This window comes from Triticum urartu, chromosome 4A (genome assembly GCF_056163025.1).
Source record: "Triticum urartu cultivar PI428250 chromosome 4A, HENAU_Tu73, whole genome shotgun sequence".
NCBI classification, from domain to species: Eukaryota; Viridiplantae; Streptophyta; class Magnoliopsida; order Poales; family Poaceae; genus Triticum; species Triticum urartu.
The window spans coordinates 608,702,331-608,762,421 of NC_141876.1; the positions used below are offsets into that span (position 1 = coordinate 608,702,331).

Consider the following 60,091-nt stretch of genomic DNA (forward strand, 5'->3'; position numbering starts at 1 on the left):
TGTGTTTGCTGTCCCGGTCTCTATACAGGCTAAAGCAAGCACCTCACGCTTGGTACCAGCGGATCGCCGGGTTTCTTCAGACACTAGGCTTCAGCGTCACTCGCTCGGACGCCTCACTGTTTGTCTATCGCCATGGTTACACGACTGCATATTTGCTCCTCTATGTCGATGACATCATCCTGACGGCCTCCTCCGCAGCTTTTCTTCAGCAGATTACTCTCCGGCTGCGTGACGAGTTCGCCATCAAGGACTTGGGTGCTCTACATTATTTTCTTGGCATTGAGGTCGTTCGGCGACCGGATGGCTTCTTCCTTCATCAGTAGAAGTATGCGCACGAGCTCCTTGAGCGTGCTGGCATGCTCAACTATCACCCTGTTGGTACTCCGGTTGACACGAAGGCCAAGATCTCTGCTCTTGAGGGCTCGCCAGCGTCGGATGCTCCCTTCTACCGGTCCAATGTCGGTGCTCTTCAGTATTTGACTCTCACCGACCGGATCTACAGTATGCAGTTCAGCAGGTGTGTCTCCACATGCACGCCCCTCGTGACTCCCATTGAACTCTCGTGAAGCGGATCCTTCGTTACATTCGCAGCACGATGACTCTTGGGCTCATCCTCACGGCGTCCGCTTCTCTAGAGATGGTGGCCTACTCCAACGCCGACTGGGCTGGCTGCCTCGACACCCGTCGGTCCACCTCCGGCTACTGCGTTTACCTCGGTCCTTCACTCGTCTCGTGGTCGTCCAAGTGACAACCCATAGTATCGCGCTCCAGCGCGGAGGCTGAGTACCGAGCTGTGGCTAACGTTGTTGCCGAGTGCACCTGGCTACGACAGTTACTTCAGGAGCTGCATCACGATGTCTCCCAGGCTACGGTTGTCTACTGCGACAACGTCTCTGCGGTGTACCTCTCCGCCAACCCCGTTCATCATCGCCGGACTAAGCACATTGAGCTGGACATTCACTTTGTGGCCCTTGGACGTATTCCGGTCCTTCATGTTCCGACTGCACAACAGTTCGCCGATGTGATGACGAAGGGACTGCCGACTTCCACCTTCGAGGAGTTTCGTTCCAGTCTCTGCGTCACTGGCGCCGCTTCGACTGCGGGGGGTGTTGAGTATATTGTGTACGTGTATATTGTGTATTGAGCCCAGCTCCTGTTTTCTTTGTATAGTCGAGGTTGTGGCCCCTCTCTGTACTCATATATACGTGTCTGGTGCACCGATCAATGCATTGTGTTTGCACAGCCTATACTTCATATTCTACATTACACATGCATGTCCACAGCTAAACTTTTAAACGAAATCAGTTTTGTCATGTACGTACGTGTATGAAAGCAGTTTTCCACCGAACAGGTACTTCCTACCTGCCATGATCAATAATGCTGAGGAACAGGTACTTCCTACTTCTAAATGTCACTAACATTTTATGTAAATGTATGGATTTTTTTTACTTCACTATACTCTCTGGTACATTTTCTGTAAACTGATAACTTGAGGGCAAGTGGCGATGTCTTTTCGGGAAATACTCCTGTTGAGAAGCTCATTTCTTTTCTTTTCTCTTACTTCATCTTATCTAAAAATAGGAGTGGCTCATTTTTTAATACTTGTGTCATGCACATTGTTAAAAATTGAGTGGTCAATTTTTCATGAACATTTAAAAAATGTGTTGACATATTTTTACATGCTACAATTTTTTTGAAATGGTTATAAACATTTTATTATGTCTCGTGAGCATATTTATAAAATTGATCGAACAACTTCACATTTTTATCAACATTTTATTAAATGTTGTGAGATTTTTTTTTATCGTCATGAACCCTTTTTTATGTCAAGGACATTTTTAAAAACTTATGTGAAACATTTTTACAATATATGAATATTTTTGTTGAATGGTACCAACATTTTTCTAAATGTCACTAACAATTTCTGTAAATGTATGGATTTTTTTACTTCACTATACTCTCTGGTACATTTTCTGTAAACTGATAACTTGAGGGCAAGTGGCGATCTCTTTTCGGGAAATACTCCTTTTGAGAAGCTCATTTCTTTTCTTTTCTCTTACTTCATCTTATCTAAAAATAGGAGTGGCTCATTTTTTTAATACTTGTGTCATGCACATTGTTAAAAATTGAGTGATCAATTTTTCATGAACATTTAAAAAATGTGTTGACATATTTTTACATGCTACAATTTTTTTAAATGGTTATAAACATTTTATTATGTCTCGTGAGCATATTTATAAAATTGATTGAACAATTTCACATTTTTATAACATTTTAGTAAATGTTGTGAGATTTTTTTTATCGTCATGAACCCATTTTTATGTCAAGGACATTTTTAAAAACTTATGTGAAACATTTTTAGAATATATGAATATTTTTGTTGAATGGTACCAACATTTTTCTAAATGTCACTAACATTTTCTGTAAATGTATGGATTTTTTTACTTCACTATACTCTCTGGTACATTTTCTGTAAACTGATAACTTGAGGGCAAGTGGCGATCTCTTTTCGGGAAATACTCCTGTTGAGAAGCTCATTTCTTTCCTTTTCTCTTACTTCATCTTATCTAAAAATAGGAGTGGCTCATTTTTTAATACTTGTGTCATGCACATTGTTAAAAATTGAGTGGTCAATTTTTCATGAACATTTAAAAAATGTGTTGACATATTTTTACATGCTACAATTTTTTTGAAATGGTTATAAACATTTTATTATGTCTCGTGAGCATATTTATAAAATTGATCGAACAACTTCACATTTTTATCAACATTTTAGTAAATGTTGTGAGATTTTGTTTATCGTCATGAACCCTTTTTTATGTCAAGGACATTTTTAAAAACTTATGTGAAACATTTTTAGAATATATGAATATTTTTGTTGAATGGTACCAACATTTTTCTAAATGTCACTAACATTTTATGTAAATGTATGGATTTTTTTACTTCACTATACTCTCTGGTACATTTTCTGTAAACTGATAACTTGAGGGCAAGTGGCGATCTCTTTTCGGGAAATACTCCTGTTGAGAAGCTCATTTCTTTTCTTTTCTCTTACTTCATCTTATCTAAAAATAGGAGTGGCTCATTTTTTAATACTTGTGTCACGCACATTGTTAAAAATTGAGTGATCAATTTTTCATGAACATTTAAAAAATGTGTTGACATATTTTTACATGCTACAATTTTTTTGAAATGGTTATAAACATTTTATTATGTCTCGTGAGCATATTTATAAAATTGATCGAACAACTTCACATTTTTATCAACATTTTAGTAAATGTTGTGAGATTTTTTTTATCGTCATGAAACCTTTTTTATGTCAAGGACATTTTTAAAAACTTATGTGAAACATTTTTAGAATATATGAATATTTTTGTTGAATGGTACCAACATTTTTCTAAATGTAACTAACATTTTATGTAAATGTATGGATTTTTTTACTTCACTATACTCTTTGGTACATTTTCTGTAAACTGATAACTTGAGGGCAAGTGGCGATCTCTTTTCGGGAAATACTCCTGTTGAGAAGCTCATTTCTTTTCTTTTCTCTTACTTCATCTTATCTAAAAATAGGAGTGGCTCATTTTTTAATACTTGTGTCATGCACATTGTTAAAAATTGAGTGATCAATTTTTCATGAACATTTAAAAAATGTGTTGACATATTTTTACATGCTACAATTTTTTTTGAAATGGTTATAAACATTTTATTATGTCTCGTGAGCATATTTATAAAATTGATCGAACAACTTCACATTTTTATCAACATTTTAGTAAATGTTGTGAGATAGGCCATCTGGAAAAGTGTATCTCAGTCAGAAGGGATATATTGATAAAGTTCTTCGTCGTTTTAATATGCATAATGCCAAGCCGGTGAGTACTCCGTTAGCTGCACACTTCAAATTATCATCAGTTTTATGTCCTAAGTCAGATGCAGATATTGAGTACATGTCTAGAGTTCCCTATTCGAGTGCAGTTGGTTCACTTATGTATGCCATGGTTTGTTCTCACCCGAATTTATCATATGCATTGAGTGTTGTTAGTAGATACATGGCTAATCCTGGAAAAGAGCATTGGAAAGCAGTTCAGTGGATTTTCAGATACCTGCGAGGTACTTCTAATGCTTATTTACAGTTTGGGAAAACTGGAGATGGACTTGTTGGTTTTGTTGATTCTGATTTTGCTGGTGATTTGGATAAGAGAAGATCACTCACAGGTTATGTTTTCACCATTGGTGGTTGTGCTGTGAGTTGGAGAGCAACTTTGCAGTCTATTGTGGCTTGTTCCACTACTGATGCCGAGTATATGCCCCGCAAAAAAAAAGATGCCGAGTATATGGCTATTTCTGAGGCATGCAAAGAAGCTATCTGGGTGAGAGGTTTGTACACTGAGCTTTGTGGAGACTCATCTTGCCCTACCGTATTTCGTGACAGTCAAAGTGCTATATATCTTACAAAAAATCCAATGCATCATGAGAGAACAAAGCACATTGATGTCAGATATCACTATATTCGAGATGTTGTTGCTGAAGGTGATTTGAAGGTATGCAAGATAAGTACTCATGATAATCCTGCTGATATGATGACAAAGCCAGTTCCGACCAATAAGTTTGAGCTTTGCTCAGGCTTAGTTGGTATTTCTCACTAGTCCTATGGACTTTGACGCACAAGGTGTTTAAGCTGATTTGGATGGAGTTATTCACTTTCTTCGACTACTGGAGGGAATTTGGCTCAAGGTGGAGATTGTTAAATTGTGATCCAAATTCTAGTACCGTATTGGACTAGACGTAGTACATACGGTGTGGGCCTTTTGCGTTGGTACCGACGCGTACGAGTACAAGTAGTCGCACCTCAGACGGTCTGTCGTCTCGTACTTGTAATACTCCTCCATCATAGTGATTGCGCCTTCGTGCGTCCGTGGTTTTCTCCCGCAAGGGTTTCCACGTAAAAATCCGTGTCTCTCGTGTCTCGTTTTATCTCGTTACTATCTAACAGCTGCAGATTGGCTCAGGTTAAAAAACGATGCACAAACCTTAAGATCACTCACGCAATACGATTCCATGATGGTTACGAAATCCTTGTATTTGATGTTTTTTCAACGTTCTCCTTTGACAAAAGTGTCCTTAATCTCTTTGCACTCTTGAGTTGGAAGGCCAACCATGATTATGTTTAGGGTGACAGAAATGAAAAATAATTAGCATTTGAACTGACCTTCATTCGAATCTCCTAATGATGGCTTCATCAAGATCAAACGATCTATTTGTCGTGGCAAGCATGAGTATCCTTATCATCAGAATGACTAATGATCAAGATGGTTGATAAGAAACAAAATGATTTAAGGACACATGAGGATATGATAAGAGGAAGTGGTATACATATCTCGAATAAGCCACACTTCTTTAGTGCTTGCGCCCATCAAACAGGATTTTAGTATCGCACCAGCCACCAGCCCAACCCACCGCTAGCTTTTTTTTTGAGGGGTAAAAACCTGATTTATTCATCAAATGCCACATGAAGTGGGATACGTCTCAGGTCGTGTGGGGTGCCAAACCAAACATGACGCCCCGGACCTCTAGAAAAAGCAAACTTAGCTAGACTGCGTGCTTCATAGTTCACAGCACGAGACTCTAAAGAAAAAGTACAATTTAGAGTAGACGAAAGACTAATAATCTCGCTGACGATCACCCCGTATTCACCTCTGGCGCTTCTGTGGATGTCTGAGATTACCTGCTTGCAATCAGATGCTACAACAAAATGTTGTATATGTAGATCTTCAGCAAGTGCTAATGCTTCGCGACACACAATCGCTTCAAGTGTGGCCGGATCGACGACTCCCTCTATGACTAGGGCGGAGCTGCCCAAGAAATTCCCTTCCCTATCTCTGCAAACTGCAGCTGCTGATCCTCCTCTTCTTCCTTGAACTCCCCCGTCCACATGGATCTTGCAGAAACCAGCAGGTGGCCTTTTTGGCTTCGTATTTGCTTGGCGAGATGTGGCAACCTAAGGTTGAGCGCTTGGTTTTGTGTTGATCAAAGATAGGTCTTTTAGGTACCTTTCAATAAAACTGTGGGTCGCTTGGGGACTCTGAAAAATAGCTTCATGTATTGCCTTCCGCCTAGCATGCCATATTGCCCAAAGTGTTACTGCCATGTCAACGAATTCTTCATGAGTTAACATCTCCATCAGCGTGAACAGCCACTGCTTGGCGTGAGGTTCGTTATTTGCTATGATTTTATGCGTGACCTCTGTATCCGCCAGCGCCCAAACACTTCTTGATGTTGTGCATTCTAATAGGGAGTGACGCCAAGAATCGCGTATCCCGTAGATAACACATAGGCTGGAGTCTGCCATATGACGATGTGCTCTCACATCGTTTGTTGGGAGCGACTGTTTTGAAATCTTCATAAAAACATCCGAATTTTACCTAGGACTTCTGTTTTCCACAACATTTTCCATGATTTTTCCTCTGCCCTTGCATCAGAAGGACCCGCAGCTCCTTCCAGCCATGCTTCCCGTCTTGCCCTTGTGGCCACTAGCATTTTGTACGCCGACTTGACCGAGAAAGATCCATGTTTCTCGTGGTGCCAAACCCAGAAATTATCTATGTTTCGGGTGCACAGAGGGATACCAAGAATCACTTGGGCATCCATAGGCAAGAATGTGGTTTGGATCAGCTGTCTGTTCCATGATGTCGTGGCGTGCGTAATGAGCTCCGAAACTCTCATTGTTGGGTTAAGAACACGGCAGCCATACGGTCTAAAGGACTCCTCTCTGGGTAGCCAATTATGATTCCAGATTTCAGTAGTTCCTCCGTTTCCAATCCTCCAAACCAGACCTTGTTTCAAGATGTCTCTCCCCTCAATGATTGCCCGCCAAATCTGGCTTGGGTGGTTACCCAACCAAGCCTGCAGAATATCTGAGTTTGTGTGGTATATACACTCTTAAGCACTCTGGGGCCGAGTGATTCAGGAGCTTGAAGGAGACGCCAAGCTTGTTTAGCGAGCATTGCAAGGTTGAACAATTCGAAATCCGTGAACCCTAGACCCCCCATCCCCTTTGGTTGGGTCATTTCTTTCCACGAAACCCAATGAGGCTTTCTCTTCCCTTCTTTGCTCCCCCACCAAAATTTTCTTATCAACTTGTTAAGATGCTCACATAGGCCCCGAGGTAATTTGAAGCAAGACATCGAAAAGACTGGGACTGATTGTGCTACTGATTTAACTAGGACTTCTTTACCTGCAGTGGACATAATGCGTTCAATCCATCCTTGCACCTTTCCCCAGAGCCGATCCTTCAAATACTTGAAAGAGCCATTCTTAGAGCTGCCAACATCAGACAACATCCCCAAGTACTTCTCGTTTAGGGTTTCGTTAGGGACGTTTAGTATCTCTTTGATTTCCTGCCTGATAGAATCTGGAACTCCCTTGCTGAAATAAATAGAGGATTTTGAGTAGTTGATACGTTGGCCTATTGCCTGACAATATGTGTTCAGAACATGGTACACCTCATTAGCTCCACCACCGTTTCCCTTGAAGAACAGCAGGCTGTCATCAGCGAATAGTAGATGGTTTACAGGTGGCGTCGAAGGTGCTACCTGTAGGCCATGCAAATTGGATGACTCACTTTTTGATTTGAGAAGGCACGACAGGCCCTCTGCTGCTATCAAGAATAAGTATGGAGATATTGGGTCCCCTTGTCTGATCCCTCTGGAAGGTATGAACTGTTGAAGCTTCTTTCCATTGAATAACACTGAAAATTTCACAGTTGTCACAAGTCTCATCACTATTTTGACCCATCTCTCGGAGAAGCCCAATTTAAGCATTATTGCTTGTAGGTAGTCCCATTCCACTCTATCATAGGCTTTCATCATATCAAGCTTTAGAGCACAGGATTGATGTTTCTTGGCCTTATTCCTCTTCATAAAATGAAGACACTCATAGGCTGTTATGATGTTGTCTGTTATTAGTCTGCCAGGAACAAAAGCTGACTGCTCCTCTGAAATAATATCAGGAAGGACTAACTTTAATCTGTTAGAAATAACTTTCGAGGCAATCTTGTACAACACATTGCAGAGACTGATAGGACGGAACTGAGAGAGAAGTGTGGGGTTTTTTACCTTCGGGATGAGCACGAGAACTGTATCATTAATACACTCCGCCGATTCAGTACCTTCCACAATCCTCAAAACTGCCCTTGTGACATCATCGCCACAAATATCCCAATGACGTTGGAAAAAATGTGCTGGGTAACCATCTGGGCCGGGCGCTTTCACTGGGTACATTTGAAAGAGCGATGTTTTAACCTCTTTCTGACTATATGGAGCATTTAGCATATCATTCATAGCTTGTGTCACTTTCACCGGGACAATATCAAGTACATGGCCCATGTCCTGGACCCCTTCTAAAGTATAGAGTTGCTGATAAAAATCATGAGTCATGTTTTCCATCTCCGTTGGGTCATCAGTCATCTGTCCAGAAGGGCATTGGAGGGATTTTATTTGGTTTTTCCTCCTGCGCCGGCTCGCCCTTAGTTGAAAAAAATATGTATTCTTGTCGCCATGTTGGAGCCACTCTAGGCGAGCACGTTGACGCCACAAGATTTCTTCTCTATGATAAAGTTCTGTCAGCCTGCCAATTAATTTAATTTCCAGGTGATTTGGACCGTAGCGATTTGGGGTATGGCGTAACTCCTGTAATTCCTTCTCCATGCGTTGGATCTCGCGTCTTACGTTCCCACCGCTAGCTGCATGTGCTTTTTCCACACCAGCCCAGCAGGCACATTACGTGCTTGCGCAGCCATGTGCACCGAGGCCCACGTACAATGGTGGCACACCAGCCCATGGCACCTGTGTATTTCAACTTACCGGCCAGCATATAAACGCAGGGAAACAGACCAGCACACATCGCGTCGCTACATTGCACGGCGCCAGATTCCGGCCTCGTAGCTGGGCCACCAAAACGCCACTCTCTCAGTTTCACAATATATTGAAAATATACTCATATATTTGAAATAGTTAGCCCGCTCGTGCAGCAGGGCCGGGCCGGCAAAATCCGGGGACCTGTGCAAAACTAAAAAATGTGGCCCTATCTCAAAAAAAAATGAACTAACAAGCAATTATAGTATATATATATATATATATATATATATATATATATATATATATATTGCAGAAAAAATTGTAATGTATATAATATAAAGTTTAACTCACCTAATTTTGGGTCATGTGATCTTTAACCGAGGATGTAAGAAGAATGAATCTCTAACAAGTAATGATCCCTGCCAATACTTAATTGCAAAATTAGGAATTAGGTATAGGAATCGAAGTTAATCGAAAAGAACTCACTAAGCTATTTGTAATCACCTGTAGCCACGAGCCCACGGCCGTCACCTCACGATTAGAGTTTTCAGTTTTCACGATCTTGAATTCCCGATCCCTTTAGGCTTTAGCGATCGAGATATTGATTACAGGCTTGATCGAGTACGAGCAGTCGAGGAAGAGTCGAGGAGATCATAAGAAGTTCCCGTTTCAGCGGTGGTCACTGTCGCGGTTTCAGCGCTCGTCGCTGCCGCCGTTTCAGCGCTAGAATCGAGAAGATCAGATCAGGCCGAGCAGATCCCGTTTCAGCGGAGCGCTGGTCGCTGTCGCTTGTTTTTCTTTTTTCTTTGGGAGAAAAACGCAGTCGCTCGATGCCTCGATGGATGCCCTCCGCTTGTCGCTTCGCTTCGACTCCAGCCCAGAGCGGCAGAGCCCACTCCAGCACCCAGCCCAGACTAGGCTTATGTAAAAAATTTGGGGCCCCTCAAAAGTTTGGGCCCTGTGCGGGCCGCACCTTTTGAACCACTGTAGGCCCGGCCCTGTTGTGCAGTTGCACGAGTTCATGACTAGTGGTATATAATTGACACCGTAGATATTGGTAATTTTCATAAGGTGGCACATCAATATAAATATGTAGTGGCTATAGCTCAGTCTAGTCGGCACAAGAGCTGTGTAAGTCGGACGGTGCTTACCGTTACTTTTTTTTAACACAGTACAGATGCAAGCGCTTGTATAAACGCGCATACACTCATCCCTATGAATGCATACATGTTCATCCTACCCCTATGAACACCTTCGAGAGACCGAACCTGCATATCATCTTGAGATTTTTTTTTACAAAGTCACTGTATGCATCTCGTAGTTGATGGGAACGTCTCTTCCCATTCAAAATGTATCGCCGGGAATTCTGAAATAAATTCAGGATAAATGCAAGCATCGGGATTTAAACAAAAAAAATTACGTATAGGTCTAGCAAGTTGCAAAGCTGGCGTGGAGGTTTTCGTCCGCTCCCACGGGGCATCTCCTGGACGTGGGGTGCATGTTCGAGCAGTGTCGCTCGGGCCAAGCTTCGATAGCTCCGCGCCGTGTTGTGATGCTTGCCGCACCATTTGGCAGCCGGCGAGTTAGCTGATAACTTCCATGGAATGGTCTCGACACGTCTGGCTAGTTGCAAAGCTGGTGTAGAGGTTTTCGTCCGCTTCGATCGGGTAAATTATTGGGCGTGCGGTGCATGTTCGTTCGAGTCGTGTCTCTCCACTCCGCAGTCTGTTGCTACGCTCGCCGTGCCGTGCGCCCGCCGGCAATGGTTGATCGATGCGCTTGTGACCCAGGAAAGGATAAGGTTCTGCAGAAATCCCATATAAATTCACCGCTACTCCCGCTGTTCACACACACACACACACACACGAGTAAACAATCAGCCCAGCCACCTAGCTCAATGGCCGCTCTATCCATCTCTGCCTTTAGTTCCATCTTCACACTCGCACTACTCTCTGCCGTCTCGGCATCTTCTCCTAGTCCGTCCACCGGCAATGGCAGTGACACCGACCTCGCAGCGCTGCTGGCTTTCAAAGCAAAACTAGCCGACCCACTCCGCATTCTCGCCGTCAATTGGACCATCAACACATCTTTCTGCCACTGGGTCGGCGTTTCGTGCAGCCGACGCAGGCAACGTGTCACTGCTTTATCATTGTCTGACATGCCTCTTGATGGGCCTGTGGCACCTCATGTCGGTAACCTCTCTTTCCTCTCCCTCCTCAACCTCGCCAATGCTAATCTCACGGGCTCCATCCCAGCTGAACTTGGTAGGCTACGTCGTCTTACTTATCTCCGGATTAGGGGAAATAGCATGTCAAATGCCTTGCCTACTGCCTTAGGGAATCTCACAAGGCTCGAGTTCCTTAGTCTAGCTTTTAACCAACTCTCGGGCCAGATCCCTCCTGAGATGCTGCTGCGCATGCACAACCTTAAAAAAATAGTTCTATTCAAAAATGAATTGACTGGCCAAATACCACCGTTTTTGTTCAACAACACACCTTCCTTGACAGTCATTGATCTTGCAAATAACAGCCTGTCGGGTCCTATACCGCATGGTGTTGCATCCCTATCCATGCTTGAGTTCTTTGGTGTACAGATGAATCAACTCTCCGGCCTAGTGCCACTAGCCATGTACAACAAGTCTAGGCTACAAACCATTATACTCACTGGAAATGGTAACTTGACAGGAATGTTTCCGAGGAATCAAAGTTTCAGCCTCCCAATGTTGCAAATTTTTTCGCTAGATGATAATAATTTTTTTGGCCATTTCCCAGCAGGGCTTGCATCATCCCAGTACCTACAGATACTTGATTTGGGTGGAAACTCTTTTGTGGATATTGTCCCAACATGGTTATCCAAATTGCCTAACCTTCAACAACTTTTCTTAGGTTTTAGTAATCTTATTGGCTCGATTCCAGCCTTTCTTAGCAACCTCACCAGTCTTACTGATCTCGATATCTCCAATGGCAACCTCGTAGGAGAGATTCCACCAGAATTAAGTCTTATACATGAACTCTCGTATTTGTATCTTGGAGGTAATCAATTGACAGGTGAAATTCCAGCTTCTCTTGGCAACTTTTCCAAATTGCAATTCCTGTCTTTGGGACATAATCAATTGTTGGGTCATGTACCAACAACACTTGGAGAAAATGAATATCTGGACGTCCTTGATTTATCAAACAACAATTTAGATGGGAATCTAGACTTCTTATCATCTCTTTCCAGGTGTAGGCAACTCCAACTCCTTGTGCTACAATATAATTCTTTCACGGGCATCCTCCATGACCATGTTGGAAACCTCAGTTCACAGTTAATCACTTTCATTGTGGATGATAACAAGTTAACTGGTGGAATTCCGGCAACAATTTCGAACATAAGCAAGCTTCAGTGGATGGATCTTAGTAACAACCTATTCACTGAGCCAATACCAGAATCCATCGCTATGTTGGAAAACCTTGTATGGCTTGATATCTCTCACAATGAAATGTTAGGCCATATCCCAACACAAATGGGTATGCTTGGGAGTATACAACGTTTGTTTCTCCAGGAAAACAAATTTTTAGGTTCCATACCAAACAGCATTGGTAATCTTAGTTCGCTAGAATACATCGACTTGTCTAGTAACCAGTTAAGCCACACAATACCCACGAGCTTTTTCCACCTAGATAAACTTATCCAACTAAATCTTTCTCACAACTCCTTTGCTGGTGCACTACCAGTCGATGTTTCTGGTTTAATACAAACAAATTACATTGACATTTCTTCGAACTTCTTGACAGGAAGCATTCCTGATACATTCGGACAACTTAATATGTTGACCGACCTAAATTTTTCACATAACTCCTTCACGGGCTCAATTCCAAGACCCCTTGAAAAGCTAAAAAGTTTAGCATCATTGGACCTCTCATTTAACAATCTTTCTGGCACTATTCCCATGTTCCTTGCCAACTTTACCTACTTGATTACCTTGAACCTCTCATTCAATAGTCTAGAAGGCCAAATACCCGAGGGGGGTGTCTTCTCTAACCTCAGCTCACAGTCTTTGACTGGAAATAGTGGGCTATGTGGGGCCCCACGCCTCAGATTTCCACCATGCCTCAACAAATCCCACTCAAGTAATACACACTTGCTACGGTTTGTACTTCCAACACTCACACTAGCCTTTGGTGCCATTGCCATTTCTTTATACCTATGGACTAGAGTGAAACTTAAGAAGAGAGATGACATAGCTTCTATTGATGCAAATGATGTCATAGGCCATCAGATAGTCTCCTATCACGAGCTCATTCGTGCCACCAATAATTTTAGTGAAGATAACATCTTGGGGTCCGGAAGCTTTGGAAAAGTGTTCAAGGGCCAACTGGGCAATGGTTTGATGGTCGCGATAAAAGTCATTGACATGCAAGCTGAGGAGGCCATTCAAAGTTTTGATGTTGAGTGTCAAGTGCTTCGCATGGTGCGACACCGCAACCTAATAAAGATACTCAACACATGTTCCAACCTTGACTTTAGAGCACTAGTGCTTCAATACATGGCAAATGGCAACTTAGATATGCTTCTACACCAGTCTCATAATAGAAGTCGTTTAGGGTTTCTTGAGAGACTCGTCATCATGCTCGATGTGTCAATGGCAATGAATTACCTTCACCATGAGCACCACGAGATGATATTACACTGTGACCTGAAACCTAGCAATGTGTTGTTTGACGAGGAGATGATAGCGCATGTGTCGGACTTTGGAATTGCAAGGTTGCTTCTAGATGAAAACTCCATTATAAGTGCGAGCATGCCTGGAACAATTGGGTACATGGCACCAGGTACTTAGCTTGCTCTTGTCATATTTTCAACCAAGTACTTGTAAATCCATTGATAAAATAAAGGTCTTTTCTCAAAATAACATGAACAAGCAACTATACCTAATTTATGTTTATCTTTTCCTTGAATAGAGTATGGGTCACTTGGAAAAGCATCGCGAAAGAGCGATGTGTTCAGTTATGGAGTCATGATCCTCGAAGTCTTCACCGGCAAGAGACCCACCCATGCCACATTCGGCGCCCAACTAACCCTTAGGCAGTGGGTTCATCAGGCATTTCCTGTGGATCTTGTCCAGGTCATTGATGGGCAGCTACTGCAAGGCTCATCTCTTTCTAGTTGTGTCTTGGACAATGATTTTCTTGTGTCGGTATTTGAGCTAGGTTTGCGTTGTACCAGTGACTCGCCCGAACAGAGGATGACAATGCATGATGTGGTCATGACGTTGAAGAAGATCAAAGACGAGTACACCAAACAGGCACCAGTAATGTCGCATAGTGATGCTATATGATCGCCTTGGATGCTTCCATCTCATCTCTATCTATGTATAGATGTATCTATTGTTTAGCACTTAGGCCAGCAACATGCCTAGTAGGATGAACGTGGCTGAATCAAGCATTAGTAGGTCATAATGTACACCTGTCATATATAGCTATTTGATAAAGCTTTTCTTCTTTCCGAGTAAGAGTGGCATTCTCAATAAGTGAGATCTTAGCTCCGCAAATCTATGAAATTTTGTGTAGATGCAGATGCATCAACATGCCTCCATTAATTTTACCTTGACATCTCTAACCTGATTGCTCATAGTTACAATATATAAATACTTTGTCCTTGTATACTCTGAAAATTGTACCCCCCATGAAAATGAATGAGTGTTAGATTGTAATCCTACATGTCCTATTATTTTTGGTAGACCTTTTCTTAGAACGATTGGTGTAATTATTGATATGAAAGAAGGAAACATTAGATTTCAATTTCCATTAAGAAAGGGCATGGAACACTTTCCAAGAAAAAAATTAAGTTGCCACATGAATCTATTATGAGGGTCACTTATGAATTGCATACCAAAGATGAGAATACCTAGATCTATGTTTTATGCCTAGCTAGGGGCGTTAAACAATAGCGCTTGTTGGGAGGCAACCCAATTTTATTTTTATGTTTTATGTTTTTGGTTCAGTTTTTCAAAATATACACATTATTACCTCTGTATTAATTGTGTTTTGGTGTTTTGATTAGTGTTTGAGCCAAGTAAGACCTTTGGGATGGTCTATGGTGATAGTTGATTTGATCTTGCTGAAAAATAGAAACTTTTGCGCTCATTGCCAGAATTTTAAAAAATCATAGAAACGTGCTTTTGATCTGATTTTTCTACACAAGATTGATACACAAATTTTCCAGGTTGTCCTAATGTTTGAGAATTTTTGGAGTTACAGAAGTATACGAAGTTTCTAGATTACTACATCTTTTCTGTTTTTGACAAATTCTGTTTTCTTTGTTTACTTTGCATATTTTGATGAATCTATGTGTAGTATCGGGGGGGTATGAACCATGGAGAAGTTGTAATACAGTAGATACTAGTAAGCATGCACGTGCAACGCACGACTGATTAGCATGTTGTTTTATATCCTAATTGAGCTTCTTGACGCCAGTGTTTCCAACCATGGAGCGACATTAATTTTTCCTAGCTGTATCTGATACCATGCAGAATGGACACCACAAAAATCAAACCAAGAAAAGCAACATAGAAAGAAGTCTTACAAGGATACAAACCCATGCTTCACAAGATAGCCAAGGCAGCCGGAGCCGAGGTGTAAGGTGGATGTGCTTCTTCAGCCTCCTTCAATAACCCAGTCGCACTCATTTGCTAGATATACTTAGCTGCACCAGATGATACAAATACATGGACTAAAGGGGTTAGTCCAATTAATTAGTAGGGACAAACCCAAGCAGATATAGCCGAGTTATATCCAGACGCTGGGCAGTGATGCTTATTGTAGATCTTTTATATGATAAAAGCACATGTTTTCTCAAAGATAAATGAATGAACATACTTCCATTTATCATAATGGTTGTTCAGATTAGCAACCCTAAAGCCTTTACAAATCCTCATGATGAGAAACAACATTGACTAATTCTTTATGGAAACAGCTGACCAACAAAAAAAAGTTTTGAAGATAAAAATGTTCACAACATGATGCTCGTCCCTCTCAGAGCCGACACCAAGAAAGCAAATTAGTTTTTATACACAGCTTGTTGATGCCCCATTAGACGCCAATACTACATCAGGCTTAGAGCTGCTATACCTTCTGTCTTCAACAAGTCAAAAACTTACTGCGTGAGAGAAAAAAATAACTTAGATTTTTCAAAAGTATAGATAATGAATAGGCAAGAGCAGATAGGAAATAATCACCTGGGTGAGTCTGCTCATAGCTTAAGATGGTATGGGCATTAGTTAATGACTTAATGACAATCTAAATATTCGATAGCAGTGAAAGAGGAGGTACAAAATACATTAAGATGCGGTCAATGAGCTGATACCTGCGTTTCAAAAAACGGTAATATTCTTGGGCTTCTGTACTCTTTATTGATGGTGCCCAAAAGAACAAGGTAATACAAAAATCACAGTAGAGATATACGTTGCTCTCTGCCTAAGCCTGCTAGGGATGATGTATGCAACATATTTCATATAGGGAAGTGGAAAACGGTAGAAATCACCCACGTACATCTTGAAGAAAAAGATGTTGCCTATTCCCGCAAAAAAAAATGTTGCCAAGATAGAATGTTTTGCATGGCAAATCCAATACGTAAACTGCAAGCAAACAATGAAATGAGTTTGGTAATAATATCAAATTTGTATCCAGTCACCAAATGCAGAAAGAAAATCAAACGCTTCTGACAATGTTCATCGTTCAATTGAGTCTCGTATTGCGTGGCCGCTCGCCTCGGAAAGAAGATTAGCAGCAAGAAAGGACCGAAGGTGCAGATATGTCACTGTGCGAGAGAGAAAAATATTAGAGAGAGACAGAAAAAATGTACCTAGAGGTTGCATTCGTATTCGACTGGTTTTGGGGTGGATTATTGCTACGCGTGTTCCAGAACATGAATGGTTGCGCCGTCCCTTCTCCATTGGATGCATGCAGCTGATCACCAGCACTAACAGACGATTGACGATGGAGGCCGCCCGCCGGCGAGGGGAGGAGCACCTACCCACAAACAGCAGGAACGAAACGACAGAATCGACAGCCAACGACATCAATTCATCGGGAAAGAACCATGACCTAGGATAGGAGACGGCGAGCAAGGGCAAAGAAAGGTAGACTTGGAGGCCTGGAGGGCCAGAGAGTCGCGCGGGGAGGAGATACAGCGGGCGGAGCAGCATAAGGGATGGCGGCGGCGGTGAAACCCTATCGCTCGTGCGCTCAGAGGTGTCATTTTCCTCGAATAGTGGCGTGAACAGTAGATCCGTGATTTTTTCACAATGTAACGTGAATAGCAGGCCCATAATTTTAGCACTCCTCCAGTCAGGTTTATTAGTCTGTTTGTGATCCTTGGATAATCCGAGAATACAAACCGTCCGTGTAATTAATTAGCCCTTAATCACATGCATCTGCCTTGCTCTTTCCTAGTGCGTGCCCCATGCGCTTCATTATATCTTCTCTCCATCCAATCTTTCCTCTCTTTTTTTGCGTGGTACGTAATCATCCCTTTTAATTCGTCATTAATATCTGAGCAGACCGAACCAATCCATGATAATGTCGCTGCATGCAGGCCACAAATCACGTGAATCAATTTATTCCTTTATTTTCTGGTCGCGCGATATATGGCAGGCTTGCGGACGCGGTGGTTTTCAGCCTGGCGGAGTACGGTGTGCCTAGGTAAATTGCTAAGCGTACACCAGATCGTGATTAGATTAATGATGGCTGTTAGAGTGAGTCGTCTGGGATAAATCCTATGGTGGTAATGTGTCCACGGATGTTTGCTTGGGTGCGCGTAGAAAAGATAATGTTTGATTGTTTATTAGTAGTAGAGATAACACCAATATAAATTAAGAATGAGTTCACGACAGCACCTGAAGTGGTGATTTATTTTATTATACTAACGGAGCTTATGAGTTTTCTGTTGAGTTTTGTGTTGTGAAGTTTTCAAGTTTTGGATAAAGATTTGATGGACAACGGAATAAGGAGTGGCAAGATCCTAAGCTTGGGGATGCCCAATGCACCCCCAAGGTAATATTCAAGGACAAGCAAGCATCTATGCTTGGGGATGCCCTGGATGGCATCCCCTCTTTTGTCTTCAATTCATCGGTAAATTTACTTGGGGCTATATTTTCATTCACCACATGATATGTGTTTTGCTTAGAGCGTCTTGTATGATATGAGTCTTTGGTTTATTTTCTTTTTAGTTTACCACAATCATCCTTGTTGTACACACCTTTTGAGAGGGACACACATTAATCGTGAATTTATTAGAATACTCTATGTGCTTCACTTATATCTTTTGAGCTAGGCAGTTTGCTCTAGTGCTTCACTTATATCTTTTTAGAGCACGGCGGTGGTTTTATTTTATTTTATTGATAAAATCTCATGGTTCACTTATATTATTTTGAGAGTCTTAAACAACATGGTAATTAGCTTAGGTTATGAATTTAGTCCTCATATGATGGGCATCCAAGAGGGATATAATAAAAACTTTCATATAAAGAGCATTGAATAGATGAGAAGTTTGATTCCTTGCATTTGTTTTGAGATATAGAGATGATGATATTAGAGTCATGCTAGTGAGTAATTGTGGATTGGTAGAAATACTTATGTTAAAGTTTGTGATTCCCTGGTTTGAGGATTTCAAGGAATCTCTAAGGCAATGCCATTTGAACCGGAATCATCATCCTCTGCACCAGCCTCATGGCAAAAGGTGCCAAGGTAACTGAATGCTACCTATCTAAGTCCAGTGATGATGAATCTGGTGATGAATTTGGGCCCAGCTATACCAAACTTGCTTCTCTTGCCACTAAAGAACAAAGAGCTTTGCAAAAGGCTCAAAATATGCTAGACAAAAGAGATGATTTGTTGGGTGAAGAAATGGATCGCACTCAAACCTTGACTGATAATCTTCAAAGACTTCAGTCCAAGTTTGATAACCTTCAGAGTCATCATAACACTCTCTTATCTGATCATGAGAAGCTTTCTTATGAATATTTTCAAGGAAAGCAAGATCTTGAGAATCTAAGGGAGAGTTATGAAGATCTTCAGAAAGAATGTGATTCATTGCTTGCTCAGCAGATAAGCGCTGCTCAGGAAGAATTCATTCCACCATGTTTGAAGTGCATTGAACGTGAATCTGCTAATTCTTCACCTGAAAGTTCAAATGCTTCTATTGCTGTAATTTCTTCATCTGTCTCTGCTATCACTAATTCCTCATCTAAGGATGCTGCTAGTATCATTGACAGTGCAGGGCTGAAGGACTTGTATATGGCAGGCATGTACAAAAGCCTCAAAGGGCATCAGGCTCTTTGCGATGTGCTTAAAAAGAAGATCCTCAACAGGAACCCTCGGAAAGAGGGCATTGCCTTTGAGAGGAAACTCAATGCTGATGGAACATACTAGAAGCCTGAGCAGTACCCCAAAACCTCATGGGTTGCTGCAAAGGGACCTCCAGTAGATCCATCCATTTTATCTGGCTTTACATGTGAATCTCCTCATTCTTCTGATGAGTCATTTGACTCCAACTATAAGCTGTTCAAAAATCAGAATGGTGAAGTATTTGCTAGATATGTTGGCACTAAGTGCAGGAACGGTTCCCCTATGAAGAAAATCTGGGTTCCCAAAAAGTTCCTTGAAAGTCTTCAGGTGAATGTCATCATGACACCACCTGTGAAGAATAGGAACCCCAGATCAAATTCTTCATATGGACCAAAGTCTTCATATGGATCCAAGTCCTCATACGGACCGAATTCCTCACGTGGATCAAATTCCTCAAATGGATCAAAGTCCTCATATGAACATCATCGTTCTAACACTTCTGTTTCGCAGGGAAGATTTAAGGGCTATGAATATGTGCATTATTCTTCAAATCATTATGTTCATAAGTCCTCAAAGAATTTCTCTGCTTATTCATATGCTTACCCTAACTCCTCTTATGTGAAACGAAGCGGACTGGCTTATATGCCACCTTTCTCTTATGGAGCTCGCAGAGTGATGAACTCGTTGCCACCCCTCCACATGTGGGTGGTGAAGAAAAAGAACTAATCTCTTATGCAAGGTCAGGTCTCCAGACGAACTTAAACGTTTGAAGATTTTTCTGGAGACCTGAAATATGCTTGAAAGGACGCAAGCTAATCATGAAGAAATGAATTTTCATTTCTGACATCCTCATACCGTTTATCTGTTTTATTGTGTGATGAAATTGATCTGATTAATTTGATATCATATTCTTCATTGATTAAGTATATCAGTTCGTAAGCTGCAGTAATTCATCTGCACGATGATCAACCCAAAGCCACTGAGTGGGTCCTCGATAGTGGATGTACAAATCACATGACTGGTGACAAGAACTTATTGATGGATGCTCCCTGATCTCCATCGCATCTGAAGCATATCACCTACGCTGACAAAGGCAAAAGCAAGGTATTGGGTCTAGGTAAGGTTGCGATCTCAAAGGATCGACACATGGACAAATTCATGCTTGTCGAGTCCTTAGGATTCAACCTCATGTCAGTCTCAATGCTTTGTGATCTTGATATGGTTGTTATCTTTGGCAAGTATCATTGTGTTGTGATCATGGAAGCTGACCATTCCAAAGTCTTCAAAGGCTTTAGGAGAGAAGATCTGTATATTATTGATTTCTCCACAGGACCACAACCTGCTATGTGTCTTCTTGCAAAAGCTTTAGGAGGCTGGCTATGGCATCGACGACTTGGTCATGCTGGCATTAGGAACTTGCACACGCTCCCGAAGAAGAAGCACGTCATTGGCATTGAGAATGTCAAATTCCTCAAGGATCACCTGTGCGGAGCCTGTATAGCTGGAAAGATGACCAAGGGCAAACATCCCGCAAAGACTATCATGACTACCACTCATTCATTTGAATTGCTTCACATGGATCTCTTTGGTCCTAATCATTATTCTGCATTCACTAATGAAGCATCTCTATATGGCTTTGTTATTGTTGATGATTACTCTCGTTACACATGGGTGCATATCATCACTTACAAACATGAAGTGCAGGAAGTCTTCAAACGATTTTCCTCGAGGGCTTCAACCAACTTTGGTGTGAAGATCAAGCACATCAGAAGTGACAATGGAACTGAGTTCAAGAATACTGGTCTTCATGACTATCTTGATGAACTTGGTATTACTCATGAGTTATCTGCTCCTCATACTCCTCGGCAGAATGGCATCGTGGAGCGCAAGAACCGGAGTCTTGTTGAGATGGCTCGCACTATGCTTGATGAATACAAGACGCCTTGTCACTTCTGTATTGAGGCAATTGATACTGCGTGCCACATCATCAATAGGGTATATCTTCACAAATTCTTCAAAAAGACCGCATATGAACTCCTCACTGACAAGAAACCCAATGTGAGTTATTTCAAAGCCTTCGGTGCTAAATGTTGGATTAGAGATCCTCGTCACAATTCTAAATTTGCACCGAAAGCACATGAAGGTTTTATGCCTGGTTACGGAAAGGACTCGCACACCTACAGGGTCTTCAACAACATTCACCAAAAGGTTGTTGAAACTGTAGATGTGTGGTTCGATGAAACTAATGGCTCGCAAAGAGAGCACCTACCTCCTTTGCTAGATGAAAAGTCACCTGAGGAAACTATCAAGTTCAAGGCTACTGAGGATGTCATTTTGATTGAAGAATCTGCTGAACCAGATCATGAAGAACATCATGCTGGTGCACCTGAAGAAAATGGTTCTGAAGAAAATGAGCAAATTCCTCGTCGTCAACCTGCTCATCCTCGCGTCGCAAATGAAGTGCAAATTGAGAAAATCATCTGCGACATCAATGCACCAGGTCCTCTCACACGCTCAAAGGCTTCACATTTGTGTAAATTTTGTGGGCACTTTCCTTTCATCTCTATCAGAGAGCCCACCAAAGTAGATGAGGCATTTCTGGAGCCTGAGTGGATTTAAGCTATGCAAGAGGAATTACATCAGTTCGAGCTCAACCATGTCTGGTAACTTGTCAAGCGACCAGACCCTCGCAAGCACAATATCATCGGCACCAAATGGATCTACTGCAACAAGCAAGATGAAAATGTCCTTGTGGTGAGGAATAAGGCACGACTTGTAGCGCAAGGCTACACACAGGTTGAAGGAATTGATTTCGATGAAACTTTTGCACCTGGTGCTAGACTTGAGGCTATTCGCATATTACTTACTTATGCTAACTATCACAATATCATCTTATATCAAATGGATGTGAAAAGTGCATTCCTCAATGGTAAGCTTAAGGAAGAAGTATATGTTGCTCAACCCCCAGGTTTTTAAGATCCAAAGCATCCTGGCAAAGTCTTCAGACTCGATAAGGCCCTCTATGGCCTCAAGCAGGCCCCTCGGGCGTGGTATGATACTTTGAAGGAATTCCTCATGAAGAAAGGCTTCAAACCCAGTTCACTTGAGCCAACTCTTTTCACCAAAACCTATGATGATGAATTATTCGTGTGCCAAATATATGTTGATGATATCATCTTTGGCTGTACTGACCAATGTTACAGTGATGAATTTGCCTATATGATGAGTGAAGAATATCAAATGTCTATGATGGGAGAAATGAAATTCTTCTTAGGTCTTCAGATACGACAATAGTGCAATAGCATCTTCATATCTCAGGAGAAATACCTCAAGGATGTATTGAGAAAATTCGGCATGCAAGATTACAAAGGCGTCAAAATCACTATGCCCACAAGTGGCCATCTATGCATTGATGAAAATGGTATTGACTTCGATCAAAAGGTATACCGCCCCATGATTGGCTCTTTATTGTATCAGTGTGCATCTAGGCCAGATATTATGCTTAGTGTTTGCATGTGTGCCCGCTTTCAAGCTACACCAAAGGAATCACACCATAAGGCTGTGAAGCATATTCTTCGATATCTAGCTCACACTCCAACACTTGGATTATGGTATCCCAAGGGCTCGGCTTTTGATCTCATTGGATATTCAGACTCTGACTATGCTGGTGACCGTGTGGACTGCAAGTCAACATCAGGCACATGCCATTTCCTCGGACGATCCTTGGTATGTTGGTCCTCGAAGAAACAGAACTGCGTATCACTTTCTACTGCTGAAGCTGAGTACATTGCTGCTGGTTCGGTGCTATGCTCAATTTCTATGGATGAAGCAAACCCTCAAGGACTACGGCATCAATGTGAAGAATGTGCCTCTTTACTATGACAATGAGAGTGCCATCAAGATTGCTCATAACCAAGTTCAGCACTCGAAGACAAAGCACATTCAGATTCGTCATCATTTTCTTCGTGATCATGTGTTGAAGGGCGACATCTCTATCGAGCACGTGAAGACTGAAGAACAACTAGCCGATATCTTCACAAAGCCATTGGATGAGAAGAGATTTAGCAAGTTGCGGTGTGAGCTAAATATCTTAGAATCTTTGATTGTCCTTTGAAAAGGACACACATCCTAACACTTATGCAAAATTGATGACTTAGATGTGCAACACATAAAGTAACGTTTTTTTTCAATCAATGAAGACTAACCCTCTAAGTGTGAAGAAATTAACGGAGAATTTGATTCTCAAAGCCCTACGGCAATTGTACGTGGTGTCTGAAATCATCATTCTTATACGGTGGGTCACGCCACCAACAAAAGTTGAAAATCTTCAATTCAAGCTTTTCTTCAGTTTTTTGAAATTCCTCGGTTGTTCAATTTCTTTAACTTTGCATAGTCTTCACTCTTTCCATCGTTGTTCTTCATTAACTATATATATATATTTGAGTTTTAGTCCTCTACAACATCCACTTATTGCTAAATCTTCAAGTTGCCTTTTCTGTTAAGTGAATATGATCGGACCCTTCCCCCTGTATGCTAAACTCAACCCAATCTGTTCACAAAATTCTTCATGTGCATTCTATTTGAAACCGTTCTAAATCTTCACTGTGTCCTTGTCAGCTGAAGAATTTGCAAACGAAACGTTAAAATATTCTAATTTGAATTTTTGGCTTTTGCCTCTCAAACCGTTCCACATCCCACGATAGGATTTATCTATTCACCCATGATCTCAAATGATTTCCACCACTCTATACGTGGGTGACACATGTCGCTAGGATGAGAAGGGCCAGGGGCACGTTCGTCCATTTTCCTACGGCGAGCAGTTTTTCACCTCGGCTATATATACCCCTCACCCTCCTCAGACTGGATTTACCTTGCTCGACCTCACTTCCCCTCGCTCGAGCTTCCTGACCTAGCGCCGCCGCTACTTCCATCATCGCCGATGAGGAAGAGCTTCACTGTGTCGACCTCGTTGCCGTCGTACTCGCGCCGGCCGCAGATTTCTTCTCTCCGCTGCCGCCGTAGCTGTCTTCCTCAGCCAAGTTAGGGCGTGGAAGATCTGGACTGACGAATTTCCAAATCTCAAACTCTCAGTTCATTGTGTTCTTCTTCAAGGGTAATTAAAAGTTACTTTTACTGCCCTTATTGATTCTGATGATTTCTACAAAATCTTCAAAAGGTGTTTATTCTTCAATTTCCACACTCTAAACACCTTACACAAGCATCTTTTCTTGATCTGTTTCTCTAAGCTATATTTTTCTTCAAGATTCCTCAGTTGTGTGGATTTTCAATCTATAGAACTCTCAAACCTAAGTCAAAAGCGCTTAGTGAAATTCCTCAAGACACCACTAGTCAAATTCCGCAAACTTGTTCTTTTTGCAAAAACTTCTGAGAACGCATATGACCTCTCCAAATTCTTTGCACCTATACTCTGTTCACAGGTACACATGTCCACTGCTGAATCACTAGGTTCTCATCAACTTAACTCATTTGCAGCATTCTCGAACGTATATACCTCTTCAGAGAACTCAATTGTTCAAAATCCTCAGCTGAAGAAAATGGCAGATGGCAAGAAACCTCAGAAGGGAGGCAAGAAACTGGAAGTTAACATAGCATTTGAGATCCCTGATGACATTTATGAGAAATATTGCACTCCTGATGAAGCCAAACATGGCAAGGAGAACAAGAATCAGCGCAAGGTGCGCATACAAAGGATTGAACGGAGATGGGCACGGAAATGGAGGGAGTACAGATATGTCACTCCAAAGTACATGAAGAAATTCACTCTCCACCCTCCTTGCCCAAGACCTCCACTGGCACCTGGCCAAATAGCTGATCCCACCAGCCTCAACCGCGGTAAGGACTATCTTGATGAATGGGCTAAACGGCAAATACCTCACGCTGCTCCAGTTCCTCCTGTTGCAAAGTCCTTAGTTGCTCCGACAAAGTCATCAACACATGTGCATCTCGCCTTGTGTCAAAGGACCACAGGCATCTCAATTGCCTCAGGAGCCTCTGCAAGTTCTTCTGCTCCTCCACAGTCCTCAATAGGCCCCACTTTGCTGAAGACCAAGGCCACAGCTGGACGAGGCACTAGACCAAGTCCTCACAAGAAGCAGGTTGCCTTCCAAGTACCGTCTAGTGAAGACGAAGATGATGATGAAGAACTCGCTGAAATGATCAGAGACAGGCAACAAAGGGCCGCTAGAGCCAAAGGCAGTAATGTGCCATTGACGCTGGATCCAAAGTTGATCCTAGACTTCATCGCCATATGGCATAAGGACCCCAACACTCCTTTGCCTGAGATGAACCTCACTCCTGGTCAAAGTCATATGTTGACGGCCTTCATTGGTGAGGAAAAATGGAAATTTGAACAGGGGAGGAAGGTGAAGAAAGCTCAGTACAAGAAAGTGCGCTTTCTGAAGCAAAATGTTTCGAAGCTATCACTTGATGAACTTGTCGCTCTACAATCAGAAATCAAGAATCTTAGTGATAAATTTGATCGATACTATGCTGATTGACTTGGAGCCAAAGTCAGATTCGTCAAGCTGACCAAGGGATTCACCACAAATGTTGCTGCCTCAACGCAACATGAAATTCCTCAGGTTGAAGCATCTCCCCAGCCCACTGAAGAGCATGCCAGCACCGTTGATGACAATCAGGCTGCTGATGAAACTGAAAGTACCAGGGCTGATGAAGCTATTCCAACTGCTGATGAAACTGCCAGGGCAACCACTAGTGTTGCGCTTGAAGAACAAGCCAGGCCAGCTAAAGCATCTGTCGCTGCGCCTGAAGACACTGAACAAGTCAGGGCAACTGCATCAGTTGTGCTTGAAGAAAATGAACCAATTTCCTCTGCTCCTCCTGTACCAACGCCAAGTCATGTTCTTCCTTCTGCATTAGAAGCGAAGAAAACCAAAGGTGCGGAGCGAGCACCAGTGAAGAAAAGGAAAGCATCCATTGCCTCAGAGTCTTCAGCACCAAAGAAAGTGAAGACTTTGAGGAGCTCTTTTGAAAATCCAATTGATGTATTCCTGTTTCTAGTATGCCATCAAAGGAGATCGTTCCCTTTGGTGAGGATTATGAGATCCCAAGCGGATCAGATGAAGATGTTCCTTCTGCTGCTTCGTCAGAGCAGTTGGACGAAGAAATTGAAGTGGATGATATCCCTTCAACCCCACCGGTATCATCACCCATGCCTCAGTTCACGGCTGAAGAGGCAGTTGTTGAAGAAATGGATGAAAAAGAAGAAGACATGGACATTGGGTGCATCACTCCAGTTTTGAATGATGACTATTGGGAAAGTCATCACCCCAATTCACCCATGTTCACCCCACTGCAACAGATTCCTTAGTCCCCAGTCCAAACTGAAGAAGTTCAAATGGGCTCTCATGAACCTCAAGCTTCACTTCTCACCATTCCTGAAGAAATTCCAGCCACTAGTGCTGATGCTCATGCTGCTGAAGAAATTGAGACCCAGGCTGCCACTAAAGATATTGCTACTGAAATTCCTCAGCCTGCGGCTCCTGAGACTGTGACTCAAGAGGCTGTGAAGACATTGACTGATACTCCTCAGCCCAAGCCGAAGAATCCCTTCTCAAAGAAACAGAAGTTCAAACACTACAAGAAATATGTCAACTTATGATCTTCTCTCAGTGACCCCGACTGAATTGGTCGTAAATCCATGGCCATTTCGCTTGGAAGGGCTCAAACCCTGAAATTGCCTTACACCAAATGGTCATAAAGCAGACAAGAGTGGTCGACGACCTTATTTCTACCTGATTACGACCAATATAAATGGTCATAAGGTTGTGAACATGGATGCATTGGTACTTAAGGTGTCGCTCAAGGTGGGCTTGGGCCTCGGTGGAACGAGGCCAACTCCTTTTAAAAAAAACTGTGTGCCATGTAGGCCTCAGCCCATCCAGGAAGAAATGTGGGGTGCCCTCATATTACTAAAAAAACATATATTCGGCCCAACGAAAATGGGAAAATAACAAGTTTTTCATTATTAACATTTGGTAAGGATGGTCAGTTATCTGAAAAAAATGTTTTCATTATTGTCTAAAAAACAAGTTTTTCATTGTATAACTCTAAAAAGGTTTTTCCTTATAGAAAAATCTCGAAACTAATAAAAACATATAGAATTATAAGAATAGGAAAATAATGAACTCCTTCGTGAATCTTGCTATATGGTTTAGCAATTAGAAAACTAAACGTGTAATTCAAAAAATGTTAATATTAATACGTATTTAAAAAAAATATAATAATGTGTTTAAAAAACTAAATGTGTGTATTTGAAAAGTTTCATGCATATAAAAAATGATAATCATAAATAATATTAGATATGTATAAAAAAAGTTTCATGTGTATGCAAAAATAGTCATCACTATGTATATATGAAAATTTTACTATATATATATGGAAAAGTAGATAACAAAACAAGATTTTCTAAAAATGTTAATCGTGTATTTAAATTTTTCTAACCAATATCAACAATGTTTTATATGTATACAAAAATGTACAATGTGTAAGGACAAATATAGACATCAAAACGTATGTATGAAAAGATGTTTTTTTGTTGGGAATATATGAAAATATGTTAATCATGTATTTAAAAAAGTTAAACATATATAAACAATATGTACAATGTGTCTTAAAAAATGTAGACATGTGTTCAAAATATTAGACATCAAAATATTTATTAAAAATATTAATGATTTAACTAAAAACCATTTAATATCTATAAAAAATGTTTCTAGTGTACACAAATTTGTTCATAAAATGTGGTCTAATATTCTTGAAAAATGGATAAGTTTTTTTACAAAAAATATTTGTTAGGTTCTTCACAAAAAAATGGAAAATGAATATGCGGAAATTTATCTTTTTCACGAGAGGTGGATCGAAAACTTTTTACACACAACCATTTGGTCAATTGTACATTAAATATGGTCTAGTATTTTAGAAATTTGATTTGGTCCAATTTTGCAACAAATATATGGTAGGTTCTACACAAAAAAAAACCTCTTTTTGGGCACTAAAAAAATGGAAAATTGATTTTTTTGTCCAAAAAAAATAAAAACTACCTTAGGAAATATTGTTATTCATTCCAAGATGCACCATTATGCACTATATGAGATCATTCGAACAAACTATGCCATGAAGGTTTTCCAATTTTTTGATTTTTTATCTTTTCATGCCCATTGGGCGAAATTTTGTCTTCTTCACCACAGGTGGATCAAAGGTTTTGATACCCAACCATTTGGTCAATTGTGCATTTAATATGGTTTATTATTTTAGAAAATTTATTTGGTCCAATTTTGCGACAAATATATGTTAGGTCCTTCACAAAAAAACTCATTTTGGGCACTCGAAAAATGAAAAATGATTTTTTTGTCCAAAGAAAATGGAAACCTCCTAAGCCAACATTGTTTTGCCATTCCAATATGCACGCTTGTATACAATATGAGATCATTTTAACAAACTATGCCATGAATGTGTGCATAAGATTGATCATTTGGCTTGAAAGTCATTGATCTCCACACATGATAGATCGTTTCTGAGAACACTTTTTTAAAATAATTATCGTATTACAATTTTATTATTTTTCCTGGTAACTTGGCCACATATAATGACACAATGCGAAGGTTTTCCATTTTTTTTATTTTTTTGAATTTTTTATGCTCGTTTCAAAATGCGGTCAAAATAGCGGGCTTGACCGTTTCTAGCTAGTGGTTGAATCTTGGAAATTTTTTGGTGTTTCTCTAATTAAATAGATACTTTTGTACCTTGAAATGATTTTTGGGAAAAATCAAGAGCAAACTATGAGGCAGCTACAGTTCAATTTTGACCCTCTTCCTACTAAATCGGCGGGAATTTGTCTTTTTCACGAGAGGTGTATCAAAACTTTTGACACCCCACCATTTGTCCTAGTATTTTAGAAAATTGATTTGGTCCAATTTTGCAACAAATATATTGTAGGCCTTCACAAAAAAACTCATTTTGGGCACTCGAAAAATGGAAAATCAATTTTTCGTCCAAAGAAAATGAAAACTTCCTTAGCCAACATTGTTTGTCATTCCAAGATGCACCCTTGTGCACAATATGAGATCATTTGAAGAAACTATGCCATGAATATGGCCATAAGATTGATCATTTGGCTTGAAAGTCATTGATCTTCATACATGATAGCTCGTTTCTGGAAACACTTTTTAAAAGTAATTACCGTATTACAAGTATATTATTTTTCCTGGTAACTCGGTCACATATAATGACACAATGTGAAGGTTTCCTAATTTTTTGATTTTTTCTGAATTTTTAATGCTCGTTCCAAAATGCGGTCAAAACGGCGGGCATGACCGTTCCTGGCTAGTGCTTGAATCTTGGATTTTTTTGGTATTTCTATGATTAAATAGATACTTATGTACCTAGAAATGATTTTTGGAAAAAATAAAGAGCAAACTATGAGGCAGCTGCAGTTCAAATTTGACACGCTTCCAACTGAATCGGCGAAATTTTCTCTTTTTCACTTGAGCTGGATCATATCTTTTGACACCCAACCACTTGGTCATTTGGGCATTAAATATGGCCTAATATTTTAGAAAATTGATTTGATCCAATTTTGCAACAAATATATGATAGGTCCTTCACAAAAAAACTCATTTTGGGCAATCGAAAAATGAAAATGAATTTTTCATCCAAGGGAAATGAAAACTCACTTAGGCAACATTGTTTGCCATTCCAAGATGCACCCTTGTACACAATATGAGATAATTTGAACAAACTATGTCATGAATGTGGCCATAAGATTGAGCATTTGGGTTGAAAGCCATGAATCTTCACACATGATAACTCATTTCTGAGAATACTTTTTTAAAAAATTGTTGTATCACAAGTTTATTATTTTTCCTGGTAACTTTGTCACATATAATGACACAATGCGAAGGTTTTCTAAATTTTTTTTGAATTTTCATGCCCATTTCAAAATGCGATCAAAATGGCGGGCATGACCGTTCCTAGCTAGTGCTTGAATATTGGATTTTTTTTGGTGTTTCTATTATTAAATAGATACCTATGTATCTAGAAATGATTTTTGGAAAAAAATAAAGAGCAAACCATAAGCAGCTGCAGTTCAAATTTGACCCGCTAACTACTGATTCGGCAAACAATTGTCTTTTTCACGAGAGGTGGATCAAAACTTTTGACACCCAACTATTTGTTCAATTCTACATTAAATATGGCCTAGTATTTTACAAAATGGAGTTGGTCCAATTTTGAAACAAATATATGGTAGCTCCTTCACAAAAAAACCTTATTTTTGGCACTCGAAAAATGGAAAATTGATTTTTTGTGTAAAAAAAATAAAAAACTCCCTTTGTCAACATTGTTTGCCAATCCAAGATGTAAACTTGTGCATAATATGGTATCATTTGAACAAATATTTGATAGTTATTTTAAAAAAAAAACTCATTTTAAACTCTTCAAATTATTTGCTGCGTTCTGATTGGTCAATAGACATATCACGTGGATCATGCTGAAACACCGTTGGATCTACGAGCATCCAACGACAGCCCTCACCCCCTCATCCTCTCACCCACGTAACCCTAACACAGCCGGCTCTCCTCTTCCTCGCGTCCCCTTCTCTCCCACAGCCGCCAGCCCCTCGCTCCCTCCGATCCCCGCCGCCGCCGCCTCCCCGATCCACTTCTTTCCCTTTCCCCGATCACACCTCACTGCCTCTCGCACCTCGCCTGCAAGTCCCTCCGCCGTCGTCCCCTCTCGCACCTCGACTGCAAGTCCCTCCGCCGTCGCCCCCTCTCGATCCCAGCCGGCGATGACCACCCCTCTCCGCCGTAGCATGCCCTCCTCCTCCTACTCGAGTCAGATCCGGACACCCCAGCCTCGGATCCGAACGCACCCTCCCCTCCCCTCCACTCCTAGTCTCCGTCCCAGCTCGATCCCGAATTCCCCATTCCCCTCTCCCTCTCTCTCTCTCTCCATGGCCGCCGCCGCCGCTTCCATGGCCCGCAGGCTGCTCTCCCCCGCCTCCTCATCTCCCGCCGCCTCGCCTCCCCCAGGTCCGTCCAGCGCGCCCCGGCGGCGGCGAAGGAGATGATGCGCCCTGCGGTCGTCGTCTCCTCGTTGCTCCTCCTCCGTGGCGTCGGGGGCGCCAGGGGCATGGCGCGGCGGCCGGGGGCCGACGGGTACTCACCTGCACGCGGCAGCGGCGGGGCCTGGGACCGGGCGCCCACGGAGATGGCGCGTTGTTCCCGGGCTGCGACTACGAGCGCTGGCTAATCGTCATGGACAAGCCCGGCGGCGAGGTCACCTCCAAGCACCAGATGATGGACTGCTACATCCACACCCTCGCCAAGGTCCTCAGAAGGTACCCGTCCATCCATCCGGCCTCCATCCCATTGTGAGAGCGGCTCAGTCAGACTCTCTCGCTGCTCGGAAATGAGTGACAAAGACTACAAATTTGAGTCTTGTTTGGGCTGGGAGGCCAGCTCAGTGTTGCTTTTTGTCAAGTACTGTTCATGCAAGCCTGATGATATGATGTTGCTCTGTCTCTGGATGTGTAGCAGCGAGGAGGAGGCCAAGAGGAAGATTTACAACGTCTCATGCGAGCACTACTTCGGGTTCGGGTGCGAGATTGACGAGGAGACGTCCATCAAGCTTGAAGGTTTTCGTGTTATCCACGTGTAAAATTACCAGAGCTAACAAACATGTCTTCTTCTCCTTTCGGTAGATGGGAGCATGCCTAAGTACATCTGTTGGTTGTGCTGGAGGGATTCCTGGTGTTCTCCGTGTGCTCCCTGATTCCTATGTTGACCCTGAACACAAGGACTATGGAGGTAATTCACTGTTTGGGTGCAGTACACCACAGAGCATAATACATGACAACATCATTAGTGTATGAAGTTGGTTAAGACATAAATGCATCAGGGCAAGGTGGCATCCACGAGCATGTTTACCTCATGCTTTTCCCCTGGTTGCATTTAAATGAAATCAAATTGCTCAATAGGTAGCCATTGTTGGTATCTATAATAAGCTAATTGCAGTGGTCAAACTGGAGTTCTGTTGTTTTGATTTTCATGCTTGTACAGTAAATGTCGTGCTCTCATATGCTCTGTTTGTTCGATCTCACTCTCTGACATTGCTTCAATAATGCTTGCCCATTAATCCAGAGTACAGTGAGCATGTATGTTGATGAAAGTTAAAACCAACTTTAACTAGTGGTGCAAGTGCAAGTAGCTAGCTTGCATACAAGATCTTAGATAGATGGGTATCCTAGTTTCATGACTGCTATTTAGAACTAAGTGCCCCGTAAGTGTTTGCTGAAAATGAAAATGTAGTTAACTATAGCACAGTGAGAGTGCTCTCAAACGTCAGAAAGTTTGCTACTGCATTTACGTTCCTGGCAGTGTCCTGCATTGACCGATGGTGCAGCCATATACCCCTGCCACTACCTAATTGTTCTCATTCATTATTGTGCAGCAGCGCCTTCTTGTTCATATCCATTTTTTCAATTAATACCAACATGTAGGTATTTACACAGGAGAGATAGCTAGATTTACGGACTAAAAAGTGACAATAAAAATGTTGTTGTTTTAACCTAGAGGTTAATAAAACACTTTGATAGTTCTGTCCCCGAGCATTTTTGTCAGTTTGCAGTTACTTGTGCTGAGATACTAGTCGCTTAATCTGTCCAGAAAATGTGCTGTGTATTTCTTGTCGAGAGAATAATATTCCATGGCCAGAGCAAGCAAGATGTTATTTCTAGTGCTAGCCTTTTGTTGTATTAAACTACTGTATATGGTAGGAGGACATTGTCTTTAGAGACAGCAATCAGAAGTAATGCAGTCGCTTCCGTTGCATACTTGCTCTAGCTGCAAGTACTTGGAACTGCCGATCTCTTCCTATGTTGGTGTTGTGGTGTGCTTATGTGTTATTTTTGTAGCTGCTGATCTCTTCCTATGGAGGAACAAGAAGTTCTCTGGCGGGGTGCTCGCGGGCACCACGACCATGTAGTTGTTGTTTGAGGTCCTGGAGTACCATCTCCTCACCCTCCTCTGCCACCGCTTCATCCCCATCCTGGGCATCCTCTTCCTCTGGTCCAATGCCTCTGCCTTCGTCAATAAGCGAGCCTTTTAAATTTCCATTGTTATTTGCACTTTATTCCACGCACACTTCATGTGAATCTGTGATCATATCCATAGACCAGTGAATTAATTGCACTATTTGCTTGCTGTGAAGTATCCACTATTTGTTACATTATGTCTTTAAGTAGTAAAATTGAGAATGGCAACCTAAATTCTTCAACTGAACTGCTCTTTCATTGTCCCACCGAATACTGAAGTTTTGTTATGTATAACATTGCTACATGTGTTTTTGTCTATAGAATTGCATTCATTTTCTCTTATTTCAGTAGTTACATAGCTTGAGGCATGTGTATTCTTTTTAATAGGATGTAGCTAACCGAGCACATGTAGCTAACCGAAGCACAAGGGAAAAATTACATTAAATGGGCTGAATTAATGGGTTCGGCTCATATAAACACCGAGTTGGACTGGGCTGATTCTTATCCACGTCAGCTTGCCATGTTGGATCAGACGTGGCCTGGGCATGCTGCCAGTGACCAAAAATTTGGTCGTGGAACCAACGACCTTTTACATATCACAAAGAAGGTCGTTAAAATCCATTAACTACCACCAGCTTTTGACCATCTATTTTTGGTCACAAAAAGGTCGCAAATGAAAAACAATGACCTTTCAGCGACCAATAGTGATGGTCGCAAGTTAGCATATTTCTTGTAGTGAAAGCTGATGACTTCTTTCATGAGCATGTATTCTTCACTGACTACGACCCATATGACTTTGCTCATTTTCGAAGGAAGCGTTTCTGGACAGCTAGCCAGACGAACTTCTACTCTTCACTGCTATTTGATAAGGACAAGATCAATGACCATTAGCATATTCCTCATGTGGATATGGAATCGCTGCCTTGCTTCACCCCAGTCCTCGGTGTTCTTCATGACGTTGGGCTGTTCAACTTCTGCACCGATATATGCGACTGGAATGAAGAGTTAATTCTTCAGTTCTACGCTACATTGTACATCACCGGCAACGCTGAAGATGTGAATTCATGGGTGCTGGACTGGATGATAGAGAACACACATTACAAAGCACCGGCCTCTGAATTGCTTCATGCCCTGCCTGTCAGCCCTCCCCTTGAAGGTGCGCTGCTCATCTACCATGAACCTGAGCTATTTGATCACTACATGCAAGTTTTGATGAAGCTGCTGAAGCCTGGTCAACCCCCAAGAATCAAATTCGTTGTGAAGGAATTGCTATATGTGCCAAGGACTATCTATAGAATTCTGACCAAGACCCTGAGTCCCATCAAAGGCCACGACTGTAATGAAGAAGAGGTCGTTGGCATCATGAAGAATCTGATATTCAACATCATCTATGTCGTTTCAATCAACTACCATGATTTCTTCATGAGGACTCTGGCAAATGTTGCATTGTCACCATTTGAGTTGAAGCCTTACGCTCCTTGGATTATGATATTCCTTAGATCAAGGTCTTCAATCAATTAAAAGGCTGATACTCTTTACCATGGCAGCTACTTGCCCTCTATTGAAGTCCTCAAGTGGACATTTTCCTCAGCTGATGAGAAGGGTAAGGCAACTGTGATTATTGATGAAGGCATTCGTCCATTGGATGGGCAATTTCGCAAAGCTGCATCTTACTTCACAAATGGTGACTTTGCCACCCATGACTCTGCTGCTAATGCTTCAAAGCAAAATCCTCAAGGCACAGCTCCAAGGGTGATGACTGATCATGAGCTTATCCTCAGTCTTCACCAGAAGGTCGATCGCAACCATAAGTGGGTCAAGCGTCAATTTGGTTCAATTCTTCAAAACATGACCATCACTCAAATTTCAATGAAGAAGAACCATTACTACCTCCATGAAGTATTTGATCGCACCTGGGTTGTTCTGTCTCATCTCTACGGTGAATAAGATCTTAGGAAGATGGGCTTCAAGTAGGACTTTGACTGGTCTCAGCCACCTTCGAAGAAATTCAAGAAGGTTAAAGTTTCTCACTTGGTGGCCAGCTCTTATTCTTCATCGCGCGAGACGGATGAACATGAAGACTTGGACAACACTGCGGCAAGCCCTACTTCAACAACCGACCGCAACAACGCTGGCGCTCCTCCATCGACTTCGTGATATTCCTTCAGGGGCGGTAGTCCTCATTTTTTGTCCCTTTTGGTCATTCGATGACAAAGAAGGAGAAATTTGAGTTAGTCTTCAAGGGGGTCTATATATGGGCGTTTTTTTGCTAAGTTACAACTCTCGTTCTTTTGAAGTCTTTATTGGATCGAGTTGTAAACTTAAACCCGATGGTGGTCTGATACTTTTGCTATGTTTTTCTGCATGCTATTTCCTCATATATGTTAATGCACCCATGCTGAATTACATCAGTCATCATATTTCATCATGCATTTCAAATTCTTCATATCATATGTTAAATGCGTGTATGAATTACAAGATATAGGGGGAGATCTCCATGATCCTACTCTTCAATGTGCATTGCTTCAAAAGCAAATTCCTCACATATGCACATCTTCAGGGGGAGTTCCTCTATGTCTTTAAATGAAATTCCTCAATATCAATATTTACACTTCATATGTCTATTCCCGTTGAAAACTTAACCTATATTGTCATCAATCACCAAAAAGGGGGAGATTGTAAGTGCATCTAGTGCACTTTTGTGATTTTGGTGTATTGAAGACTTATAGGTTAAGGGACTAATGCGTTTGTGAGTGTACACAGATTTATAAGTCTATGAGGAGTTTGATATTTACAGAGAAAGTCGACCCCTAAAAATGAATGTCTTCAACTGAAGACTTTGGCTTTTTAAGACTTGGAAAGTGAAGAAATTGGTGTGACGGTGAAGACTCTATATTTAATGTGAGGAGTATGAAGCGTGAAGACTTTTGTTTTCATAGTTTTGTTTTCTCTTTATTGAGTCATAGGAAACACCGTACTATTAAAGGGGGTCGAGGAAAAACTAAGAAAAAGTTTCCAAGTGATGCTCATCTCAAAATCCGACACCTCCCAATCCCTTTGAGTGAAGCCATTGGAAATCTCATGCAGTTCAGTCAATTTCTTCAGTGATAGAGACGAAGTTCTTCTGGTCTCTGAGAAAATTGTTCTGACTGAGGAGTTAGGAATTCGCCAGTATGGATTGCCTACAAGTGAGGAACATGATAGCCCTGAGGAATTTGAACTTCAAATTTCCGACCGTTGATGTGCTACGTGCCAGCTGTCCCAAAATATCTTACCCAGCTAACGGTCATATCATTGAAGTGCATTTATTTCTTATCATGTCGGGCTGCTCCCTAGGCTATAAATAGCCGCCTCCTTCAACCACTAGCTGGTTGGTTGCTCCGAGAGAAACTGATACTTGTCATTGAGAGCATCCCATCCTCCGAGGACTTTGAGCGAAAATCATCAAATGAGGAAAACCCAAACCCAAACACCTACAAACCCAAAGTGATTGAGCATCACTGAAGAGATTGCTCCTGTGTGGATTCGACGCTTGTTACCTTTGAAGACTGTGCATCTTTCAGACGGTTAGGCGTCATGGTCTAGAGCATCCAAGAGGAAATTGTGGATCGTCGAGTGACCGAGTTTGTGAAGGTTTGGAAGTCTCCTGAAGACTTACCATGAGTGATTGGGCGAGGTCTATGTGACCTTAGCCCAAGGAGAATACGGTGAGGACTGTGTGTCCTCAGGTTTAAATACCTAGCCGCTCCAACCAGATGTACAACTGTCACAGCAGTTGGAACTAGTCTACCAAATCACTGTCTTCACCGAGCTAACTAGTTCTATTTCCTCAACCCTTTTATTTCCTCATTACTGTGTTGAGTACATGATCGTTACTGTTTGAAGACTTTGACTGAAGACTTTCTCAATTTTCTCAGTTCAATTTCTTCAGTCAGTTTGTCTTCAGCCCGCTTATCCCGTGTTTACGCTTTCTGTACTCTGTGCTTGTTTTTATTTCATCATGATGATTGTGCTTCTGTTCTGTTATGTTTCCATCTGAGTACTTATTGCGTTACTAGTCGTTCGTGACTTAGGAATTTCCTCACCGTGAAATTCTTTAGTGACGAATTTGTAAAAATTGCCTATTCACCCCTCCTCTAGTCGACTTAACGCACTTTCACCGCTCTTTAACCGGCGCTACTGATAAGACTCCGTGTATAAGTTTTTTTCTAATAGTGTGCGTTCTTTCAAGAGAGAAGTCTCCAGGGCCTGCGGTGCATGTTCGAGTTGTGTCGGTCTCATTCGGCCCAATGTTTGGAAAATTTTCGCACTGTGTTGCTATGCTTGCCCGCCATGTGGCCGCCGGCAAGGTCATTGATCGATGCGCTTGTGGCTCTGAAAAGGATGAGGTTCTGGAGAAAGTTCCGATAAATTCACCACTACCTTTGTTCACCACACACACAGGCAAACAGCCCAGCTCAATGACCGCTCCATCCATGTCTGCCCGCATTCCTATCTTTGTGATAGTCCTGCTCTCGGCTGTCTCGTTTTCTTTTCCCAGCTTGACCAACCGCAATGGTAGTGAAACTTATCTCGCCGCACTTATGCTTTCAAAGCCCAGCTAGCCGACCCTTTTGCTGTCCTTGCCGGTAACTGGAGGACCAGCACGTCTTTCTGCCATTGGGTCAGCGTCTCGTGTAGCCGACGCAGGCAACCTGGCACCGCTCTATCATTGTAGAGCACACCTCTCCTTGGATCTGTGGCACCTCATGTCGGTAACCTCTCTTTCCTTTCCGTCCTTGACCCCAGCTACACCAATCTTACTGGCTCCATTCCAGAGGAACTTGGTAGGCTACATCGCCTTAAATATCTCGGTCTTAAAGGAAATAACCTGTCAAATGTCATACCTACTACCTTAGGAAACCTCAAACGGCTCGAGTTTCTTACTCTAGCTTATAACCAACTCTCAGGCCAAATCCCCCTTGAGATGTTGTTGCGTATGCACAACCTTAGAAAAATTCACCCTTTCGTGAATAACTTGAGTGGCCAAATACCACCGTATTTATTCAACAGCACACCTTCTTTGACAGAAGTATATTTAGGAAGTAATAGCCTTTCAGTTCCTATACCACAATCTGTTGCATCCCTATCCATGCTTGAAGTCTTGAACCTACAGCTTAATCGTTTTTATAGCATAGTACCAGAAGCCATCTATAACAAGTCCAGGCTGCAAGTCATTGGACTAGGAATTAACAGTAATCTTAACGGAATGATTCCCGACAATCAAAGTTTCTGTTAACCAATATTGTTGTCAGCGCATCATACAAGGGTATTGTTAGGAGATAGTTAGTTAACTCATCTCTGTATTCTTATCTCCTTGCCTTGTATATCTCTCCCGTATGGTTAGATTGTAACCACCGGAACCCTTGTACTCCAAGTCATATCAATACATATACATGCGGGTCACCATGTTACGGTGATTGAGATGCTTAAACCATTATTCAACATGGTAATTAGAGCAGGACTCTTCCACCTCGTCTAGCTCGTTCCCATCTACCCTCCATCGACAGAAACCTATCCCTAGCTCATTTTCCACCCATCCTCCATCGACAGAACCTACCTTCCATCGATCATCCCAGGAACCATGTCCTCCTCTAGCTCGGCCATCTTCTCCAGCCTAAACAACAACACCTCCGCACCAATTTCCCATACCAACTATGTCCTATGGCGCGCCCAGGCCAGATCACAGATCATGGGCGCTGGCCTTTTTGGCTATCTCGATCAAACTATCCAAGAACCCTCCAAAACCATCACAACCAAGAGCGCCGGTGGGAAGGATCAGGTTGTCCCAAATCCTACCTACTCCCTATGGTTTATTCAAGATCAGCAAATAGTTGCCTATCTTCTCCGAAACCTATCCAATGAAGTTCTCATCCAAGTCACCTCCCTTGAGACATCACATGCAATCTGGGATGACTGGCGAACATGTTTTCCGCTGTGCACCTATCTCGGGTCAACAACATCCGAGCCTCTCGCGAACGCGCAGAAGGGATACCAGTGGTCTCTCTCCGACGAACTCGCGGTGGCGGGTAGACCGCTCGGGGAGGGAGAACTCATCTCCTTCATCGTTGCTGGACTTGATATGGAGTATCAACCGATTGTCTCCGCACTCGATGTGCGCACGGGGCCTACCACCGTCGACGCCCTCTTCTCCCTTGTGGCCAACTTCGACCAGAGGGTCGAGATGTTCCATGGCAACGGAGCCGTCGGCTTCAAATCTTCTGCAAACCCCATCTCCCGCAGCGGCGGGCGACAAGGAGGTAACAAGGGCGGCTACCGCGGCAACCCAAACCAGAAGGGCAACGGTGGCGGTCCTTGTGGTGGCCCTGGCTATGGCGGCAGTGGCCACCCTAACGGTAGCGGATCTGGAAGTGGCGGCTCTGGCGGCTACGGTGGAGGTGGCTATGGTGGCGGGAGCAGCGGCGGCTACCCGAACGGTGGCGCTGGAGGCTACCACTAGAACAACTACGGCTGTGGTGGCGGTTCCTATCATGGTGGTGGTGGCGGCGGCTACTATCACCAGGGGAACCCCAGCAACAACAATGGCCGGCGCCCCCCCCTCCAACGGCAACAGGGGCCGAAACTTCCAAGGCTACGAAGGTAAATGTCAAATCTGCAAAAAACTAATCATGTTGCTAAGGACTGTGATTGGCGTTATGCCGATGATACGTCCCAAAAGAAAAAAATCGCTACTGCAGCTGATACGTCATACGGTGTCGATACCAACTGGTATATGGATACAGGTGCAACAAATCATATCACGGGTGAATTGGAGAAGCTAACAATGCATGAGAAGTATCGTGGCAATGATCAAGTCTACACTGCGGCAAACGGTGCAGGTATGGAGATAAGTCATATTGGTCAATCACATATCAAAACCCCATACAAAAACCTTGAAATAAAAGATATCTTGCATGTGCCTAATGCTTCCAAAACTCTCTTATCTGTTCATCGCATTGCCCTTGATAACAATGCCTTTCTAGAATTTCACCCATTCTTCTTTTTGATCAAGGATCAAGTCACGAAGGAAATTCTCCATAGGGGTATCTGTGTGGAAGGACTCTATGCATTACTTCCTAAGTATTGCTCATACAATAAAAGAGTTTATGGTACCATCAAGCTTTCCGCTGAAAGGTGGCACGGTTTCTTAGGTCATCCATCGTTTGCTACTGTTCATCAAATCCTTAGTTGAAATAAACTCCTAGTTGTTGGTGAGAGAAATTTAGAGACTGTTTGTGATTCATGCCAGCGAGCAAAAAGTCATCAATTGCCATATCTTGTATCCACTAGTCTGTCAACCAAGCCCTTGCAGCTTATCTTTTCTGATGTATGGGGTCCAGCCCCTACTTCTGTTGGTCGACATTCTTACCATGTAAGCTTTATTGATGATTTTAGTAAGTACACACGGATCTATTTGCTCAAAAAGCGTTCTGATGTTTTCCAAGTGTTTCACAACTTTCAAGCTCTTGTAGAATGCAAGTTTGATAGTAAAATCTTTGCTATGCAATCTGATTGGGGTGGGGAATACGAGAAGCTCAATTCTTTTTTTCAAAAGATTGGCATTTCCCATGATGTCTCATGCCCCCATGCGCACCAGCAAAATGGGTCAGTCGAACGCAAGCACCGCCACATCGTTGAAGTAGGAATAGCTCTCCTTGCTTCCGCCTCCATGCCACTAAAATTTTAGGATGAAGCGTTTCTTACTGTTGTGCATCTTATCAACATGTGGCCTAGTCGTGTCATCTCTAATGAGACCCTGAGACCCCCACTGAGAGTCTTTTACATATCACACCTGACTACACCACTCTTCGAGTCTTTGGTTGCGCATGTTGGCCCAATCTCCGTCCTAATAACACTCGTAAACTTATGTTTCATTCCAAGCAATGTGTTTTCCTTGGATACTGTGCTCAACATAAGGGTGTTAAATGTCTTGATGTTGCTACTTGCCGCGTCTATATTTCTCGTGATGTGGTATTTGATGAAACACAATTTTCTTTTGCCACACTCCATCCTAATGTCGGTGCTCTCCTTCGCAAAGAGATCCTCCTGTTTCCTTCCCAACTTTCTAGAGTTGATCGTATGGGTAATGATAATTGTGATGATCTAGTGTTGACTAACTCCTAATCCTTTACCTGAGTCTGGTGTTCCAGGAACAAATTACAGCGCAAACGGTGACGAAAATCATGTTGTTTTTGAAGAAAACCATGCCCTGGAGGGTTCTGCCGCGGGCACAGGAGACCAGGGGCAATCCGCTTTGAGATCTGAGCGCCCGACCGCGTCAGGTCAGGGCGCATCTACGCCGGATCACCGCCTCGTCAGGAGGCCCGCGCCTCCCAGGCTGATTCCTCCCCGCGCCGACCTCCTCACGCCGCGTGTCGCCAAGCTGTGGGGTCGGTCCCCACCCGCACAACCAGCCAACCAACGGTGGGGGACTAGTCTCCCGCCTGCTTTGCGCTTGTCCCCCGCGTCTACATGAGGCGGGACCCGCACCGCACCAATCCCGTGCACGCTGCGCCCCTCCAGTCGACTGCGCCCGGCTCCTCTGGATCGTCTGCGCCGGGCTCTCCTTCTCCTGATGAGTCGCACGCCGCAGAAGATCCCTCTGACGTCGTTGTCTCCCCCTTGGGATCGCTGGGATCCGCTGCTTCGCTGGAGGCTGCACCTACGGGATCCTCTATACCCATTCCAGCCACCTCCGTTCTTCCGCGTACACGTCTTCAAAGTGGTACACTACAACCTGTTAATTATAAAACCAAATATGGGCTTGTTGCTGCTGTTCTTACAGGTGAACCCTGCACTGTTCATGAGGCTCTTGCAGATCCCAAGTGGAAACAAGCCATGGATGATGAATTTTTTGCTCTCCAGAAAAACCGTACCTGGCATCTTGTTCCTTCTCACCCAGGTCTTAATGTGATTGGCTGCAAATGGGTGTTTCGCATCAAGAAAAAGTTAGATGGCACTATCGACCGCTATAAAGCACGCTTGGTTGCAAAAGGGTTCAAACAGAGGTATGGGCTTGATTATGAGGACACTTTTAGTCCGGTTGTTAAAGCTGCCACTATTTGTCTTGTTCTCCCCATTGCTATATCCAGAGGATGGACTCTTCGTCAGCTAGACGTACAGAATGCGTTTCTTCATGGCGTTCTGGAAGAGGAAGTCTATAGGAAACAACCTCCTGGGTTTGTAGATCCCCACAAGCTGTCTCATATTTGTCGACTGGACAAATCTCTGTATGGACGCAAACAGGCTCCACGAGCATGGTATTCTCGCTTGAGTTTTAAGCTGCAGGCTCTTGGGTTTGTTCCATCCAAGTCTGACACTTCCTTGTTCATTTACAATCAGCATGCCACAGTTATCTTTGTTCTCGTCTATGTTGATGACATCATTGTTACAAGTTCCTCTAATGCAGTAGTCATAGCTCTTTTGAAAGATTTAAATTCTGAATTTGCTCTTAAAGATCTTGGTGATTTGCATTATTTTCTTGGAATTGAGGTCAGGCCGAACAAAGAGGGTGGTCTTCATCTCTCTTAGGAAAAGTATACCACTGATCTTTTGAGCAAGGCAGGGATGCAGAGTTGTAAGCCATCACTGACACCTTTGTCTAGTTCAGAAAAACTTTCCCTTACAGAAGGTGTGCCCTTGAGTCAGGAGGATGGCACTAAGTATAGGAGTTTGGTGGGTGCACTTCAGTATCTCACACTCACCAAGCCTGATATTTCATTTGCAGTTAATAAAGTGTGTCAATTTCTCCATGCACCTACCTCAGCTCACTGGACTACTGCTAAAAGTATACTGAGATATGTGAAACATACTCTGAATGTTGGACTAACATTTACCGATTCATCATCTACTCTTGTTAGTGCGTTCTCTGATTCAGACTGGGCAGGTTGCTTGGATGACAGGAGGTCCACAGGAGGCTTTGCTATTTTCTTTGGTCCCAACTTGATTTCTTGGTGTGCAAAGAAACAGGCAACTGTGTCACGTTCCAGCACTGAGGCAGAATATAAGGCATTGGCAAATGCTACAGCAGAAATTATATGGGTTAAGGCTATGCTCAAGGAGCTTGGGATACGTCATACACAAACTTCATGTCTTTGGTGTGACAATATTGGTGCAACATATCTTTCTGCTAACCCTATTTTTCATGCAAGAACCAAGCACATTGAAATTGATTATCACTTTGTCAGAGAAAGGGTTGCTAGCAAGGAACTAGAGATTCGGTTTGTTCCTTCCAGAGACCAAATTGCAGATGGCTTTACGAAGGCCTTGGCTACAAAACAGTTTGAGGAATTCAAGCGTAATCTGAACTTGAGGCGTTCAGATTAAGGGAGGGTGCTAACCAATATTGTTGTCAGCGCATCATACAAGGTATTGTTAGGAGATAGTTAGTTAACTCATCTCTGTATTCTATCCTTATCTCCTTCCCTTGTATATCTCTCCTGTATGGTTAGATTGTAACCACCCGAACCCTTGTACTCCAAGTCATATCAATACATATACATGTGGGTCATCATGTTACGGTGATTGAGACGCTTAAACCATTATTCAACAGTTTCATCCTACCAATGCTTCAAGATATCAACCTCCCTGAAAACAAATTTACCGGTCTGTTTCCATCAGGGCTTGCATCAAGCTAGCACCTACAAAGAATTATTTTGTCTCAAAATTCGTTTGTGGATGTTGTGCCAACATGGTTAGCCAAATTGCCACACCTCCAAGAACTCTCCTTGGGTAGTAATAACCTTATTGGCACGATCCCAGCTGCTCTTAGCAATCTGACAAGTCTTACCACACTAGACCTCTCCTTGGGCAATCTCAAAGGAGGGATTTCACTGGAATTAGGTCTTATGAAAGACCTCTCTTATCTGCACCTTGAAGGCAATCATTTGTTAGGTAAAATTCCATCTTCCGTCGGCAACTTATCCAAATTGTCTTTCCTAGGTTGGAGAAATAATAAATTGTTTAGCCAAGTACCAACAGTATTTGGGGAAAATGCAGCTTTAAACATAATTGATTTGGGAGAAAATAATTTACATGGAAATCTAGACTTCTTGTCGGCTCTTTCAAAGTGCAGACAACTCCAACAGCTTGATATAGACAATAATTCTTTCACAGGCGTCCTCGTGGACTACCTGGGAAACTTCACCTCACCATTAGTCAATTTTCTTGGACGTAACAACAAATTAAAGGGTGGATTTCCAATAGCAATTTCAAACATAAGTAGCCTTCAATGGGTAGATCTTTCACACAACCTATTTACTGAGCCAATCCCAGAATCTATTGCAACGATGGAAAATCTTGCGTGGCTTGATCTCTCAAGCAATAAAATATCAGGCCCAGTCCCGAGACAACTGGTATGCTTAGGAGTTTGGAACATTTCTTTCTCCAATCAAACAAATTGTCAGGCTCTATTTCCAAAAAGCTTTGGTAATCTTAGTTTGTTAAAAAAATCGACATGTCCAATAACCAGTTAAGTTTAACGATACCTGCAGGTCTTTTCCACCTAAATAAACATATCAAATTAGATCTTTCACACAATTCCTTTATTGGTGCACTACTAGTCGCTGTTTTGGCCGGGTCCAACACAAACATATGAAATTGACATTTCTTCCAACTTATTGATAGGAAGCATCCCAGAAACATTTGGACAACTTATCATGCTAACATACCTAAATCTATCACATAATTGCTTCCAAGGCTCAATTCTAGGCCAATTAGAAAAGCTAAGAAGCTTAGCATATTTAGACCTCTCATTTAATAATCTCTCTGGCACCATTCCCATGTTCCTTGCCGATTTTACATACTTAACTACCTTGAACCTATCATTCAATATGCTAGAAGGCCAAATACCTATGGGGGGTATTTTCTCAAACCTCACCTTGCAATCTTTGACTGGTAACGCTGGGATATGTGGTGCTCCACGCCTACAATTATCGCCATGCCCCCACAAAACTCACTCAACTAACAGCCACCTGCTACAGTTTATACTCCCAACACTTGCATTAGCTTTTGGCACCATTGGCATTTTTGTATACCTATGGATCAGAAAGAAACATAAGAAGGGAGACACCAACGCTTTTATTGATCCAAACGATGTCATAGATCATCCTATAGTCTCCTATCATGAGCTCATTCGCGCCACCAATAATTTTAGTGAGGATAATATGTTGGGATATAATTGATATGTCTAAGCATGGCCACATGGGATTTGTTTATATATATATATATAGAGAGAGAGAGGATGAGAGAGATTTTGAGATTGTCCTTTTGCAGCAGCAAACAAAAACAAGCAAGACAATATAACTCAACACCACAACACCAGAGAAGTTGTGTTTCCGCTATAAGGGTACAGATGGGCAATTTAGACTATCCTTTATGGTGTTACTTTGTACTATTAAATGAAAAATAAGTAAATTTAGATGTTTATTTAGAGGGTTACATTATTTTACATCATTTTCAAGATGCGTAATTTTAGATTGCAGATTAAAGGGTAATGGTAGATTTGGGTAATTGATGTTTTTAGATACTTTTTTATAAAGCCATAGGTAGGAAGTGAGATGACTATTTATTAGTTACTTTAGATTAAATATAGGAGGTGGATAATTTTGATGCAGATTTAGAGTGATAGTTAATATTATTTCCATAAAGTAAATGGTTTGTAATTTATTTTAAAATTTATGAGCCTACTTTAGGTTATTATTTCATAATCGCATACGTGGGTATTTTAGCAACAAATTTGTCTATTTTCAAGTGTATTTTGTGAGGATTAACGTGGTGGATTCAAAATATGTCTCAAATTACTGGGAGTAAGTTGTCAATTTTGAACCGGGAATATGGGTAGGATACATTATTAGTGTATTCCGTCTCTGGATTTGTTTTCGTGTGTTTCTCGTATTATTCAATTTTCTAATCATATATTCCCTATCAATATTATTCTCGAAGAAGATCCTTTTAGTCAATTTCTCTTTGATTGCTTCTTGAGAATGGTTTATTTTTCATACTACCTCCATTTGAAATTGCAAGGCTTATTTTATTTTATTTTGACAAGGCTTTGACCAAAAAATAATTTATGAATACATGAATCATATTTAAGAGTCATATGCATAAGTATTTAGTTATGATTGTATTTGTTACAACATAATTGACATACTAATGGGATAAATAGTTGTCAAAACCTTTTCATAATGAAAGGAAATACACCTTGAAAGGAATAATATACGGAGTACTGTTGTTTCCTAAATGAGCTATGATCTTGTTTCGCATTCCAAGTAGTCGTCTTCTAAAAGCCAAGCTTGATCTCCTATTAGCTGCAATTCCGTGGATTATATGAGGGATGTATTGATATTGAAGCCGATGAAGTGGATGATAGTTTTATCCCTTTGTTGTGTTATGTTCCCTCAAGATCTATAATTTGCGCCCCTTCTTTAGGAAAAATTTCTTTGGTGAACCATAATTCGATGCTCTGTATAGGGAGATGTACTTTTGTTTTAGGGCATGAAGAAGTTTGATGTTTTATTCATTTTTCTAGTTAGACTACCTCAAGCTTAAAAATTCGTGAATTGTGATTACTTGAGATTCCAACTGATCTAGTTGTGTTTAAATCTTTTTTTATTACTAGATAGTAATAAAAATGTATTTAATTATATCTATTAATAAAATGGTCATGTACAAAGACAAAAGTTATATACACTTAATTGTCTACATATGCCTTAGGTGTTTATTAAAACAATGTTGCTAGCATAACTTATGAAAGAAAACATATTGTACGAATGAACAACCTAGTCTAACTCATTCTTATGCTCCCACTCTTTCAAAAACACATATATCATGCACGGAAGCTAAAGGGTGGAGTTTAATAGTTCTTTTATGAACACGGATTTAATGTTTCCCTTTGAGATCTCACCTTCCATCCTGCTTCAGTGGTATTGAGTTTGTTGCCATCGTAGGAACCCCCAATGATCCAAGGTTGGGCTAAGCTGAAGTCATTTGCTCTTCCAATCGATGGTTTCCACAAAGTTAAAGTGACAATTTTGAAAATAAGGAGCCTTTGGTTCCGTAGAACTTATCATACTGTGTAGAGCGACGGCATGCTGCTCAATGGGACAGAAAACAAAGTTAAAGTGGCAATTTTGAAAATAATAAGTAACAATCTAATAAGAAGATTATTAATCAAATGAATGTGATTCTTGAATGGTTCTTTTAACTGGTGGCCCCTCAATACATTGGGTGTGTTGGTGTCATTTATTGGATTGAGGTTTGGGATGCTCCTATGCATCTTCTTGCCAAACCTCCTAATGGACATGGCCCTTAGGACATCCTCCTCCTTGGTCATTCTGATTGGTATGCTGTTCTCAGGGCACTTGCCCTTTTGATGCCATGTTTGGGTGATTGGATGGGGTGTGATGTTGGAGTCATGATGAATGCCCTTTGGGTTGTGAGAAGGCCGCATCTGAAAGGTGACTATTGAGTGATCCATGATCCATGTGTGTGATATTGGGGGGAACTACAACTCTCTGCACTCAATAGTGACATGAAGAAGGAAATGATGTGCAAAGTGTTACCTGTATAGTATGGTTCTTGAGGAGAGGATGGTCGAACGCAGGTTGTTTGGAGATGTGCACACAGTCTATGACATCTCCATCTGGGCTCTGTTAATTCTCAGGAGTTAGTGACTGTAACAATGTAGGAAAATAGAGAATACTGCAAGCAAACTAGAAAATGTTAGATCTTTTCTACACGCTACTCATGGATGATGCATAATGTAGAATAGGATAATATGATTTGTTTTTGGTGACTGCATGCAAATCGTTGTGTCCCTTTAATTTTGTAAAACGAATAGGATTTCATCTCTTAGACTAAAGCCATTTATAGTAAAAAAAACAGTATTATATCTCTAGACACTGCTCACCAACGATCATTTGTTGTCCCAATTCAGGAGCATGTCATACCATACTACATGACACCAAGCCAAAAATAGATGACGTCAGGGATGCAAGAAACTATTTCGAATAATAAAAATGCATTTACTTCTAAACCGAACTTCTACTAAAAATCCATTTTCTCTGTTGTGTTTTACAATGAGATCTTTCAAACAAATCATGCATGGGAATATTGAGACAAAATAGTTTTGGAAAGCAACTATGAGTCATAAAAAGCAACTTTGTGGTGCCCCTATGCTTTCCAGCACAGACCAATTGTCTAGCACAATAATAAGTCAATCATTTGTTATACATTATTCGGCAATGAAAATCACGTTTATGAAAATTAGTTGCTTGCATATCACTAATGTTGCTTTTGTGTAGATCCCTAGGGCATATACTAGTTTCTTTAAAGTGACATAATAAAAAAAACATGTGCGCATTACAAGTTACTTTCGTCACCCTGATTCGCGTTTGAAGGATATAGGGGCAACCACTCAAAATTATATATAAAATATATATTTTAACCATGAACCATTATGTTAGCACATGCAATTCATAAAGCAGACGGTCTACCAATTCATGAAAATATTTTTTCAATCATGAACCTTTAGTGTGTATTTTGTCACAGTGAATTGATTTCTAAATGTATCCACGAGAAGATGTCCATATGGAATCTACTTTTGAGGATCTTATGGTAAAAACATCCAAAATTGCAAGAAACATAATATTGCTTCAAACAAAATCTCAACTTATGATTTTGCGTTAGAAAAGCATTTTTGTACCATAAACTCTCTTTTTATGCAGTGGCAAGTTGCTTTAGAAAAATATTCGTCAGAATGTACCCATGCAGACCTAGTTTCGAAGATCTTGTCACAAGGAACACAATGGTGAAAGCGGGTTTTGATTTGGACGCTCAATTTTGGAAGCAATGCATTTTTGAATTTTAGCAAAAAGATTTGGTAATGACATCACCTAATTTGTCTATATGTGTTGGTGCTCATACCATGCAGAGAGAAGTGATGTTTGTCGTGTGCCATGAAAGTAAAAAAGCGCACGTGCACATTTTAGCATTTCGGTATGTCTGCCAGTCTCTAAAAAGAGAGAGAATTCCTTATTTGGCCCTTTCTTAAATTTTGCTTCCTTATTTGGCCCCAAAAAACTTTTTCTCCCCTTTTTGACACTCAAATTTTATTTTGTTCCCTATGTGACGCTTCCATCAGTTTTGGCTAGTAACGGTGTTAAGTCTGACCTAAAAAGACTGTTTTACCCCTAGTGTAGTTTGTGACCACATTATTTACATGCAAACACAGAGGTAATGTGATATACATTTTGTCATTGTTGAATAAATAAACAAAAATAGTACTATATGTTAATCATAAAAAAATATTGCTGGGGAAGAACAATAATAATTATATTATGAGTGAAACATTGACGACAGATTCTTTCTTTTTTGTGATAAAAGTAGCAATGACGACAGATCCAAGTGATTAAGAGCTAGCTTCTACCGGTGGCATAAGGTGCTAGACGAGTGTGCACAATTCCATGCAAAATCAATCAAGCTGATAGCTTCCGTGCTTCTTGTGCTTGCTTTGCACGTGTGTGTTAGCTCCTCTGAAGCACCGATACGTCCAGGATCAGCGTGTATGCGTATAGAGCGTTGCTACACACACGACAATGACCAGCCGATTTGTGCACGATCCTATTGATGTAACCGCGCATGCATGGGACAAAATGGAGCAGAACCGCTGCATGAGGCATCGTCCATTAATCGTCCAACGAGTATCGGCTGCATAGTACTTCCGATGCGTATAATACGCCCCCGATAGGCCGATGCTTCCCATACGGCATGTAATGTGATATATATTTAGTATCCTCCGTGCAGTATCATGTTTTTTGATTTAAAAAGAAAGGAAAAACCCACAGCAGCACTAGTAATCCTCAACAGCCAGCGCACTCTATTCGTTAGGGCAGCTGATTTGATCGAGTATTTGGGGTCGACTGCACAAGCGCGGCCCCGCTGTTGCGGCCGCCGCCGCCGCGCTTGCTTCCTGCCTTGCTTGCTGCCGCTTGCATGCGTGCGTGCTTGCTGAGTCTGTGTGCATGCTTGTTGTGTAGGGGGTACTTGCGTGCGTGGTGCTAGCTGCTGCTGGGCTCTCGCGGATGGAGCTGCAACAAGTCTGGTTGGACGGTGGTGGATATGAATATTTGAACGTGGGTTGTCCCACGCTATCATCCATTCTTGTTTACATCCCTTTTTTTTTGCTGACATACTATCATCAGGGGCAAAATTGTCTTTCTACATGCCATTTAACATCACTGGATGAAAAAAATGGATGAAAGTGTCATATAGGAAACAAAATGAAGTTTAAGTGTCAAGAAAGGAAGTAAAAAGTTTTTGGGGCCAAAAAAAGAAGCAAAATTTAAGAAAGGGCCAAATAAGGAATTCTCTCCTAAAAAGATGAGAGACTTCTCTTTTTTATGTGGCGGATCATTTACATACTCGATCTCTGAGTTTCCAAAAGTGAAAACTTCTTTGGACCAACACATTGATATTATTGGATCTACATCTGAGCAGCTTATCTTTCTAGATTTAATAACAAAAGTTGGGGTCCATCTCCTTGTTATGTTAGCGTACATGACTATCTACATCTTTTTTTTTCATGCTTGACCTTGGGTTATGTCTTGGGCATTGAATAATGCACATCGACTTAGTATAAATTTTGATGCAGCAATTAATTAAATGAGGAAACATGATGTACCACGGACAAAACAAAATAAACTCAAACTCCATGTTAGGAGAAAAAACAAAATATGTGTTGGAGTAAAGGCGGTCTCATCGATAATGTTCTCACATTTTTATATTGGTCACGCAACGCTATATGGATGGTGACCCCATCAACATGTAAATTTAGACAATCCGGCCTCCGCCACGGCACAAAGCTGCTTGATACCTAGAAACCAACATGGCTATGTTAATACACCAATTCTTGTTTTATTGGGCTATTCCTGGCCTTCAAATTTAAGCCGCCCCGGCCATCATTTGATCTGACTTTGGGATTTGAAGCACAACCATACAACTTTGTAGATGTAGCACTCGACCTTGCAGCGTCTCTCGGTATTTCACCGGTTTGCAGCGTCGCGTGATCGCTCATACCAGTAGAGGCTAACCTCGTAGCGCGTGTGTTGCCGGAAAGAACAGGCGGTTGGCCTTGCAGCGATGTGTCTCTAGTTTGTAACAGAGGCGCATGCCGGTTTGCAACATCATGTGTCTCACTCGTAGAAAATGGCAGATGACCTTGCGGTGTGACGGGGCCAGTTTCCAAAAAAGAAAAAGAAATAGGGAAATAATTGCAATCAACCGCTTGATAACTTGGTGCTTCGGTCGTCGAATTTGAGTTCAGTTGGGCGACCCGTAAGAAAATTCCCTCACACATGCAACATTTGAAAGTTTCTCCCAAGCGCAACAAGGGTTGTGTTTCAACCAACTAGTGCAACATGAGTCATGTTACAAACGGGGTCAGATAACAGGGGGTGGACGGCCTTTCTCGAAGTGCTACATGGGTCATGTTGCAAACCGGCAAGTGCAACATGACTCGTGTTGTAGACGGGAGGGTGGTTGACAACCTTTTTCCTGAACGCAACATGAATCATGTTGCAACCGGCGAGTGCAACATGACTATGATCAAGCGACCTGGTGTCGCGGCTCCCCTTCCAGCACGGCGCATGTTGTGACGCTCCACTACTAGGGAAAACCCTATACACGGAATCTTACCAGTAGCGCTGGATAAAAACAGGCGCTACTGCTACTTAGTAGTAGCGCGTGGTCACAAAGGGCGCTACTGCTATCTACATAGCAGTAGCGCGTCAAGAAGAAAAAGCGCTACTACTATTTTGTCACACCGTTGCCACCAGGCTAAGTATAGTAGCAGCGCTCTTTCTGAAACCGCGCTACTGCTATGGCGTTTAGCAGTAGCGCTTTCCCCTAACACACGCTACTGTTAAACCCATCATATCTTCTCCACCGGTCGCCCCTCACTCTCCCCTCTCCACTCCACTCTCACTCTCGCCCGCACCCCCTCGTCCGCCGCTGCCGACGTTCGGCCCTCCCCGACCACCGTCGTCGCCCCGCCTGCCTCATCCGTCCTCCTCCTCCCTGCCTCATTTGTCATCCTCCTCCCTTCCTCCCTCACTCACCCCGCCCTTCGTTCCTACTCCCTCCACCTCCCTCTATTTTTGAAATTTTAATAATATAACTTTTTGGTATTAAATTTAGTAATAGAAGTTTGTAGTAAGAAAATTTAGGGTAGAATTAGGGCAATAGAAATTTTAGTAAGTGTTCAATAGAGTAGAACACTTACATTGCATTGTTTTTAGTAAGTGTTTAATAGAACTAGTTTATTTAGTAAGTGGTTAATAGAACTAGTTTAGAGAGAGAGACCTATATTGCCAAATTTAGTTATGTTAGGATTATGTATAAGATATATTGAAATGTTTTTGTTAATATTTTCAACCATTGAAATGCAATGAGCATCAAGTTTGAATGCTCATGTGGCGCAGGGTATGTAGATCACCAACGAGCCGGTCGACGACGCCTAGAAGATCACCAACGACACCCCACCCTCGACAGCCATCATCTATAGTGAGTACACATGTATATCTAGTGTTGTGTACTAGCTAGTGTTGCTCAAAATATCATGTATATATAAACATGTATATCTAGTGTTGCTCAAATAGGATATGTGCTTGCCCAAGTGGCCTATGTTTCCAGGGAACACCTCCGAGTGGCCTATATTTTGCCGGAGTGTTGATTAATTTCCGTTCCGGCAAATTTCAGGCGCTCGATATGTCCTTTTTTAGCAACGGTCATGTTGGATTTTTCCGTGAATTTTAGCATGGCTTGTGCTAGAATGTAGGAAATATCGAGTGCGTGGGATTTGCCGAAAAGATCATTTAACGACCTTCTGGGTTGACTTTAAGTCTGTTGGAGCTCCATACATGACAGTCGAAAAACAGTGTGTCCACCATATATGAGAGAAGAGGAATGCCGACTGTTGTCGTGGGGGTCGTTCTTCCTCTTCTTTCTCGTGATAGACTTTTTCGTAATGCACGGGAAGGAAGAGAAGAATGACCATCACCGACAGTCGCAAATGTCAGAGAGGAAGAATCCCGACTATTGTCGTGGGGGTCGCTTCTCCTTCGTTCCTGTGCGCTAAACATTTTGGTGTAATGCACTCAGGAACGAAGGGAGGAGCTACGATCACCGACGATCGAAATAACTGTGAGGGAGTGTCCACTATATACACTACATGAGCTGAGAGTTTTCAAGAAAAGACTTGACAGACTGATAGTCCACCTGTGATGAATAATAATGATCTAATTTAGTTTTTGTAGTACATATATTGAATTTTGGAAGTTTAATCTTTGAATTATGAACATAGGAAATGTCTGACGATGACGATAGGATCCTGGAGTGCGACTACTGCGGCGACGACCGGGGTCTATGTGACAGGCCTCACCTGGTAGACGGTCGACGCTTCAGTATTAAGCTCGACGAGACCTTCGATGTTGAAATGGTACGCAACGATGACAAGTCTTTTTTCGTAATTAAGCATGGCTTCTGCTTCTTCAACATGTAATTTTCGTCTTTTACAATTTGACCAGTGCATCCCCTGTCATGCAAGACGCTATCTCTTGGAGAAGCTGGATTTTGAAGATCACGAGAATATGGAGACAAATAGAGTTAACCTCTGGACACATCATGGTTATGATTTTACCATAAAGCTATACAATGCGGTGACCTACTCTCATTTCGGTTGATCGAATTGGGAAGCACTATGCAAGGAATATGGTTTTGAGGAGGGTATGCATGTCACCTTCGATCTTGGTGATCCTCAAGATGACACTGACGAAGATAATATCGACGAAGATATTATCGACATTTGAGTCGATGTTGATACGCCTCCACTTCTACCTCTATGTGAGTTTCTCAAACATATTTATTAAGTAATGTATATTGTTTATTTCAAAATAGTTGACAGCTTATTTCCATTGACAACTTATTTCCAATCTTAAAAAATGTACAGAAGATAGTAGACAAAACCTACTACACTAATGGCTCTGGATTAACTTATGAGGAGAAATATCATCTTATCTCATTTATTATTGATGTTGAGAATTACAATATCAATCATGAAACTTCTACACATTATGGTCAATACGTGCCACTAGTGCACGTGTTGAACTACGGTAACATCCATGGAGATGACTGAGGGAGTCCTGGATTAAGGGGTCCTCGGACGTCCGGACTATGTAACATGGGCCGGACTAATGAGCTATGAAGATACAAGACATAAGACTTCTCCCGTGTCTGGATGGGACTCTCCTTTGCGTGGATGGCAAGCTTGGCGTTCGGATATGAAGATTCCTTCCTTTGTAAACCGACTCTGTACAACCCTAGGCCCCTCCGGTGTCTACATAAACCAGAGGGTTTAGTCCGTAGAGGCAATCATAATCATACAGGCTGGACTTCTAGGGTTTAGCCATTACGATATCGTGGTAGATCAACTCTTGTAATCCTCATATTCATCAAGATCAATCAAGCAGGAAGTAGGGTATTACCTCCATCAAGAGGGCCCGAACCTGGGTAAACATCGTGTCCCCCGTCTCCTGTTACCATCGACCTTAGACGCACAGTTCGGGACCCCCTACCCGAGATCCGCCGGTTTTTACACCGACATTGGTGCTTTCATTGAGAGTTCCACTGTGTCGTCATCCAGAGGTTCGATGGCTCCATCCATCATCTACAACAATGCGGCCCTGGAGGAGGTTTTTCTCTCCGGCCAAATTTTCATATTCGGCGGCTTCACACTGCGGGCCAACTCGCTTGGCCACCTAGAGCAGATCGACAGCTACGCCCCAGGTCACTAGATTAGTTTTGAAAATCTGGACTATGTCGCTGATATCCGAGGAGACTTGATCTTCCAAGGGTTCACGACCCCAACCGCCGCTCTGGCCTTAGATCCGGAGCGCACCACCAAGTCCGAAGACGGGACTACTAAGCCCGCCGGACTATCTGCGGCTACTAATCCCGGTACGGGAGAGCCAGAGGAAGTAGTGTCACTGGCAACCATCATGAAGCCGGACCCTTCTCCGGACACTGGCTCCAAACCCTCAGAGTCAGCATCGTGTGAGCTCGGCCAAGGAGTTTCCTTCCCGCCGTACTGCATGGATTTTCCTCTCCCCAGCCAAACCTCGCATTTAAGCGAGGCTCTAGACTTGATGCGATCCCTTGTCATTACTGAGGAGCAATGTCCGAACTACGCCCAACCCGGACTAGGGGCTGAGAGCGGGGAATTTTACGTCCCACCCACCAACCACTTAATAGCCACCGTCGAGGACTTAACTGCCATGCTCGACTACGGCTCCAAAGACATCTACGGTATGGATGACGATGCCGGAGACGAGCAGGCCGAAAACCCACCGTTTACCGGACGTTGGACGGCCACCTCTTCGTACGACATGTACATGGTGGATACACCCAAAGCGGGTAACAACGATGACAAAGAAGATCCAGTCGAGGACAAACCTCCTGATATACAGCCAAAGCACCGACGTTAGCAGCGCCGCTCTAAATCACGTCGCGGAAAAGACAGCAATACTGGCACAGGAGAAAACAATACTCTGGACGATGCCGAAGACAAAGAAGACCCCATCGAGCTAACTTCCGAACAGGACGATCAGGAAGATGGGCAAGTTAGCCCTGATGAACAGGCCGTAAACGACGACTCGGAGGACAGTAATTATCTTCCTTTCTTCGAGGATGAGGTGAGCCTTGACAATGAGGATTTAATCGTGTCTGAGGAACCTCTCAAGCAGGAGCGCTTTAAGCGCCGGCTAATAGCCACTGCAAGGAGCCTAAAAAGAAGCAGCATCAACTTCAAGCTGATCAAGATCTACTTAACGACAAGTGGACTAATGTCCTGGCAGCCGAGGAATACGGCCTCGAGCGCCCAACCAAAAGTTACCCGAAGCGTAAATTGCTACCCCAATTTGACGACGAGGCCATCGAGCCCGCACCATCAGCACGTAATGCGGCTGACCGACCACCTCGTGGTCGGGATAGAACGAAACTCAAGCCGAACACCAGCCCATACTACCTCGCCATAAAGGTAGAGATATAACAGCTCAGGGATATACATATGACCTGCGGCAAGACCTGGACAATAGAGCAGGTCAGACCAGATCGATCTACGGATCGCGTGGGCGTGCCCCAACGCGCGACGACGGCTATCCAGCCGGATGTGACAAGCATGATCATGCCCGGGCCAAAAACCGTAGACGGACTCCATCCGAGCTACGTCGCGACTTGGCCCGATATAGAGGCGCCACACACCCCCTCTACTTCACTGATGAAGTAATGGAGCATGAACTTCCAGAAGGATTTAAACCCGTGAATATCGAATCATATGATGGAACAACAGATCCTGCAGTATGGATTGAGGATTTTTCTTCTCCATATCCATATGGCTCGTGGTGATGATCTTCATGCCATCAAATACCTCCCTCTAATGCTCAAAGGACCAGCTCGGCACTGGTTGAACAGCCTACCTGAAAACTCCATTGGCAGCTGGGAGGACTTGGAAGCCGATGACCTCAGTCACATCGTCCAGCAGCCCGGAGAGTCAGCCAGGAAGCTCTGGACTAGGTTCTTAATTAAAAAGAACCAAATCGTCGACTGTCCGGACGCTGAAGCCCTAGCGGCCTTTAAACATAGCATCCGAGACGAGTGGCTGGCCCGTCACCTCGGCCAAGAAAAACCAAAATCAATGGCAGCTCTTACCGCACTAATGACCTGCTTCTGCGCGGGAGAAGATAGCTGGCTGGCTCGACGAAACAATAGCACCAGTGATCCTGGCACCTCGGAGGTCAGGGATGGCAATGGCAAGCCTCGGCGCAATAAAAACAAGCATCGAAACAATGATGTAGGAACCCAAGACACGGCGGTCAACGCCGGATTCAGTGGTTCCAAACACGGTCAGCGGAAGAAGCCATTCAAGGCAAACAAAGATGGTCCATCCAGTTTAGACAGGATACTGGATCGGCCCTGTCAAATTCATGGCAGCCCTGAGAAACCCGCCAACCATACCAACAGAAATTGTTGGGTTTTCAAACAAGCAGGCAAGCTCAACGCCAAACACAAAGGGAAGGGGCCGCCTAGTGACAGCGAAGACGAGGAGACTCGCCAGCCAAACACCAGGGGACAAAAGCAATTTCTCCCCGAAGTAAAAATAATAAATATGATATCTGTGACGCATACCCCTACGAGGGAGTGCAAGGGCGTACCACGAGACGACGACACCATAACGCCAGTCGTACCAAATTTTAACCCATGTGCAGCCGGTTCGATCACTTTTGATCGCAATGACCACCCAACAGGTATCCGTCACAGAGGTTCGGCAGCTTTGGTCCTCGACCCAATAATTGATGGATTCCATCTCACGCGAGTCCTTCTAGACAGCGGCAGTAGCATTAATTTGCTCTATCAAGACACTATTCGCAAAATGGGCATTGATCCCTCAAGGATCAAGCCCACCACAACTACCTTCAAAGGGGTAATACCCGGCGAAGAGGCCCACTGTACGGGCTCAATCACACTGGAAGTTGTCTTCGGTTCACCGGACAACTTCCGAAGTGAAGCCTTGACCTTCGATATTGTTCCATTCTGAAGTGGATATCATGCACTTCTTGGGCGGACCGCTTTTGCTCGTTTCAATGCGGTCCCACACTACGCCTATCTAAAGCTTAAGATGCCCGGTCCACGCGGTGTCATAACGACCAATGGAAACACGGAACACTCCCTCTGTTCCGAAGAGTATACCACGGCCATCACAGCCGAAGTACAAAGCGGACTCGTTAGACTGCATACCTCATCGGCCATTAAGCCACCGGCCTCTACTACACAAGATCGGTCAATTTTAGAGCTGGATTAGCAGTTCCGCCTCCGTCGTTCGCCGCATATGCTCGCGAAGTTCACATCGTGCATGCATAATTATGCACTCAAAATACCTTGGTCATCGGCGGAGGCATAATGCGGACAGGCCTACAGCATGGTTCGTCCTCTTACAGCTTTTCTCCCTTACTTTTGACTATTTTTTATTTTTTGTCATAGATGAATCAATACCTGTCTGTCCTATGGACCTACAAGGACTCTTTCAGAGCCCAGTTTCATCCAGGCAACCAAAGATTGCTCCTTTTAAGGAATCCTCTTCGCTAAGGCAAAGGCAGCGCAGACGTGCGACAGGAGGTCCAAAACATTTTTTTAGACCAAACACTCTATTTAAAACCTGGATATAGCCTTTTTCCTCAGCCTTCGACCCCTGGCATGTAAAATGACCTGGGAAGGGGTGTTACAATTTGTAAGATTACATATCAATCAGATTCCAGTGAACATAATCCGTCCTCAGTACTTACTTTTCCTCATAGAACTGTATTTTACTTCTTCGGAGGTTTCACATACACACCCTGACACTAAACGCCAGGGGCTCGATACGGCAACATATTAGCTGCCAACAAAGTCCGAATAGCTCTATAGCATACTTCGGCGTCACGAGTTTGGCATTATATGCATCAGCTCTGAATCATGTCTTTGGTCAATAGTTGGGTTGCCCGGCTCCTGTTCTTACTACCTTACGTTCCGCTCTATCGGCTAGGGTAGTAAAGGGAGAACTACTGTGACTGTGTTTCCGGTTCACCTAGTTAAACACCTCGGTAGAGAAAGCCGAAAACTAACTCTCATGATGCGGCGAGAGTTGGTCAACCACTCGGCAACTCATTAAAATCTTTTGCGATTTCTTCCGTGTAACACAAAGGACCATTTTTTGGTCACCTATGTAGTGCAGCCGTATTTGGATAACCGCGCACATACAAGGGGCTATATAGTAGACCCACCGTCAAACTCCTATGGCTAAGTGAAGGTGTTAAAGCCCTATAGTCCGACTGCCTAGTTCGCCACACTGACACCTCCTTCACGGACCAAGACGTTGGGTCAAGTGTAGTCAGTTGCTATTCCCAACATCCCCGCATTATATGTGAGGGGGCTGAAGCCGACGACTGGCAAACTTTCAGATTACAGAAAACGGCCGCACACGAGGAAATACCTTACAGGCAAAAGGCATACAAATAGCACAGCCTTAATATATCATAATATTGTTATCACAATTCCGATACATTCACTCGAACATAATATTCTTCGAGCACTGACCCTCTATCAAGCCTATCCCATGGCAAGTGAACAGCTACTTGGTTAGGCGAGCCATGCCGTGCGGCCTGATTTAATGGTCTTAACGAAATTACTGGCTTGCTACTCGTGGTATGTACGAGTGAGACCTCCTCATTGGAAACTTCAGCGCCTCGAAAGTTTGCTGGCGCCTACAGCGAGCGTCCCTGGGACTGGCCCAACAAGACTGATCGGTCACTATTTCTTCCATCGCCCGAATCGCTTGGGTCGCGACCTCCTATGTACCGCATTGTGCGACAGAATGTTGGGGCTTCGAACTCATGATGCAGGTATAGTAAACACAAGTAGCCAGCCACTATGGCCGTAAATAGGCGACGCGAACACTCTAAAACTAGCTACGTGGGCACATCAGATTTTTTTTAATCATTTCTTGAAAATTCTGAATATTTTTTAAAAACATTATGAACATTTTTGACAAACACGCATGAGTTGTGAACAGTTTTCGACTATGTAACTAAATTCCAAACAATTGTTTAAATTCCGAACAAGTTCTAAAAAATATGAACAGTATTTGAAATTGTGAACATATTTTCAAAAACAGGAACTGTTTCTAAAATTTAGAACATTTCTTGTGA

The 60,091-nt window shown here is 42.5% G+C and overlaps 1 protein-coding gene and 2 pseudogenes across 2 annotated transcripts; all 3 read left to right on the forward strand.

The window, feature by feature from the left end:
- Positions 1 to 10,719: 10,719 nt before the first annotated feature.
- On the forward strand, positions 10,720 to 14,342 carry LOC147977285 (uncharacterized). The gene is made up of 2 exons (XM_087519241.1): positions 10,720 to 13,669; positions 13,799 to 14,342. The coding sequence occupies exons 1-2, from the start codon at positions 10,753 to 10,755 to the stop codon at positions 14,173 to 14,175; spliced, it is 3,294 nt and encodes a 1,097-aa protein (XP_087375367.1). The 5' UTR covers positions 10,720 to 10,752; the 3' UTR covers positions 14,176 to 14,342.
- Positions 14,343 to 30,756: 16,414 nt separating this feature from the next.
- LOC147977286 (multiple organellar RNA editing factor 8, chloroplastic/mitochondrial-like) lies at positions 30,757 to 32,319 on the forward strand (annotated as a pseudogene). Its single transcript, XR_015601829.1, has 2 exons — positions 30,757 to 31,565; positions 31,765 to 32,319. The product of XR_015601829.1 is annotated as a multiple organellar RNA editing factor 8, chloroplastic/mitochondrial-like (transcript).
- A 5,401-nt stretch (positions 32,320 to 37,720) lies between these two features.
- On the forward strand, positions 37,721 to 45,481 carry LOC147977287 (uncharacterized; annotated as a pseudogene).
- Positions 45,482 to 60,091: the final 14,610 nt, after the last annotated feature.

Bases quoted from the DNA above. Each gene is read 5' to 3' on its own strand.
- LOC147977285 (XM_087519241.1), top strand. From the start codon at position 10,753: ATGGCCGCTCTATCCATCTCTGCCTTTAGTTCCATCTTCACACTCGCA. The intron at 13,670-13,798 runs GTACTTAGCTTG...TTCCTTGAATAG, and splicing joins AATTGGGTACATGGCACCAG to AGTATGGGTCACTTGGAAAA.